The following is a 72,089-nucleotide window of genomic DNA, read 5'->3' as shown; positions in this document are numbered from 1 at the left end:
ATATCCTGAAACAGTAACCAACCAACCTTGGAAATCATGACATAATCAGAATAAACAATGTAGTTCACACCAGTTGTTGTGACAACCGCAGGTAACATTTAGTGATGGACCGCTTACATTCTTTGCATCGTAAACTCATGACACTATTTCTAAAAGCCACAAATTGGAATTGCATACTAGAATTGATGTAATCATGAAAATAAAGCAAGAACAGGATTCGGCTCTTTGTTTGAAACCTGTGGAGCGTTCGAGCATTCATTGCATTTTGTACATGTATAGATGATAGGGTGTTCCGGTATGTATTACTTGAACAACGAATTGTGTTTTATACATCTCATCATGTACATTTGCAATCCATTTGGTTTGCATACAGGAGACATGTCAAAAATTTATAGCGTAGTTACAGTGATATTTACGTTAATAAACAACAGCACTACAATAAACAACAGCACTACAATAAATAACAACACTATAAGCATAACTCTTGGAATGTGTAACACATTGTATCCAGCTCAAATTTCCACTTTGTCCTGCACGAATTCATCCACTGAGTAATAACACTTCAGTGTCAGTACCTCATATAGCTTTCTTTTAAGTGAACCTAAATTAACCTACAGCAACTTGGTACCATTTAATTTATTACAAATTTTCATTCCCGTGTATTGAGGTCCCTAGGCATACAGTATGAGGCGGTGGGTGGGGAGTATAAAATTTTCTTGGTTCCTAGTATCAAGTGAATGTACAAAATGGTTTCCCTTAAATAATTCATGTCTGGTGTACAAAAATACAGGGTGTTCAAAAAGTTTCTCCGCAGTGCCGTATGATTGTTAGCCACGTGTGCTGTATGCCGCAGTGAATATACTGAAAAGAAACTCAGTGAAATACAAGTTATTAATTTATTGAATATACATTTTTACTTACAAATTTTCACATTAAATGTTGAAAGTGTCCCCCCTGTTGTTGAATACACAATTCAATTCATCTAATCATGTTCCAAACATAAGCTGTAACATTTCTTGTGTAACAGAAGCAGTGAAAGTGGATATTGCAGCTTTGAGTTCATCGATGGATTTTGGATGGTTTTTATAGACAGTTGATTTCGTTGCACCCCAGAACAAAAAGTCAGATGGTGTTAGGTTCAGGCGATCATGGAGGCCAAATTATGCGATCACCAAAAACATCAGCAAGCAGTCACATTGAAACGTGAGCTGTATGTGCGGTTGCATCATCTTCTTGAAAATAACCATTCAGTATTTCACTTAACGCAAGTTCTCCTATGGATGGGTACAGAATATCACTGCAGTATCGTTGTGCGTTTATTGTTTCGTTGAAATATATGGGACCCACAATCCGATGTCTAGAAATTGCAATCCACTCATATTTTCACAGAATGAAGTGGTTCCTCATGAATACACAATGAATTTGCAGTACTCCACACATGAGAATTTTGGGAGTTCATGTACCCGGATAAATGAAACCACGCCTCGTCAGTGAGAAACGTTTCATTAAGGATATCCCTTCCATTTTGTTGAACAACATTTTTGAACCATTGACAATAATGCAGTCTGTTGCCATGATTAGTATTTTTCATTTCTTGTATGACTGTCACTTTTTATGGGAAAAGTTCTGATTTTTTTCCTTCCAGCTGTGTGGGCCATTCAGATTTCCTGTGTGAGTTTTATTACTGAATTGTTCGGAGTCTTGGACACTTTATCAGAAATATGGAGTAGGTTATCCTCAGACAAAACGCTAGGATGACCAATTCTCGGTGCATCTGTCACTGAACCCATACTTCGAAATTTGTTAATCAAATCTCGCACAGTATTGCGATGTGGGAATGTTCTCTCTGGGAAAGCTGAATTAAACGTTTGACGAACTGAAACTGTGTATTTACTGCCAGCTTCAAACACTTGTTCATCTAAAAACACATGTTCTTAAATGGTTAGCATTTTAACAGTGACTAAAAGGAAACACACATACAAACAAAGGAACTAAACCTAAATGTTCATGTAAACACGTAACAACACACACCAATGATACTACTGACGCTGGCTGAGATAAACGAAACGGTGGACTGTTGGGAGAGTCCACTTGAAGGGAAGTAACCCATGCAGGCGAGCAATCGTACAGCACTGCAGAGAGACTTTTTGAACACCCTGTATAAGGAGGGTAGTGTTAATATTTCAATTTTTCTAAATAATAGTCGACATGGTTCTTTGTAATTTGTAGTGCACATATTTTCAACGATTTTTTCTGTATTTTTAGTATCCGCACTCCAAAAAAAAACAATGCCACATCTAATAATGGATTCGAAGTAGCTTGTATATGCTACTTTTCGGGTGTCCATGTCAGTTGCAGTTGATAATATTTGCATTGAAAATTCAAAGTTGCTCAGTTTGTTTGCTAGGTATTCAATGTGTGCCTGCCAGCTCAAATTTTTATCTACATTTAAACTTAAGAATTTGACTGAGTCGTGGTTGATATGCAGTCTTAATCTGCTTACACTTTGACAGTTTCATTTTGAACTGCATCATTTGAGTCTTACATATGTTTAAATTCAACCCATTTAGCTTCTAAGGTGCTGAGGGTACTGATCGCAAATTTGGGATTTTTTCCAAATCCTGATCTTCAACTAAGACAGATGTATCATCTGCAAACAGAACAGATGGGGAGATGATATTTAATAGTAAGTCATTAACATAGAAGAGAAATAGGACTGGGCCTAATATGGAGACTTGTGAAAAACCCTGAGATATTTTTTTCCAATCAGAAAAATAATATGCGCCATTTGAAGAGATGCTAAATCTTTGCTTTCTGTTTGATAAGTAGGATTTAAGCCATTATAGGGCACTGCTGCTAATGCCATACTTTTCAAGTCTCTAAACAAGCAATGCATGGTTTACTTGTGTAACTTTTCTGCATCTTGTTTTTAGAGGACCTGGACATCACAAGGGCCCAAAAAGATGGAATTCTTTATTTAATAACATTTCTTTGACCCTTCCTGATTCTAAAAATATATGTTTTATGTATAGTACCTCACTGCTTTCATGTTTAAATGTCTTTGTGAAGCAGACGTGACACTTGAATGACTAGCTGTCACACTACTGTGAAACACACAACATTGCTTACCATGTCTCATTATTTAATTTTGGCACAGTGTTTCCTTAGCAACTCATTCGTATAATATCCTTGAAGAACATATTGACTATGAACCGGGATTTATTGGAATCACTTTCTGTTTATACAAATAGGTTACATGAATTTACTTGCGTTTTTCGTGTGCATTGGTGTTGGCAAGTCAGCTTTTCAGATTTCTGTGCTGGACGCCGTATGTCTTGATGATGGAGTAATGAGCAGATTGAAAACCATGAGCAGAATAGACGTAAAAACTGGGGAACACGTGAAAAGTGGGCAGGCAACATGTTGCTGGAGCTGAAAAAGCTGATAAATTGTGACAAAACGGGCCAGAATAAAAAAGAAAGAAAACTAAAGAAGATCAAAAAGGATGGCCAGAATCAAAAAGATTGTAGACCTGGAATTTTTTGACTTGTTATCATTGAGTAGATCTACATCTACATGGATACTCTGCAAATCACATTTAAGTGCCTGGCAGAGGGTTCATCAAACCACCTTCACAGTTCTGTTATTCCAATCTTGTATAGCGTGTGGAAAAACCGAACACCTGTATCTTTCCATACGAGCTCTGATTTTTCCTTATTTTATTGCGGTGATTGTGTCTCCCTATGTAGGTCGGTACCAACAAAATACTTTCACATTCGGAAAAGAAAGTTGGCAATTGGAATTTCGTGAGAAGATTCCATCGCAATGAAAAGCACCTTTCTTTTAATGATGTCCAGCCCAAATTCGGTATCATTTCAGTAACTCTCTCTCTCATATTTCACGATAATACAAAACATGCTGCCCTTCCTTGAACTTTTTCAATGTACTCTATCACTCCTATCTGGTAAGGATCCTCTCTTTAGTAGATCTGTGACATTTTCCAAGTGTCCTGCCAAGAAAATGCAGCCTTGGGTTAGCCTTCTCCACAACATTTACTTTGCGTTCCTTCTAATTCAAGTTGTTTGTAATTGTAATTCGTAGGTATTAAGTTGAATTTAAGGCCTTTTTCGTGTAACTGAAGTTTGAGTTCTTTTTAGCGGTCATGTGGATGACGTCACCCTTTTCGTTATTGATCGTCAACTGTCAATTTTTGCATCATTCAGATGTCTCTTCTAGATCATTTTGCAATTTGTTTTGATCTTCTGATGACTTTATTAGTCGATAAATGACGGCGTCATCTGCAAACAACCGAAGATGGCTGCTCAGATTGTCTCAAAAATCGTTAATATACACTCCTGGAAATTGAAATAACACCGTGAATTCATTGTCCCAGGAATGGGAAACTTTATTGACACATTCCTGGGGTCAGATACATCACATGATCACACTGACAGAACCACAGGCACATAGACACAGGCAACAGAGCATGCACAATGTCGGCACTAGTACAGTGCATATCCACCTTTTGCAGCAATGCAGGCTGCTATTCTCCCATGGAGACGATCGTAGAGATGCTGGATGTAGTCCTGTGGAATGGCTTGCCATGCCATTTCCACCTGACGCCTCAGTTGGACCAACGTTCGTGCTGGACGTGCAGACCGCGTGAGACGACGCTTCATCCAGTCCCAAACATGCCCAATGGGGGACAGATCCGGAGATCTTGCTGGCCAGGGTAGTTGACTTACACCTTCTAGAGCACGTTGGGTGGCACGGGATACATGCGGACGTGCATTGTCCTGTTGGAACAGCAAGTTCCCTTGCCGGTCTAGGAATGGTAGAACGATGGGTTCGATGACGGTTTGGATGTACCGTGCACTATTCAGTGTCCCCTCGACGATCACCAGTGGTGTACGGCCAGTGTAGGAGATCGCTCCCCACACCATGATGCCGGGTGTTGGCCCTGTGTGCCTCGGTCGTATGCAGTCCTGATTGTGGCGCTCACCTGCACGGCGCCAAACACGCATACGACCATCATTGGCACCAAGGCAGAAGCGACTCTCATCGCTGAAGACGACACGTCTCCATTCGTCCCTCCATTCAAGCCTGTCGCGACACCACTGGAGGCGGGCTGCACGATGTTGGGGCGTGAGCGGAAGACGGCCTAACGGTGTGCGGGACCATAGCCCAGCTTCATGGAGACGGTTGCGAATGGTCCTCGCCGATACCCCAGGAGCAACAGTGTCCCTAATTTGCTGGGAAGTGGCGGTGCGGTCCCCTACGGCACTGCGTAGGATCCTGCGGTCTTGGCGTGCATCCGTGCGTCGCTGCGGTCCGGTCCCAGGTCGACGGGCACGTGCACCTTCTGGTGACAACATCGATGTACTATGAAGACCTCACGCCCCACGTGTTGAGCAATTCGGCGGTACGTCCAACCGGCCTCCCGCATGCCCACTATACGCCCTCGCTCAAAGTCCGTCAACTGCACATACGGTTCACGTCCACGCTGTCGCGGCATGCTACCAGTGTTAAAGACTGCGATGGAGCTCCGTATGCCACGGCAAACTGGCTGACACTGACGGCGGCGGTGCACAAATGCTGCGCAGCTAGCGCCATTCGACGGCCAACACCGCGGTTCCTGGTGTGTCCGCTGTGCCGTGCGTGTGATCATTGCTTGTACAGCCCTCTCGCAGTGTCCGGAGCAAGTATGGTGGGTCTGACACACCGGTGTCAATGTGTTCTTTTTTCCATTTCCAGGAGTGTAGATAAGGAACAGCAAAGGACCTACAACACTACCTTGGGGTATGCCAGAAATCACTTCTGTTTTACTCGATGACTTTCCGTCAATTACTATTAACTGTGACCTCTCTGACAGGAAATCACAAATCCAGTCACATAATTGAGACAATATTCCATAAGCACACAATTTCACTATAAGCTGATTGTGTGGTACAGTGTCAAAAGCATTCTGGAAATCCAGAAATACGGAATCGATCCGAAATCCCTTGTCAATAGCACTGAACACTTAGTGTGAGTAAAGACTAGTTCTTATCACAAGAACGATGTTTTCTAAACTCATGTTGACTGTGTTCAATAGACTGTTTTCTTCGAGATAATTCATAATGTTTGAACAGTACATGTTGTAGAATCCTGCTGCTTATCAACGTTAATGATATGCACCTGTAATTCAGTGGATTACTCCTACTACCTTTCTTGAATATTGGTGTGACCTGTACAACTTTCCAGTCTTTGGGTACGGATCTTTCGTCAAGCAAATGGTTGTATATGATAGTTAACTATGGAGCTAATCATCGGCATACTCCGAAAGGAACCTATTTGGTATACAGTCTGGACCAGAAGACTTGTTTTTATTAAGTGATTTAAGTTGCTTCACTACTCTGAGGATATTTACTTCTGCGTTACTTGTGTTTGCAGCTATTCTTGATTCGAATTCTGGCATATTTACTTCGTCTTCCTTTGTGAAGGCATTTCGGAAGGCTGTGTTTAGTTACTCCGCTTTGGCAGCACTGTCTTCGATAGTATCTCCATTGCTATCGAGCAGAGAAGGCATCGATTGTTTCTTGCCGCTAACATTCTTCACATACAACCAAAATTTCTTTGGATTTTCTGCCAGGTTTCGAGACAGTTTCATTTTGGAAACTGTTACAAGCATCTCGATTGAAGTCCCCGTAAATTTCGAGCTTCTCTAAAGGATCGCCAATCTTAGGGATTTTGTGTCTGTTTAAATTTGGTGTGTTTGTTCTGTTGTTCCTGCAACAATGTTCAAACCTGTTTTGTGTTCGAGGAGGAGTAGGATCAGCTCTGTCGTTTAACTTATTTGGTATAAATCTCTCAATTGCTGCCAATACTATTTCTTTGAATTCAAGCCATTTCTGGTCTGTACTTCCAGTGTTAATTTTGAAGGAGTAAAGATGATCTCTCAGGAAGGCGTCGAGTGAATTTTTATCTGCTTTTTTGAATAGGTACCTTTTTCATTTATTTTTGGAGGATTTGAGGGTTACAATATTCAATCTCGCTATGACAATCCTGTGTTCACTAATCCCTGTATCTGTTTCAATGCTCGTTATTAACTCAGGATTATTTGTTGCTAAGAGGTCACGTGTGTTTTCACAACCGTTTACTATTCGTGTGGGCTCACAAACTAACTGCTCCGAAATAATTTTCAGAGAATGTGTTTAGCACAATTTCGACTGATGTTTTGTGTACCGCTGGAATTAAACATGTATTTTTGCCAACGTATTGAGGGTAAATTAGTCACCACCAACTATTATCGTATGAGTCGGGTATGTGTTTTGAAATCAAACTCAAGTTTTCTTTCAACCTTTCAGTAACTGTATTGTCCGAATTGAGAGGTCTGTAAAAGGATCCAATTATTATTTTATTCCAGTTGCCAACAATGACCTCTCCCCATACTAACTCATAGGAACTATCTACCTAGATATCGTGACTAGATAAACTGCTTCCAACAGCAATGAGCACGCCACTGCCAACCGTGATTAGCCTATCCTTTTGGTACATCGTTAGATTCTTCGCAAAAATTTCAGCTGAGCTTATATCTGGCTTTAGCCAGCTTTCAGTGCCTATAATGATTTGAGCATCAGTGCATTGTATTAACACTTGGAGATCTGGTACTTTCCCATCATGGCTATGACAGTTTACAGCTGTTACACTGGTGGTTCCTGTATCTACGTTCTTCTTATGTTCAGCCTGCACCCTTTGTGACCAAAGCCCTTTTTGTGTTTTCCAGAGACCCTCTAACCTAAAAAACAGCCCAGTCCACACCCCACAGCCCCTGCTACCCATGTAGCTGCCTCCTGCGTATAGTGGACACCTGACCTATTCAACGTAACCCGAAACCCAACCACCCTTTGGAGCAAGTCGAGGAATCTGCAGCCTACACGGTCGCAGAACTCTCTGAGCCTCTTGATTCAGTCCCTCCGCACGCCTCTGTATCAGAGAGAGAATAAAGAGGGAAAAAATCATAGATTGATTTAGATGATTTCAACAGGTAAGTTGTGCGCAGGCTGAGACACAATTTTCATGTACCCCCAATAGTCCATGTACCCTATGACAAGGATAAATGCGTATTTCTTCATTACAGTACCTGCTCCCACAAGTGTGGCTTCGGGTGTGCCAGTTTCTTTAATGTCAATGTATTACTTAGACATTATCATGTAGTTAACATGTGTAATATTTACAATATGGTGCAAAACAGCAGGTAACAGGAAAGTGTTTGTAGAATGTTTAGAAATACATAGTAAATGTGTTGACTATTTGAATAAAATAAAAAAGTACTATGAAGACTGTTGACTCATATATATTGATGAAACACAAATTCGTAGTTCGCATACTACAACCGAAGAGTGGACCAAAGGATCCGGTGAGGAAGTAGGAGTACCAGTTGCAAAAGGACATCATCTCATCATATTCCAGGTTGCAAATTTGTGTCCTGCGTAAAATTAACTTTCTGGAGTTTGGTGACAGGTGCCCTCCCAAATCTAGTGAATAATTCAATATTTTAGCTAAATTTCATAATAGAAACATATGATGTAATACGCATCAAACTCAAAATTGTAGAGAACCCAATTTTTCATTGCAAATTTGTCAAATTTGTTGCAGTGTGTTACTTAATGCATAGTATCGCATTAATTATGTCTATTAATGAAATGATGGGCACTTCATCATGATGCTGTCATGTAAGGCTACAAGTAATGCGAAATGATTTTTTTTTTTTTTTTTTTTTTTTTTTTACCAAACAGTTTCAGTAAAACTCTTAGAGAAACAATGCAAGGTGTTCGCCTATGATGTCTCGTAGTGCTAGACATTTCCCAGTCCGCAACCCTCAACCACTACTGCTCTCCCCACGCTTGCCCAACTGACTGCAAATCTACTGGCCACATTACTCTGCACACAATATACACACATTGGTGAAAACCCTTGAATACTTTACTTTCACAAATTTTGAAAAATTATGGATCGATAAGGAGTACTTACTGAAATCTACTCAGTTACCTTCAGTATTGTGACACACAGTCAGTTGAACCTACTAGTACCTGAGATTGAGTTCAGCCCACGATGTGATAACCTATACCTACATCTTAGAAGTGTTTTATGTAAACAAATCTTCTTCCCTCTGGGAATTACCATTTGAGTTAACACAGAACTTCTGTAATATTTGCTTTTGATTGAATGTCTCTCTACCTGTAACAGAATAAGCACACCTGAATTGCTTCAATGTCCTCATTTAATCCTCTCTGGTTGGAATTCCAAATACTAAAGCAGTAGCTGAGAATGGGTAGCACAAATGTTCTGTACATTATCTTCTTTATAAATGATATAAACGTTTGTAGAAGTCACCCAATAAACCTAAATCTATCGTTCTCTTTCCACACAGCTGACCCTATGCGGTCATTCAATTTCATGTTCCTTTACGGTGTTTCACCTAGACATTTAATCTACGTGGCTGTATCAAGCAGCATGCCCCCTATACTGTATTCGAACATTACAACGTTTCCCCCTCCCCAATATACACCACAGTTGTGAGAACAGTCATTTCTTTGTGGCGACCATCATGTCCATCTTCAAACTGTGTCCTTAAACATAAGGACGATCATACAATCCACCATTGACATGTGGGTGCCCTCCTACAGTGACTCAGATGACGTTGCGGTATGTAACTTTACGCATGTGGAAACAGAAAGAGAACAAAACACTGATGGTATTTGTTTTGTGTCAATTGTTACAGACTGGAGGCTGCAGCGAGTGATCTGGTAAGGGATCTGTGATGTTGCTCAGGTTGGAAGGCAGTGTTTGGATGCGAGTAGATAAAGCAGTATTCAGAGTAACAGACGTCAAACAAAGGCATATTTTAACCCCTTGTGGAAAGTTTTCTGTATGAGTGATGTACCACATATGTTCCCAAAAATATTACATGGAGTAAGGCCACAACTTTTTAGTATCTTGTTGGAGGTATCAATTATTTCACACCATCTTTTGTTTTCAAGGACCAGGATTATATTCAAAGTATTTTGGTGGGGATGTGGTGAAATTTTCATTTCTCTACGTTCTCTATATTAGTTCTTGTGTGTACTGCTTTTCTTTTCCTTGTCAGCTTACTGAACTGATTTTCTCACTGAAACTCTTTGGTAGATTGAAACTGCAAGCCAGACCTGGACTGGAACCCAGAACCTCGCCTTCTGTAGGGAAATTCTCGTATCGAATGAGCTGTGTATGCAGGCGTGACTCACAACCTACCCTCACAAGTATGCTTCCTACCTTACAAGCTTCACAGTGGTTCTCCTGCATACACAGCACTTGTGGAAGGAAGTATACTGCAGACTGTTGTTTCCTCTAGACATGCAGAACTTGGGTGAAGTTTGGAAAGTAGGAAGTAAAGATATGAGGGTACGTTGTGAGTCAGACCTGGGTAGTTTAGTCAAAAAGAGCAGTGCCCTCAAAAAGCGAGGTTCTGGGTTTTAGTCCCAGTCCCGTACACAGATTTATTATCCCATTAAGTTTCATAACAGTGCACACTACACTGCAGAATCAAATATTGATTCTAAATTTCTCAACACTTTTAGAGAGTAATTAAAATTACCTGCTCAATATGAAATGTCTAATACACTTCTCCAAATGTTTTTATGGGTCATCTTAGGTCTCTGCTTTTCTTCTCTCGTTTAACAGTGTTCCGTTTTGATCTGTGTGTAAGCCTTTAATTATCTAAAAATACACATAGACAGACACGTTTGTTCTAAAAATTCTGCCATTGTTAATTTCATGTGCTGAAACAAAAAATGTTATATCGCTTCATAAACAGTTATTAATAATGGACATAATTTATTTTATAATTTTCAGCAATCACCAAACACTAATTACATGTCAATAAATGCTGTGGTTTATTCTGGGTTTGGTTTCTCAAAATTTTCTGTAGTTTTGAGGTTGACAGTCAGCAGCGAACAAGGGCATTGTGTTGGAAATAGTGTTTTGTGATCTTACAATTTCATAGTTTAGAAGCAATGCAGATAAGCTAGAGGAAAAAAAAATCTTGTACTACAGAAATGTGTGGTAACAATAGTGTGTACTGCTGATAACTGATCATATCTCAGAAGTGGCTTCATTGACTTCCGTGCTCTCACTTAAGTGCCCATGTGTTTTCTTCCTAATGGTGTTTGTGGTTAATAGTCAGAATGAATTTAGGATGAACTGTTCAGTTCGCAATCACAACAGTAGAAGTAAAATTGCTATATAGACTAAGATTTCTGAAAAAAGTTACATTGTGGATACCTCCCAGATGTGCGTTTCTTTTTAGTTTCTGTCCATACTCATAAATGCAGAAGTATGTTAAGCCTTCACAACTAAACTGCTGAACCAATTTTGATGAAGTTAGGAGTGGAGGCAGCTAGAGAGATGGGGAAGAACAGACAACTTTAGTATAAGAGGCTTACTGATTTGAAAAATATATCATGAAATACGGTACAAAAATTACTCTTTTGCAGAGCTATTTATTATTTGACTTTTGAACTGTATCATATGCACATAACGAACTATGCTTAACCGAACAGGCAGATACATAGGGTAGCTGACATTATTGCACATTCAGCAGTTAACTTACTCACCATCCCTCATCATAACAAAACTACTTATATGTGAGTGCAGCTGTGCAGCAGCTAGTGTGATAAACGTACATAATGAATACACATCGAAATACTCATTAGAAACTTCTCCAGTAAGTTGCTCTGAAACTTCTGGGACTTAAACCATCGATGTTGAAAACCTTAGGGTCGTCCTAAATTGGTCAGGTGTGCGCTACACTTCAGAGGCTGCTACCTCGGTATCTGACTGTGTGTGGATTGCACTCAAGAGCTTTTTAGAGGAGGCAACTCTCCATCCAGCCCAGAGAATGATGCTGTAGGAGGCCAGAAATAAAAGTGTAAGATACAAAAGAACACCTCCCGCTCCGACCCCCAGAGGTGAGAATATTAAAATCCTTGTAGTTAACTGCCAAAGCATTCGCAACAGTGCTGGTTAGAAGTGCCCTTCAAAAATAGTGAAGCTCACATAGTGCGGTACAGAAAGGTGGCTGAAACATGAAATTGGTATCAGTGAGATATTTGGGTAAATTTAAGTCTATATTGAAAGGATAGGCTAATGCGAAACTCAAGTCAACTGAGATAGAAATTGAACCTGCATGTGGCATTGTTTGGGCAAGACTCAGTATCAGAGGTGGACATAATCGGATCCTTCTGTCGCCCACTTATCTCCTGATGTAACTGAGATATATGTTCAATTAACTAGATAAAATATCAGTAGTGTCAGAGCTCAGTGAGAAACTTGAAACTTTCAGCACAGGACAGGAACATGTAGAGGACCTATGTCCAAAGTTTAAAAGAATAGTTAACTGGAAACAGGATAGGTATGTAACCAGTAGAACCGTTCATAATGGGAGGGAACCTCCTTGGTATACAGTCACTGTAAAGAAACTTCTAAAGAAACAGTGATTACTGCATAATAGGTGTAAAACAATGTGCAGGGCAATAAATAGAGAAATGCTAAATGAAATATGTTTGACCGTCAAGAGCAATACGTGAAGCTTTCAATGATTACTGTGGTGGAATACTGTCAAATGCTGTTTCACAAAACCCAAAGAAATTATGGTCTATGTAAAGGCTGTTAGTGGCGCCAAAGTTAGTGTCCAGTCCCTAGCGAATGAGTGAGCAGGAGCTGAAATGCTTAACTCGGTTCTCAAATGTTCCTTTACAAAGGAAAACACAGGAGAATTGCCCTAATTTAACCCTCGTATCTCTGGAAAGATGAGTGAAATAAATGTTGGTGTCAGTGGTTTTCAGTTAAAACCTGAAATTGTTAAAACTGAACAGAGCTCCAGGGCGATGTGAATCCCTGTCATATTCTATACTGAGCTAGTCCCTCTTCTAACTATAATTTATTGGTCGAAAAGGGGTAGTGGAAGTGATCGACAAAATTACTGTCCAATCCCCTTGACGTAGATTTGTTGTATAACCTTAGAACATATTCTGAGCTCAAACATAATGAGGTATCTCAAACAGAACGACCTCCTCAGTGCCAACCAGCATGGATTCCAAAAACATCGATCATGTGAAGCCCAATTCGCACTTTTCTCACATGACACACTGAAAGCTTTGATCAAGGCAGCGATTTAGAGGCAGCATTTCTTGGTTTTTGAAAAGCATTTGGCTCACAGTCAGTACCAAACCTATGCTTATTGTTTAAAGTATGTTCATATGGGGCATCACGTGAAATTTGTGATTGGATGGAGGACTTTCTGGTAGGGAGAACACATGTTATCGTGGATGGAGCGTCATCTTGAGATGTAGAAGTGACTTTGGGTGTGCCCCGGGATAGTGTCGGGACCGTTGCTGTTTGTGTTGTTTATTATTGACCTTGTGCACAATATTAATAGTAACCTGAGACATTTTGCGGATAATGCAGTTATCTATAATGAAGTATCATCTCAAAGAAGCTGCATAAATATTGTCATATCTTGATAAGATTTCATAGTAGTGTAAAGCTCTTGTTCCCAAAAATGTTATATATACAGGTTTCATATCACTGTTTTTCCTTGCAGAAAATTTGAGGGGGCCATCTGGAGGTGGCATTGAGGCAGCAACAACACACATCACAACCTGTCGGTGATGTGTGTGGTGCCATCACCACATACAGTTCAATTGTTGGCTACCCTCACCACATGCGGGGGTTTCCAGCGACCCCTTAGCAGCATCCGGGCCCATCGTGGATGCCATCCATGTGTTTTGGACCATCACAGATGTATTGGTAGGTAGTGCTTGGCCGAGCAGAGAACAGTAGAGAAGAGGAAAGAGCCCTGAACCGTGAATTTACTTTCAAAACTTTTTCTTAAGAATTTACTTTATTTACTAGCAATTCGTCAAGAACATTAACCATTTTAATCACAGTATGTGAGTGTGGAAGTAGTTGCCAGGGAGTAACTGATGAAATCAAATTGAAATTGCTTTTAACAAATGGGAATTTTATTACTAAAAGTTTTTTTAAACAGATTTAAAATTATAAGCAGAAAGCACCCTCTAAATATCAAGTTATAATTTATTCAGAGGCAGAAGGAAACAATTTTTTGGGTGTACAAGCTTTTGGGCTGAGAACCTTGCCACTCCCTTTTGACATGGCCGTAGTCACGACCGCTCACAACAACCTCTGAAAGACTACACAGGTGCAAATCTCCAATGCACCAGATTACCTTAAAGTGAAAGTTTTAACAATTCACACAAGTACACAAACTATGCACTCCGTAGGAGGGATGGAAATGGTACAAAACACTAAAATTAAAAGATTAACTTCCCACCGAAGGTGCTTGATTTTAACTTCTAAGAAAAGTCTTACGGTGGAAGGGTGGCAACTTTATATACTAAAACGCCCATTTAAATAAAAGCCCATGAAATGCAATCTTGCGTAAAATTATACAAGGTTGGCCAAACATGCTCTACATTACACATATACCGCCTCTCAAGACGACGGGCAAGATAAAAACATATTTCAGGAACTATGCCGTTACACTTAAAGCAATAAATTCATTAACACACCGAATCTGACAAATATGACAGAGGCAGCTAACGTACGGCAGATTGATAGGGAGATTACCGAACAACCCGAGCCGCAGATAGCTCTAACCCGCCCCTACTCCACAAGGGAAACACGGACCACCCAATTCATAAATAACCACCTTCTCGTGGGTGGGCAAACAGAGAAGAATGGTGGGACGACCCCAAAGCAAGACAGCTGGTAATGTCACCAAGAACACAAGTAGAATTTAACAAGAGTAAATCAAACAACATATCACTAATCGCTAAGCTTCTAATAACTATGATTCCTGGCGAAGACCTGGCGCAGCACCCCAGAAACGCCTCCCGAACCATCCGCTGCCAGCCACTTCAAACAGATCTCCCAGGCCTGATCTCTCCAGATGCTGATCTCCTGTCTCACGGCGTCGCAGCTCGCACCAGCCAGACCGATGTCGTGGGTTGACTCCCGTTGCTCTCGTGCCGGCCGCGAAGCCACTACCCCTCGCTATACGGTGCGGCGCACTGGACTCAACTTGGCGACCTCACATGCGCCGACGCTCAAGGCGGACAAGTCATTTGGTGTCTCAGAGCGTGACCGACCAACCGATCGATCCAACCGCCAATGACTGTTGCCTGAGCAACTCGAGCAGACTGGCGGCCTAACACGCAGACTCAGATGCAGGATCGGAAGGACGACGGTTCAATCCCGCGTCCGGCCATCCTGATTTAGGTTTTCCGTGATTTCCCTATATCACTTCAGGCAAATGCCGGGATGGTTCCTTTGAAAGGGCACGGCCGATTTCCTTCCCCATCCTTCCCTAACCAGAGCTTGTGCTCTGTCTCTAATGACCTCGTTGTCGATGGGACGTTAAACACTAATCTCCTCCTCCTCCTCCTCTCAGATGCAGGAACTAAGCTCCCAACCGGGTGACCACTAGTTGAGTTCTCTCACTGCGCCACAAATTCGAGCGAGAGACAGCTGGGGACAAGAGACGGACCCCAGACTCGCCAAGACTGACCCGACTGACCGACTGGCGAGCTCATCGCACCCCTTAAATGCACGTGAACAGCCAACCTTTCCCATTTCCCAACAGAGGGAGACACCAAAGCTGATTGCCACAGTGGCGCCACCGCCAGAAACGGAGGGAAACTGCTTCACACTTCGTGCTGCGGCGCGCTCTTCAAAACAGCAATTTTTTACCACAGCTCAAGCTCATTGGTGCATTGGCAGCATAGAAGGTGTTTGTGTGCTGGATTGGGGTCAGGGGAAGGGATGGTTGTGTGGAGGACAGGGACTAGCAAAAGTTGAGGACTGGGGGGTCGTGGGAACAAAGAGTGTGTCATGAAGAGTTCCCACCCGTCCAGTTCAGAAAAGCTGTTCTTGGTAGGAAGGATCCATATGATGCATTCCTTAAAGTGAAGCACATTTTGTCAGATAGCATAATCAACAAATGTGTAGTCAAGCTGTCTCCTGGTCACAGTATGGTGGTGGCCATTCATCCAGACAGACAGCTTGTCGTGCTCTTGTATAATGTAGCACAGTGGTTGCAGCTTAGTTTGTAGATCACATGGCTGCTTTGACAGGTGGCCCTGCCTTTTATGGGGTAGGAGATTCCAGTGACAAGACAGGAACAGGTGGTAATGGAAGAATGTATGGGACAGGACGTGCATCTGGGTCTATTACAGGGGCATTACAGGAAGATTCAGTGGTTGGCGGAATACCACTGTGAGGATAGTTAATAGGATATTCCTCATTCCATGACACAACGAGAGGAAATCGAAACTCTGGTGGAGAATGTGATTCAGTTGCTAAAGTCGTGGGTGGTACAGAATCGTGAGGGGAGAGCCCCTTTGTGACCAGACTGTGAATACGTGAGCTGTGGGAGGTGACTGGAGAGATCAGGCCTGGGAGATCTGTTTCCGGAAAAAGTTGGGAATGTAATGTAGAATGGTGTGGAATGGGTGGCAGCTGTCGAAGTGGATGTATTCTCGGTACTTCTGATGTCGATGGAGGTACCAATGTGGCCATCCTTGAGGTGGCGGTAGAGGTCGAGAATGGTGGCTTGTTGTATGGAGAAGGAGCAGTGGAGTAAATAGGGAGAAGGTGATGAGGTTCTGGAGGAATGTCTGTAGGTGATTCTGTGGATAACCTTATTTCTTATCAGTCCTTCACTCATGAGGCTAATCATTCCACCAAACAGATCGTGCACTACTTCACTTCACTTTCTCTGAGGATAACAATGTCATCAATTAACCTTATCATTGATATTCTTGACCCTGTATTTTAACCTATCCCAGAACCTTTCTTTCATTACCATCCCTGTTTGTTCTGCACATAGATTGGACAGTAGGGACGATACACTTCATCCTTGATATAGAGACCTTCTCTAATAGGAATCCGTCATTCTTGGTATTCCATTCTTACTGCTATTTCCTGGTCATTATTGTGTTGCATGTCAGCAACTGTTATGCCCATTTTGCTTATGTCAAGTGGGAGGAAAGTTACAAAAGGATCTGTTGCCGTAGGAATCTGGACAGGCAAGCAAAAGATTAGTGGACACACATGCACAGTACATAAATATATTGAACTCATCTTATTGCAGAGGAACTGCTTCACTATTGGCATCTTTAGGGTGATCATGAGTAGGTACAAGCAGAGGCCTGATACGTGTATGCGTCTCTATAAAGTGAATGTTTGCCTGTAGAGCTAGTAATCAACGACTTGGAGTAATGTTCAGCGTCAACTAGCAACATGAAACGGTCACCAGAAGCACGAAACTAGAAGTAGAAGTGGAAATAGAGGAATCTTTGAGGTCCTGGCTCTGGCAGTATTGGAAACCGAAAATACTACACTTCCCCCCTCCCCATGTAACTTTGATAATCAGCTGTGGTGGTGGTGGTGGTGGTGGTGGTGGTGGTGGTGGTGGTGGTGGTCGTGGGAAGTAAGAAGCGATGAGGAGACAGGAGCTGAAGCTGTGGCTGGTGCCAGAGCTCATGTCCGCTTCCCGGTGTTTGTCTTACGACTATCCCAGAATGTCAGTTAAGAAATGAGGCAGAGGGCACTCCTCTGCACTCAGCAACAGTGCGAGGTCTTCTGGTGGTGACCACAGCGACATCTTAAAGTAGTGTGGCAACCCCGTGGCTAGCTGCAGAATGGAGGGAACTGTCGCCTGTGGACATCTGCTGTCAGCTTGGCAGTGGTTAAGGTGTAGAATCCAGGCCCATCAGTTCAGGACCAGGTGCTGGCAACCCACTTACATCTACTTCTATACTCCGCTAGTCACCAAGCGGTTTGTGGCGGAGGGCACTATTCGCGCCAAAGTCATATCGCCTCCTCTGTTCCCCTCGCGGATCTTGCGACAGAAAAAGACTGTCTGAACGCCTCAGTACAAGCTCTAATTTCCCTAGTCTTTGAATGGTGATCATTGCATGATGTGAAAGTTGGTGGTAATAATATACCCTCTCTCTACATCCTCGGCGAAGATTGGATTTTGGAATTTAGTGAGCAGCCCCTTCCGTTTAGCGTGTCGGCTGTCTGCAAGTGTGCCCCACTTGAAACATTCTATGAGATTTGTAACGCTCTCGCGATGGCTAAATGTACCAGTCATGAACTTTGCCACTTATCTTTGGACCTTCGCAATCTCTTGAATCAGACCCAACTGGTAAGATGAACAATACTCTTAAGACTGGATGAACAAAAGTATTCTAAGCAATTTCCTTTGTTGAAGGGCTGCATCACTTCAGGATTCTGCCAATAAACCGCAATCTAGAGTTTGCCTTACCCGTTACTTGTGTAATCTGATCGTTCCATTTTAGATCATTTCGTATAGTCACATCCAGATACTTGACATATGTTACCACTTCCAAAGACTGGGCATTCATTTTGTACTCGTACATTAATAGGGATTTTTGCTTTGTTATGCACAGTAGGTAACACTTACTAATATTGAGAGATAAGTCAGTCATTACACCATGCATTTATTTTCTGCAAATCCTCATTGATTTGTTCACAAATTTCATGTGATACTACTTTCCTGTGGACTACAGCATCATCGGCAAACAGACTAATGCCGCTGTCAATACCATCAACCAGATTGTTCATGTAAATCGTAAAAACAGCAGACCTATTAAGCTACCCTGGGGCACACCTGATGTTACACTTGTTTCTGTTGAAGTTTCCCCATTCAGCATGACTACTGCTCACAGTTTGTTAGAAAACTTTCTATCCAGCCACATATGTCATTGGGTAGACTGTAAGTGCACACTTTTAGCAGCAGGTGACAGTGCGGAACAGAGTCGAATGCCTTTCAAAAGTTGAGGGATGTGGCATCAACCTGGGAGCCAGTATCTAGAGCCTGTTGTATATAGTGCACAAAGAGGGCCAGCTGTGTCTCGCATGTCCGCTGTTTCCTGAAGCCGCGCTGATTTCTGCAGATGAGCTTCTCAGAGTGTAGAAAGGTCATTATGTCTGAACCCAAAATATGTTCTACGATTGTACAACAAATTGATGTTGGTGAAATGGGCCGATAAATATGTGCATCAGATTTTCTACCCTTTTTATAGATTGCTATGACCTGGACCTTCTTCCAGTCCCGTGAAACATTCCGCTGTTCCAATGATCTCCGGTAGATGATGGAAAAGAATGGTTCTATATTTGTAGCATAGTCTACATAAAATCTTAGGAAGATACAGTCTGGGCCAGATGCCTTCCTGGCATCTAAGGATGTTAACTGTTTTACAATCCCAGATACACTAAACACTGTCAACCATCCTTGCATTTGTTTGATAATTGAAAGGGGAATGGTGGTGCAGTCCTCTACCGTAAATGAGTTTTTGAAAGCTAGGTTTAGAATTTCGGCCTACTGTTTATCATCATCCATTACATTACCTGTACTGTCAGCAAGAGAAGGTATTAAATTGTTTGTAGTGTTCATAGATTTTATGTATGACCAAAATTCTTTGAGGTTATAGAATCTGCAGATAAAATATTGCTTCCAAATTTGTTAAAAGAATCTCTTATTGACCTTTTGACAGCTGCTTTCATTTCGCATAATTTCTGTTTGTGAGCTGGGCAGTGACTACGTTTGAAATGACTGTGTAAAATTCTCTGCTTTATCAGCAACTTCCTAATATGTTTGTTGAATCAAGGTGGATCCTGTCCCTACCCCATATTTTAGCTAGGCACGTATTTCTTTAGCACGTGGTGGACAACACCTTCAAATTCCAACCAAAGATGCTCAATATCCTTGTGTCCTGATGTGAATGCTTGGAGCTGACTATGAAGATATTCATTAATGACACTCTTATTTGCTTTCCCAAACAAGGAAACTCTACACTGTTTCTTTGGTCTTTTTGCAACTTCCACTGACATAGAAGCCACGATGACATAATGGTCCCTAATACCTTCTTCTAGATTAAATCCTCAAAAAGATCCGATCTATTTGTTGCCAAGATACCTAATATGTTCTTATCTCATCCCAGAGCCCCAAGAATCTGGAGGGATGCAAGCTGCATCATCTGGGCACACCACAAACCTGAGAACAGATTATCAGTGACAGAATCACCCAATTTACGGGTGTGAAGTTGATTCAGGTGCCCCCACCGCAATCTGCCGGGACCTTCTGTCAAAATATGCAATTGCCAAGCAACATTATAACAATACTTGTTCCCAGCACTTCTGACCACTGTGTGATCTGAAAAAAAAAAATAAAAAAAAAAGTTTGTTGGATTTATACATTGCCTTAGTGAGTGGAGCAGGTGCAGGCTGCTGCGGTGGGTGCAGGAACTAAAGCAAGGAGGGGTAGCACAGTCTGTGAAGCAAGTCTGCTGGTGATGTACCGTTGCGAGGCTGGGGGTGATAGGATGGGAAGAGAAGCAAATGTTGGTCCCGCATGTGGCGGGTGGGTAGTTTATCCATCTTCTGCTTAAAAGTGCGAACAAAGCATTCTGCTTCTCCGTTGGACTGACACACATTGTGGTCTTTAGTCATTCACAAGCAATGCTGGTAGACCTTAAAGGCAAAATGTGGAATGCGAGGCTTGAAGATTGCACCGCATCGTCGTAGAGTGCGTGGGAACCACAAAAGGAAACTTGCTGTATATTTCGAAGACAGTCGCCAGTGAGTGTTATGGTAGTGTCCAGCAAAATCCAAATGCAAGTGCTGGCAAGGTACTTCAGGATTCGGTCAATTGAAGAACCATTGTGGAGCTCCTGCCATGTGTTCTGCACAAGTAAGGCACTGAATCATATCTACTCTGTTTGGGAGACCATGCCAAACTGTGTACCATGTTGGTGAGCTAATTGCTTGGTGGGGGCCATTTAGTGACCCTGATGAAGCAGACTAAGGAAATGTCTCTGGGGAGATCCTCTGGAATTGCCACACAAAACTGTTCAGGTTCAGTACACAACAGTATGACATTTTGTAGCACAGGCAAGTCATGCCGATATGCGAAGTATTGACAAACTCCAGGCTAACAATTTGTTTTACAGTGAGTGATCAACCAGGGTGGATGTAGTGCAACAGAATCCACAAGTAGGGATCTGCTGTCGTTGCCTGGGCGATCTTCTGGTCGTCTAATGGAAACTGGCAGTCCTGTGACTCAGTGTGGCAACGAGATGCTCCTGATGCTTCGAAGTCTGCACCCAGTGCCAAAGGAAGATGCAAAAGTGTGTCTGCATTGGCATGCTTTGTTATGGACCTGTGCATTATCTCGCATTGTAGTGCGATAAGATGAGAGCCAAATGTTGCAGTTTATGTGCAGTGCAATTCTGGATGGGCTTGGCTGGGTAAAAAACTTACTGCAAAGGGTTGTAGTCGGTGACCAAGTAGAACTTTCTTCTGTGCAAATACTGGTGAACTTTAGTCATTCCAAAGATGATGACAGGAGGCTCCTTCTTTATTTGCAGATAGTTGCTCTAAGCTTTGTTAAGCAATTTGGAGCTGAAAGCTATTGATCTGTCAGTAGAACCAGTCCTGCAGGAGGGTAAAGCACCAATGCCTTACTTAGAGGCATCAGTGGTCAAGACCATAGGTTTTGAAGGATCAAAATGAATGAGGCAATGATCACTGAGAAAAGAGTCTTTGAGTTGTTGAAAAGCAATGCCACATTCTTGGGACCACACAAAAGGTACATTCTTCAGCAACCAGTGCAGTGGTGCCGCTATCCAAGCTGGATTTGGAGTGGAGCAGATGTAAGAAATCAGCTTTGCTAGCACTGACTGCAGTTCTTTGGAGGTTTGAGGCTACAAAGGGCCTGCAAGCGTGACTACATCAGATGAATACCCTGAGAATTAATTACATGCCCCAAGTACTCGATCTCAGTTTAAAAACCATACACTCAGATCTATTGCATGTTAGGCCTCTTCTGAAAGCATTTGGCACAGGGTGTGCAATTTATTAAGGGGCTCATCTGCTTTGGGACCTGATACCACTATATCATCTGAACAATTTGTACACAAAGGCACAGGTGCAGCTAATTGTTCCAAAGAGCACTGAAAAATTGGAGGTGTGGATGCACTACTGAAAAGCAAATGAAGAAATTTGAGGAGTTCCTTATGTGTATTAATAACACACACCTGCTGTGATTGTTCATCTAAAGGGATCTGGAGGTAGGCATTGTATAAATCAATCTTAAAGTAACGACCAGCTCCCAAACGGTCAACAAGTTAATCAAGCCGAGTCAGAGAAAATTAATCAATCACTATTTGGGGATACAATGTTGCCTTCTTCTTCTTCTTCTTCTTCTTCTTCTTCTTCTATGGCACTACACTCCAGGATGAACCTTGGCTTTCTCAATGAGCTTCCACCATCCATCACGGTCACTTGCTACCCTCTTCCAGTTTCTGCATCTGAGCTTTCATATCCAGCCATCTGGCTCAAGGTCAACCTCGCCCTCTTTCTCCTCCTGGATTACCAAAGAGAATCTTCTTTATCACTTCAGACTCCTCCATTCTTGCCACGTGACCTGCAGTGTACAATTCTGCATTGTACCTTTTCCTCCATTGTTCTGTCACACACAGGGCCAATTATTCTCCTCAAAACTTTCCTCTCAAATCCATCAAGCAGCCTTGCTTCGGTTTCCGTCAAGGCCCATGTTTCCGAAGCATAAGCAAGAACGGTTTATACAAATAGTGAATTTTGTTGGGTGGCTGAGGAGTCTTGACTGGAATAAATTACTGAAGGCAAAATATGCCTTATTTGTTGATATGTCTGATCTTAGTTTCAGTTGAGATCTCATTAAAGCAAGTGACTGTAGAACCGAGATACTTGAAGCCATCAACCGTTTAAAATGTGTATCCATTCACACTGAAAGTTGACGTCATATTGGGTTGATATGCTTCCCCACAGGCTACGTATTTAGTTTTATCTTCATTTACCATAAGACCCATCTTCTTACTTGCTTGACTAAGGCTGTAAAAGTTTCTTTCAGTGCTGGTACTGTCCATGCTAGGATGTCTGCGTCATCTGTATATGCTAAAAGCTGCACTGACTTGTAGAAGGTGGTGCCCCTAATCTGCAGGCCTCCTTCACAGGTGCTACATTAAATAATAAGCATGCCAATGCATCTTCTTGACGTAGCCCATTCTTCATTTCTAGGGGGTCTGAGTAATTTCCTCGAACTCGAATGCAGATTAAGTCAGACATAGTTATTTTAACCATTCTCAGGAGCTTTCCATGTATCTACATCAAGGCACGAAAGAACTGGATTCTATTGATGCTGTCGTATGCAGACTTGGTCAATAAAGAGGTGATGTGTTTCAATTCTAGATTCAACAGTTTTCTCCAATGTTTGGCGCAGGTTGAAAATCTGGTCTATTGTTGACCTTCATCAAAATCCGCTTTGGTATACTCCAATTTCTTTATCCACCTGTGGCAATAGCCAGCCAAAAATAACATAACACCTTGTATCCCAGGCTCAGGAGGGTGATTCCACAGTGGTTTCTGTACTCCATTTGGTCACCCTTAGTAATATTCTTTCTTTCCATTCATCTGGTATCATTGCCTGTTCCCATATGAGAGTGATAAGTTCGAACAGAGACTGCTCTAATGTTGCTCCTCCACATTTTAGCAATTCTGCAGGAATGCTATCAGTGCTGGGGGCCTAGTTATTCTCCAGTTCCCTTAAAGCTTTTTTAACTATTCGGGGTTCGATATTGCCTTAGTCTCCACAAACACACAATTTGCCTGAAGGCTTCTTTGCCAATACTAATGGAGATGCCCACTGACTGGCTGTGATGGATGCCACAGTGAAAGTTCCAGTCAACCTGTTCCCTGAGCATGTGTAGTATAGTGTGAGACCTGAAGAAGTGAGGCTGTGCATTGTCTTCAGTCGTCACATGCACAGCAGAATTAGAAGCTTTGCCTAAGCCGTCAGCAGACAAGTCTTTGAATTCAGCATGCAGTTGACCAACACTGTCCTTCAAAGCAAACTTAGCAACTGACATCACATTTGTAGCACACACAACTCAAACAAATCAAGGTCAGACATATGTGCACTGCTTTGTGAATGCAAAACCTGAATTTTCAGTCTTTAGCAAATACTTGTATGTGGAAGGAAGGCTGCAAGAACCTAGCACTGGAATGTCATGTCCGTTGTATGGTTTAAGTGTAATGTATGATTTGTGCAGCTTGGACTTGCCAAGATGATCATAAGTATTGCGACTGAGGAAAGAAACTGAGACACTCGTAGCTAATTGCAACTGAATAGTGTTGTGGATTGGCAGGAGAGCCAACCCAGGAATACTAGAGGAAGCCGAAAGGCATGTGTTTTAGCTCATGCAGGCTGGTGTGAGGTCTGGAACAGGACAAGGAAATTAGAATTTAGAAAAATGGACATAGCTGGTGGAATACTTAACTTTAATCCATTAATGATGAGTGTCGGTCTGACGGTACATGCATCACAAGATCAATAGCAACTGATAATGGCGCCTTGCTAGGTCGTAGCAAATGACGTAACTGAAGGCTATGCTAACTATCGTCTCGGCAAATGAGAGCGTATTTTGTCAGTGAATCATCGCTAGCAAAGTTGGCTGTACAACTGGGGCGAGTGCTAGGGAGTCTCTCTAGACCTGCCGTGTGGCGGTGCTCGGTCTGCAATCACTGATAGTGGTGACACGCTGGTGTGACGTATACTAACGGACCGCGGCCGATTTAAAGGCTACCACTTAGCAAGTGTGGTGTCTGGCAGTGACACCACAAATAGTGCACTCACCTATTACAAGGTCCACAAAGAGCTGTGTTGTGCTAAAGAAATTGCTACTGACTTCATGAATTTGAATTACCACTCTTCTCTTCTGCACTAGAAGTTCTGTTCGGTTCAGAATGCACAACATGTACAGCAAAATTTTATTTGTGTGGGTGTATATTAGGAGAGGGAGGTTTCTCTTTCTGTAAGCACACCGCTTGAACATGTCCGTTTTTGACACCTGAAAAACAAGTTTCATTTTGTGACAGGTAGAAGCAATGCTTATGAGCTAAGAAGCAGTGCTACTTTGCTGGCCTGGCTGTTTATGTGACTGGCTATCTAAGCCCTTGGAAGTCTGTCGCCCACTGTCTGTCTGTCCTGACTGCTTGTTTAGTCTGAAAACTTGGACCTGGCAGCCGCCTCCTGAACTTACTCATCACAGTAGTCATTCAGAACCTGGATTAAACCCTCATAGTTCACAAGTTCTGGCCGTGAAGTGGGGAGTAGTTCGGAGCACAATCGACAGACTGACACACTGGTTGTTGACAAGAAAAAAGATTGTTTAACAGTAACTGGTACTTGGTGTTCAGATAGGTGAGCTTCAGACTGAGCCAAGTACTCAACACAATCCTGTTTTTTCCCCTTCAAATGGGTAAAATGGAGGGGCGCTAATGATGGCTCCCTAAATTGTGGTTCTGCCGTAGTTTGTGGCGTCTTATTGCGAGTCTCATTGGCTGCCATCTGCATTTGAACGAAGTTCTCATCTCGATAAGCTGCGTAATTTGTTGTGTCTGTAACTGAAGAAGACACGTTAGATGGAGCGTCGGAACCAAAGGCACACGGAATTGTGGTGCTGCTAATTGCGAGATGGGTGTGCATGTGGCTTGGGGCTGTAGCAAAGGAAAAAATACTAAAGCCAAATATGTGGCAGCACAAACTAGCAAACTGAACAAAAGTGGCAAGCATGAATCCGAGACAGAAATTCCCACAAGCACAAATGGTAGAAACACAAACAAATATGCCCAGAAAGTGATAAAAATTAGGTAACGAAGGTAGGAAAACGACACGGCATCATAGGTTTGACAAAGTTTGTCGCCAGATGTGTTATGCGTCGGCAACCGTTACGCCTGCGACAAATGGGTGGAAGGTGGCCCGAAGATATGTCGCCGTAGGAATCTGGGTGGATGAGCAAAAGATTAGTGGGCACAAATGCACTTCAAATAAATATGTTGTAGCCAGCTTCTGCAGAACAGCTGCTGCATTGTCGGCAACTTGTCAGTGATCATGGCTAGCTATAAGCAGAGGTGTGACATGAGCAGCACCCAAGTGCACTGAATGTTTACCGGTGAAGTTAACTATCAACAACTTGAAGTAATGTTTGTCACCAACTAGCAACACGGAACTTTCATTAGAAGCACAGAACAAAAGGTAGAAGTAGTCTGGTGCTCAGATGGCAGCCGCTTGTAACAGCATCTGGATGGTCTCCGTTGGTTGGCGACCTGGAGGTTCTTCATTCACAGGGTGATGAAAGCACTGCTTGTGGTGCCTGCAGGAGTCTTAGAGCCGCCAGCTCTGGCCATATTTATAACGTACGGTACTGCAGTTATTATACATATTGTGTAAGAGGGAGGTTCGAAAAGTTTCCGTTTCTAGGCTGTGCAGTCCAGAATTGTGTGCCAGTTGGGTGCAATTGCCACGAGCACTGCACTGAGGCAGTCGTCCCACCGACACACTGGGCTGGAGAAATCTATTCAGTAAAACACCATTTCCTAGTGCATGAAGAAGTCTGTAACTGCCTGCTGGACATCTTCACCTGACAGGAATTGTCGATGGTTCACAGTTGTTTTTAAGGGCCGAAGGTGTGATGATTGCATGGGGAGAGGTCAGGACTATTGGACGGGTGCTCGAGTGTGTCCCACTCGAGTTGGTGTAACTTCTGCTTTATGACATTTGCGACACGGGGATATGGGTTACGAGGCAGCAGTGCCTCGTGTTGTAATTTTCGCAGATGTTTTGTCTTAATTGTATGCAGTAATTTCTCCAGTGTTACACAGAACTGTTCTTCAGTGATAGAGACACCAGGTTCCTTAAAATCAATGAGCAGTGGGCTCCGAGGGGACATTTGATGACACCATTCCATTGTGAACATTTTAGACTCCAGTTCCCTGTGGCAGCACCAGCTTTTGTTGCCTGCGACAATGCACTCGAGGAATATGTTACCTTCAACATTGCCCCAGAGCAACAGATGGGACAATTGCAACTTCTGACATGCAAAAATGCAAAAAGTATATCTAATTTGATAAAACGGAAAGGCCCACAAAATTTTCTGGTAAGAATTGCATGCATATATTCATGGCCCATGTGGCTGAAGGGTTAAGATCCATGTCCAGGGGACCATTGTAAATCGCTGTGGCTTGAGTGTAATTTTTGTCTTTGAATAAAAGTGTCATTTCTGTTCATCTCGTAGCATGTTGCTTTCAGTTACCTTTTGTACTATCACGGAACAGTTCTTTCTATGTATATTCAAAGTTTCATCTTGCTATATTACTTGCTCTTCATTCTCTCTAAGAATTCCGATAGGTTAACAACATTGTTATGTCCTCGTATGAGGCTGACACAGTTTTGGTGACTTCAGTTCACTTAATATTTCTTTTAGTTTAAACTTAAATGAAAACATCATAGTTTTGGGCCATATTAATCAGATGATCTGCCATCCTAACTTTCTCATACTACTTGTGAGAGATGTTATTAAAGTACACTTTTAGGTTAAGAGCTTGCACATATCCTAGTGGAGTTTCACAATATCTTTGCAGTTTTTAAACTCCCAGGAAAAACTGCCTGCTGTGGATGTGTTAATCACATTCATTAGTGGCTTAGCAGTAATGGCAGATGATGACAGTTTCATTAAGTATTCGAAAAGCCATGCATTTAAGGGGGCTTTATCTGAAGTTTTTCAACCTGTTTGACTCTTACTAATTGGTACTTGTAAACAGGTAAATGGAGACCATATATGACGTTATTTCCTGAAGTTGAAATGATACTTGTTAGATTTTTACAAACATTTATTGAAGTAATTTTTAGATGCATTTCCTACTGATTCTAGGTTGCTTTCTAGAAAAACTTTTCCATCTGATTTATTTGGGGTTCTTGTTTGTATGTTTTGACTGCGCAGTTTTCTCTATTTATGATCAGCTGCCTCGTTTTTGCATTGTTTCGTGATTCAATGTGCAGTTTGTCAGTTGCCCACCAATTCTGTGACATGAAGGGAATGAAAGATAGTCATGTCATTTTTTTAGTTTTGGTTGTTAACCCACTACTCTTTTCCAATGGTTAATGTACTGTGTATTCAACATTGTCAGTTGCTGTAATAGTTGAACAATAATAAAACAATGGAAAATCCAGGATGGAATGATGATAATATTATGGAAAGGGAAGATTGCTACTCACCATATAGCGGAGATGCTATCACAGATAGGCACAACAGAAAGACTATCAAACAGAATTTGCAGTCACGGTGTGTGGGATAAGCAAGAGAGTGCTCCTGTTGTCAGAAGTAATCGCGCCCTAGGTCATAACTCCAGGTGTAGGTCCAGCATGTCCAGCATGCAGACAGGTTGGTTGCAGGCCTTCAACTGGCCCTCTCCCAACAGAGACGAGGTCATCACTGGCACAGAGACAGGAGCAGCCTTCGTCAGAAAACGCAACAGACCTCCACCCTGACCTCCAGTGAGTTCTTGCTCGACATCAGTGAAGTCGCAAATGGCAGTGGTTTGGAGTCAGTGAAATGAATTTTACAGGGCACCTGTCTCGGAGCTGTCCTTGAAGTAACTGATTTGTAACATTTCGTTGTGTAACTGGGATGCCAACTGCTGCCCCTTGCTGATGCAGATGTAATACAATGTGCCACAGCGGTATGCCAAACTCAATTGTCTTCCCTATCAGTAGTGGCAGGTGTCCGCCGAGACCCGTCTTCTTGTGAACGTACATTCTCGTGACCACCACTGCCAGCAATCATTTACAGTGGCTGCATTACTGCCAAGTCTTTTCTGCAGTATTGCAGAAGGAACATCCAGCTTCTAGTAGACACATAATTTGACCTTGTTCAAAATCGGTGAGGTGTCAATTATCGCATCTTTGTCACCTAAGGCATTCTTGACTAACATCAACTCACAACGTCCAGTCTCACAGGTAACTAAGGCCCATGGCTGTAACGCTGTATATTTAAGAGAAATTTGCCACTGGATTGAGGACTTTTTGGCAGGGAGGACTAAGCATGTTGTTATTTATGGAGAGTCATCATCAGATGGAGAAGTAACTTCAGGGTTGTGCCAGCGAAGGGTGTAAAGTCTATTACTGTTCATATCGTATGTTAATGAGCTTTCAGACAATATTAATACTTACCTCAGACTTTCGCAGGTGATGTAGTTATCTACAATGTACTGCGTGCAAGAAGGTGCGTAAATATTCAATCAGATCTTGATAAGATTGCAAAGTGTTGCAAAGATTGGCAACTTGCTGTAAATGTTCACAAAGGTAAAATTGTGCACTTCACAAAACAAAAAAATATTTATAATATCAGTGAGTTACTGTTGTAATTGGGCAACCCGTGCAAATATGTGGATGCAACACTTCATAAGGTTATGAAATGTAATGATCATATACTCTTGGTTTTGGATAAAGCAGGTGGTAGACTTTTGTATATTGATAGAATACTGGGGAAGTGCAATCAGTCTACATAGGAGATGGCTTAGAAATTACTCATCCAACCGGTTCTAAAACATTGCTCACATGTGTGGGACCTGTACCAAATAGAACTAATGGGGGATATTGAACATTACAGAGAAGGGCAGCACGAATGGCCACAGGTTTGTTTAATCCAGAGGGGGGGGGGGGGGAGGGAGAGGGGAGAGAGAGAGAGAGAGAGAGAGAGAGAGAGAGAGAGAGAGAGAGAGAGAGAGAGAGAGAGAGATACTGAAGGAACTAAAATGGCAGACTCTTGAAGACAGGTGTAAACTATTTTGAGAAAGTTTATTAACAAAGTTTCATGAACTGGCTTCAAATGATTACTCTAGGCATATACTATGATCCCCTATGTATTGCTCGTGTAGGGATCATGAGTGCGAGATTAGAAGAATTATACCACACACAGAATCATTCAATAATTCTCCCCCACTCCATATGTGAATGGAGTGGAAAGAAGCCCTAATAACTGGTACAGTAGGACATGCCCTGTACCATGATCTCACGGTGATATGCAGAGTACGGATGTATATGTAGATTCTGAAGAGTTTTATAGCAGTACATCTGAATCCTTTTTGAGATTCACTAGAGCAAAGGCAAACCATTTTCTCCTAGCATTGTATTTGCAAATATTTCTCTTCTACAGCAGTGAAATGCAGGCAACAAATTTCAGGACTAGAAAAAATGTGTATAATGCTAAGAGACGCATGTCATCATTAATGTGGTGGAAATAAGTTTTGAGAAACAACTAGTGGATGAGATTACTGATGGCATGATGATTTAAACAAAACAAAAACTGACAAACTAATGTGACCACCATGGGAATAGAGGCTTGTGGATGGGCATTTTTGTTCTTATTAATGCCTTGAAACATATTAAAAACTTGTAATTGTCGGACCACAGTAAAAAAGCATGTTTTTACCAGGGACATAATAGTAACTGTGGAATGTGCAAGGTATAAAAAAAAAAGTAAGGACACATTTGTTGACCTCACCAACTGAATTCCATGTAAATATAGTCCTTAAGGGATGTGCTGGAAGTATCCGTCACAACAACTACCACTAAAAAATAAGAGCAAAGCAGAACAGCAGCTACGTGATCTTCAGTACACTTGTTATCGCACTTAGTTCTGTACTGGTTTATTGTATAACACGGTATAATCTACAGCCCACAGTAAATAAATAAAATATTGTTGAAGAACATGAACCATCATTTGGAAACAAAAACATCACAGATGGCATCTACATAACATTTGATGTAGCACTTCAGAGAATACACTGATAGCTGGAATTGTTCAGTAGCCCTCCAGATTTCATCAGCAAATAAATGTAATATGAGGCAGTAGAGAACATGCCTAATTGCCTAGAGAGAGGCAGAGATGATGATCCATCCACACAAAATTATAATTACAGTAGGATGTCATCAGCAGATTTTTAACTTCGTAAGTGGGAAAGTGTACTACCAAAAAATACCTGATTTGGTAAAGATTTTTCCTGTGAAAATTTAGAACTAAGATTACCGTATTCTGGGTAATATGTAGTCTGTTAATACCTCTCTTTCTGACATCCTAGCTTCGTAAACTATAATTCAGAATGTGCCCTTTTGAGAACACATTTGGAAGATCACAACCAGAAGCTGTCAAAATTACATCTTTGTTACAAGACACAAAAATATGTTAAATACAACCACATTGACTAAATCCAATACATCAGGAGTGTACACTTTTGCCATCGGCTAGTTTGTTTGCAGGACAGTCGTGTGATGTGAGTGTGTGCAACCTCTCACATCAAAATACGAACCTGACATGGGATGTAGAAAAAAGAACAATATGCTAATTTTGCAGTTCTCAATACAAACGAACGTCATTTGTTTAGTGTCTCTCAACTATTGAATTACTGCTGCTAATTGAGTAGAGATAGTCATTTCAACAAGCTATCGGTATATCATACATTTTAGCGTATCTGCACTACAATACTGGGTGTTTCAAAACAAATATTGGAGTTCTAATGCTTTGCAGCATTTATTACATTAAACTTACAATTATGTATGTTACATCAGATAAAAGAACAGCAAACAGTTTTTCATAAGTGTTTAATGTGAGCATCATTCTAATTACAGTGGAATATCATTAGCAGATTTTTAACTTCATAAGTGGGAAAGTGTAATCAAAAAAATATCTAATTTGGTAACAATTTATCCTGTGAAAAATATAGTCGATAGGTGAGTTCATCCCAAACCTTGATCATTGTGTCTGGAGTAATCATCGCAAGAGAAATAGTTGCAACAACTGCTTCAATCGTGTTTCTTAAGTTGGTAGATCAGCTGGTAGTAGAGGCATGATCCTTGATGAACACTAGGATGAAAAAATTCTGTGCCATCAGATTGGGTAAATGTGGAGGCCGTGTGAAGGGAGCTCTGTCATCCAGCCCCTTGTGGCCATCCCAGTAGTCGGGTAGAACGTCATTCAACCAGTTGCATACTGAGATGTGCCTGTGAGATGGTACACTCTCTTGCTGCTAAATAAAGTTCTGAGGTTCAGATTCTTCCAACTGAAGGAGCCATAGTACTTATACATAGATATATGAAATAGTGGTTACAGTTGCTTCACCAAAAAAGTAAGGCCCATCAACTTTCTGCTGGGATATGCAGCAAAAAAAATAAAAACATTCAATTTAGGGAAGTCTCAAAGCAGCTGTTCCGTTTTGTGGGGATTTGTCGACCCCCAAATGTGCACATTGTGTATGTTCACATTTCCACTTAGATGACATGTCAACTCATTGCTGAAGATAATGCGGTTCAGAAAATCTTTGTCATGCTGGGACAGTTTGTTTGCAAAGTTGCTATGTAAACCATAGCTGTATGCTTCAGAACTTGTAAACCGCAAATAATAAGGACATAGTTGCCTCCTTACATCTCTACATAGATGTCACTATAATTATTAATTTGCAAATTGCCTTCCAGACTGATTTCTTCACATTATGCGTAAAAGGCTGACTCACTCATTTAAAACATTCTTCAGTTGCATACACATGTGCACATGAATACAAACAAAATTGTTTGAATTGCTCTTTCATAATTCTAAGTTTAATGTAATAAATACTACAAAACCGAAAAAGCCCAATATTCATTTTGACACACCAAGGACAATAAGATCCAGTGTGTAGTACCATTTTCAAAAGTTTGAGAAACATACCAGTAGTTGGTGCTTATTTTGTACTAATTTTTACATTGTACTGCTCATTTTATTTAATAATTTATCACTAGTTCAACATATTCACATCTCAACACTCAGTGGTTAACTTTGTCCAGTGTTGCTGTAGCTTTTGATATTTTACGAATTGGCAAAGGTTCTGATTCACCCTTGTCTTTACACTCTTCACTTATGGATATCGTCAATTGATGACCTACTACGATCCCAATTTTTCTCGAAGTAAGTCTGTACTCTGTTCACACTGTAAAAAAAGTACTCAGCCCAATAACTTTTGATCTTTAACCTCCAGAGTTTTGCAGATGGAACCAAGAGTAGACAGTGGCCTCTGAGCTGTTTCTTTACTTATTTCTGTACCTTAGTTGAATTACAGTATCATAGTGAAAGTTGGTAAGTGTGATCATTACTTTCATCAAATAGTGTGTTGTATCCTAACGCCTAAAAGTAACAGCTCTGGATGAATAGCAATTTTTAATTTTTTTATTTTGCAGTATACATGTATATATTTACAACTTACGACTTCAGTAACTTTGAAACTATACGAGATATTCTAGCGTATGATAAGATCACTAAAAAAATTTCTTTTTCCTTCCAGGTTATGCAATTTTGATGCAAAATTGAACCTGAAAACCTGATAAAATGTGGATTCCAGTGGATAAAGCTCAATGTGTGTGGCCTGGTAGATACAGACGATATCACATACCCAAGTGCAATGAACCTTTTGGACTTGGAATACATCATTTATGGAAACAGGTAGTGTTCTTCATAAAAAAGGGCTGGTCACCCATCAGTTTGACGCCATTGTGGACAGGGTACAGCAGGTGTTTGCAAGGAGTTCTATAAAATCTGTATGTGTGGCAGCCAGATAGATGGAAATGAGAAGATCGACTTCGCACAATGTCTTGCATAAGAGGTAATGGCTCTGTCCCTACGTGTAGCTGCTTCAGGCATTAAAGCCTATGGACAAGCCTAGATGTGAACAATTTGCAGTGGATATTCTATGCAAGATTGATGCAAGTATTGACTTTTTGGAAAAGATTTGTTTCCCCAATTTGGCAACATTTCATGTGTCCAGCAAACTGAATTGTCATAATGTTTGTATGTAGGATTTGCAGCATCCTCGTGTTACACATGAAATGAAAAGAGACAGTTGTAAGGTCAATGTTAGATGTAGACTGGTCCCCCAGTTGCATCACTGATTCATTCTTTTTCATCACTGCCATCAACAGTGGTGTTAACATGGACATGCTACAAGAGTTTACTGTGCCACATACGTAGCACCTGCAACCTGGTGTCATATTCCAGTAAGACAGGGCACCACTCCACTGGCCCCTAAATGTACTTCAATTTCTATATAAGAAATTTCCGGATAGGTGGATTGGACGAGATAGTCCAACTTGGTGTCTGCCACTATCCCCTGACCTTACACCACTAATTTCGTCCTGGGGTTTTTTGACGGATGCGGTATACCGAACCAGGGCTAGAGACCTGCAGGAATTGAAGGCACACATTTGCAATCCATTTGAACATGTCATCATGGAGATTTTGAATCGTACGTGGAGAGAAATGGAATTCCGACTAGGCATTATCCATCCTATTTAGGGTGTACACGTTGATATGTGTGAATGAGGAAACAAAATTTAGTTATCTGATCGCGTAAATTTTATTTGTATGAAAATAGATAACTTACTGAATTGTTGGATTTCATTATTCATCTCACTGTGTATCCTGCTATTCTCAAATAACTGTTGCTCAGTTCCATGGGTGAACTTCAGCTCTGCTTTCAGTTGTTGGTAAATCAACAGTGGGCTATCTGTCACAGTAGCAATGTAAAAATCATCAGTGTGTGCTATGTCCAAGAAGTTATTGTGAAGGAAAAGGAACTGTGTTTTCTTATGAACTTCTGCTGATTGAGCTTGTATTTGTAGTGGCCTCCATTGTTCATAGAAAGCTTGTAATTTTGATATATAATTTCTAGGTTCCTGTGCCAGAATTTGTGGTCTCTCCCGTAGTAAATAGTCACATCCCCCACATCTAGTGTGACACATTGTAGAATAGTTAATTTTCTCATCTGTAAGTTGTAAAAAAAGAAAACCATTAATTTTTGGTTGACTGACAGTAGTTTTTTCATTATTTCATGCAAGTAATATCAAAGATTTTAGATATTTCTGATGAAATACTCACTGCTGAGCCGTTTTCAGGCTACTTGTGGGCCAGCCTGTTTGGATAGTGCTGGTATCCTCAGCTGAAACTTGCAAAGTAACATCCATGCGCGTCACTTGTTTTGTGAAACTAATATGTTGACATCCTTTCTCTTTGTTGGGTTACAGGCAGCCATTGGGTGGACAGTAAATGGTAACAAATGAGCAGCTTTTAACTAGGTATGCCTTCATGCATGTTTTTTCTGCGTACAGGAGTTTCTGTTACATATACGGCACTTTACACTGCTTGTGAGAAAACATTATTAATCAGCATTGATGGTGAACTTGGTCCCTAGCATCCACTAGTGGGCATCCCCACTTACTTTAGGGTTTCACAGAACTTTGAAAAAAATATTGGGTTACTGAGTATTATTTTATGCTTTAACTTGATGCAACTCTGCTTTATAAATTTTATGACGTGGAGTTACTTCCCCACTTTATAAATCATCATTACTGTGGAACTGTGGATGGTCAGAAAATTTTAATACTAAAGCTACAGTTTCCTAGATGTGGAAAAACTTATCGCCTGTGGAATGCGCTTGTCTTTTGCTGTCCGAAGTGGGCCACAGGACACTGTGTGAAATGAAATTTTTTTCTAGGGGTGGGGCAGTGCATGTACAAACATAAAAAATTGAAAGTTGTGTTTTTTATAATTCAACAGCTGTACACGATAGTGATATGAGAACTACCTTCTTACATCATTCATTAACCCAATGAAAATGTTGTGCTATTTTTCACACTAATCAATGTTTATCATGCCATACCTCCCAAATGTGGTGTTGTACAACACAATTTTATAATTGGCTTCAGTAGCACATGTTGATAACAGGTGGAAACTTTCTAGCCAATAGAATCAGTAACAGTGAGGTAATAAATTAAAATGTGTGACTTGGAATTTGTAGCAAACCAACATTTGAAATGTATTATTTGATAAACTTTTTCACTTTACATTTTTTTGTTTTTTTTGTGGTAGATCAGAGCAAGAAAAATTTTGTGGAAAGATTTGAAAACATTTTAACAGTTTGTTGTAAGTTTGTGGGTGCTACAGTTTCCCAAAGATGAGAGCAGTATTTTGTGGTTCATTGATGCCACGCACGTTCCAGTGTGCTGCAATGAACATTTTGGTATTACATCACAGTAGACTGCAGCGCAACATTAGTAGTGGGGCAGCAAAGGCAAAACGTGCAGTGGAGTGTAAATTCTAAAGGGAAGGAGACTGTGTATTATTGTATTCAGAAAGCGCAAAGCAGTCCCAAATCTTCTTGTGTTGTGAAGGAACATACAACATTTTAGTAATGAAACAGTTGCTAGACGGTGCAGAGGAGTGCCATCTCCCAATGCCTCATAATGTAAATGTAGCGGAAATTAATGCACTGCTCGTGGAGAAACGATACCCTGGATAGGTGTGGAGGGTTATGACAAAGCTACGGGATTCACTGTGAGGAACAGAGATTTACTGATTACTTTGGTGGGCCGAATTTTAACCGTCATTCAGTCTTAATCGCAGTAACAACATCCACCTCATTATAAAAAGTGGTTAAAGCTCACTACACCAAATTCGCATCCTTGAGGAAAAAGACCTTGTTTCACAAAGTGCCTAGCATCTGGCACACGTTGGTCTATTGCTTATTCTTATGATATTGAAACCCATTTTTGAACATATTCCAAGTTGATTTCTAAATGAATTATAAGTTGAATTTTGAATGTGTGCATAATGTACGTGATATATCTGCCAAGGGAATCCCAGTCCCACCTAGATATAAATTTTCCTGCAGACAAAAGGGTATGGGGCTATATGAGCTCTGCAGAATAAAGTCACAGGTGAATGCCAATCGCTGTATATGTGGTTGACTGGGTTTGCAAATCATCAGCATTGTTATAATTACTAGCGAAATCCATAGATTCAGACTACCAGAGTGGAAATAAATGACTAACAGGAATAACGGGTAACAAAGATTATGTATTATCTTCTTGCCAGTTGTACAATCCCCAGCTAGGAGCCGCTAAAGTCCTATTCTGGGAGTAGCGCGGAAACCGTGTTGTACGCACACGTAATAACTCCTAACCGGAGAATAAATGCGGTGTAACTAAACCGGTGGTTGTGGCCGGGCTAATGAAGTTCAGCGGACAAGTAGGTTTGACTCTGGCAGGAATAGTTACAGAATTAGTGATGACAAGATTGTTAGTTAGAACGAGGAAGAAGAAGAAAACGGGAATATTACACAAATTGTGGAAGAATACGACGATCCCAAATTTATATAAAAATTTTGTACTACTACTTTTCGATCTCATACTTCAGAAGCTAGAGAGTATGAATGAAATGTGAAACTATTTCCTAACATACAACTTTTTGCTTGTCATTTAATATTGGTACTTCATGAATTATATTCTGTCGAGTTATAAAAATGACCATTTGTACCATATCAGTCTTTTATTTGGTGTGTGTGTGTGTTACAATTGCTGAAATATTAGGCAGGCCTATTTAGTTTTATCTAGCAGACAGTGACAAAATACTCGTAAACAGACTGAGAAACCACACCAGTCTTAGGTACTACTTGTATTAACAGCTTTTTCAGTATTAGAGGACAACACTGAGTTTTCCTGTACAAAATATTTGGCGGACTTTGATGAGGTAATAGATTCTTTTGCAGAAAGGAAAGCACACCATGTAAAGCTGTAGCAGGATTAGAGGAAAAAATGCTAGGACTTCAGGATTGAAGAAATGTGTACTGTCTTGCTTGTTTCTTGTCTTTACTGGTTTTGTGGATCATATATTTAATTTTATTAATAGGCAATAAAGAGTGCAAATTTTCTGAGGCGCTCAGTCTTGGCTTGGCAGCCGTTGAAAATGTAGCTCCTGTTTGATGTTACCGCCAAGTGCGAATTGCGTGCAGTTATTCGGTTTTTGAATGCAAAAGGGATTGCGCCAATTGAAATCCATCGCGAATTGACGGAAGTGTATGGTGAGTCGTGCATGGATGTCAAAAACGTTCGTAGAATTTTAACGGAAACATTGAACTACCGGAAGGTATGTGCAAGATGCTGACCAAGGACCACATGCGGCAAAGGGTTGATGCTTCCCGTGCATTTCTTCGCCGCCTTGCACCCAAACAGGCCAACTTTCTGGACTCAATTGTCACGGGTGATGAAATCTGAGCATACAACTTTACATCTGAGACCAAGCAACAATCACGCCAGCGGCGGCTTCCTTCTTCACCAAAGCTGCGGAAATTCAAACACACACAGTCTGCCGGTAAAGTCATGACAACCGTTTTTGGGAACTGAAAGGGGTATTGTTGGTCGACTTTACGCCCTCTGGGACCACAGTTAACACTGACGGGTACTGTGGGACCAAAAAAACTCAAGCGGGCAATTCAGAACCGGAGAAGAGGAATGTTGAACCAGGGGTGTACACATTCTCCGTGACAACGCTCGCCCACACATCACTCGGCAAACTGTTGCTGCGGGTCTCCCGCAAGGAGTCTGTTGTCCTCTGCCGGCTGCGCATTGGGCACACTCGGCTTACGCACGGCCACTTATTGCGCCGTGAGGACGCACCTCTATGGCGCTGCGGCTCCGTTTTATCTGTGGTCCATATTTTATTGGAGTGTCCGCTTTTAGCTGTGCTCAGGCAGTTGTTCGCACTGCCTGACACGCTCCCTGCCCTTTTAACAGATGACTCTGCTACGGCTGACTTAGTTTTACGTTTTATTCGGGCAGGGGTTTTTTATCATTTAATCTAAGTGTTTCTGTTTTATTTTATTGTTTTTTGTTGATTCTGACCTTTGGCCTCCGGTTTTACACTGATTTTTTAATGTGTTTTAAGTGGTTGGCTTTTCCTTTTTTATTTCTGTGGTCGGCCAACCACCGTCACACTCTGTGTGATTTTAGTTCGTTTTGTCTGGTCTTTGTCTTAGTTTGTCTTGTTCTGTGTCGTCTGTGCTCTATTCTGTTAATCGTTTTTATTCTCTGTGGGTGTTTTTAGTACTTGGACAAAGGGACCGATGACCGTAGCAGTCTGGTCCCTTTAATCCCACAAACCAACCAACCAAACTGTTGCTCTCCTGCAACAGTTTCAGTGGAACATAATCACCTACCCACCCTATAGTCCTGACTTGGCGCCCAGTGACTGTCACCTGTTCCCTGGGTTAAAAGAACATTTGGCCGGAAAGTGATTCACCTCCTGTACAGCATGGCAGCAGGCTGGTATATACAAAAACTGGCACAGTGTCTACAAAAATGCATCGACATAAATGGTAATTATGTTGAAAAATAGGTAAATGTTAAAGCTATAAACTGATGTAAACAACTGTAGAAATAACAGCTCTATGTACGTAAAAAATAGGAGACCTTTTTTCTTGGTATTACCCTCGTAGTTGCAGATTTTATTTTATTCCGACACTTCTGACAGTCAAGCATTAATCACCTTGCAGACCAGTGAAGCAAGGTAATGGCTGATTAACCGTGGCCCTCGTCTGTGGACCAAAAGTCGACAAAATTCCAGGGCTAGAAAGTTTTAACAACTGGGATGTCAACGCTTATCGGACATTTCACATCGCAGAGGTCTACAATAAAGACATGGGTAAATCATATTACCTGCCGTAAATGCCGTTCGTTCCGAGGACCAGGAATCATTGTACAATAAATGAATCGGAATCTGTGTCAGTGTGGGTTAAAGGTGCTGACCACGGTAAAAAAAAAAATTAAACTTGTTGGTGATCTCATCCATTATTACAGAAATGGAAAAAAATTCTCCCCTTCCCTTTATGCGTAAAAGGCTGTCTCACTCATTTAACACATTCTTCGGTTGCATACGCATGTGCACATGTATACAAACAAAATTGTTTGAATTGCTCTTTCATAATTCTAAGTTGAATGTAATAAATACTACAAAACCTAAAAAGCCCGATATTCATTTTGACACACCCAGGACAATAAGATCCAGTGTGTAGTAACGTTTTCAAAAGTTTGAGAAACAGACCAGTAGTTAGTGCTTATTTTGTACTAATTTTTACATTGTACTGTCCATTTTATTTAATACATTTATCACTAGTTCAGCATATTCACATCTCAACACTCAGTGGTTAACTTTGTCCAGTGTTGCTATAGTTTTTGATATTTTACGAACTGGCAAAGGTTCTGATTCATCCTTGTATTTACTTTCTTCACTTATGGATATCGTCAATTGATGACCTACTACGATCCCAATTTTTCTCGAAGTAAGTGTATACTCTGTTTACACTGTAAAAAAAAAAATACTCAGCCCAATAACTTTTGATCTTTAACCTCCAGAATTTTGCAGATGGAACCAAGGGTAGACAGTGGCCTCTGAGCTGTTTCTTTACTTATTTCTGTACCTTAGTTGAATTACATTATCATAGTGAAAGTTGGTAAGTGTGATCATTACTTTCATTAAATAGTGTGTTGTATCCTAATGCCTAAAAGTAACAGTTGTGGATGAATAGAAATTTTTAATTTTTTTGTTTTGCAGTATACATGTATATCTTTACAACTTAAGGCTTAAGTAACTTTGAAACTATACGAGATACTAAAAAATGGTTTCTAGCAAATTATAAGATTACTCATAAAATTTCTTTTACCTTCCAGGTCATGCAATTTTGACGCGAAATGGAACCTGAAAACCTGCTAAAATGTGGATACCAGTGGATAAAGCTCAATGTGTGTGGCTTGGTAGGTACAGACGATATCAGATACCCAAGTGCAGTGACCCTTTCGGACTTGTTTCAGATGCCACTATGGACAGGGTACGGCAGGTGTTTGCAAGGAGTTCTATAAAATTAGTGTGGCAGCCAGAGAGTTGGAAATGAGAAGTTCGACGTTGCACAATGTTGTGCATAAGAGGTAATGGCTCTATCCCTACAAAGTGCAGCTGCTTCAGGCATTTAACCCTATGGACAAACCTAGGTGTGAACAGTTTGCAGGGGGTATTCTATGCAAGATTAATGCAAGAATTGAATTTTTGGAAAAGATTTGTTTCTCCAATATGGCAACATTTCATGTGTCCAGCAAACTGAATTGTCATAATGTCTGTATGTAGGATTTGCAGCATCCTCATGTTACACATGAAATGGAAAGAGACAGTTGTAAGGTCAATGTTAGATGTAGACTGATCCCCAGTTGCATCACTGATTCATTCTTTCCCATCACTGCCATCAACAGTGGTGTTAATGTGGATGTGCTACAAGAGTTTAATGTGCCACAATTGGAACACCTGCAGCCTGGTGTCATATTCCAGTAAGACGGGCACCACTCGACTTGCCCCTAAATGTACTTTAATTTCTATATGAAAAGTTTCCGGATAGGTGGACTGGACGAGATGGTCCAACTTAAAATGCATCACGATCCCCTGACCTTACACCACTAATTTTTTCCTGGGGTTTTGTGAAGGGTGTGGTATATTGAATCAGGGCTAGAGACCTACAGGAATTGAAGGCATACATTTGCAATCCACTTCAATGTGTCACCATGTATATCTTGAATCATACGTGGAGAGAAATGGAATTCAGACTAGGCATTTCCGTGCTATTAACGGTGCACACATTGATTTGTATGAATGAATGAGGAAACAAAATTTAGTTATCTGATCGCGTAAATTTTATTTGTATGAAAATATATAACTTACTTAATAGTTCAATTTCATTATTCAGTACACTCTTAGATCCTGCTATTCTCAAATAACTGTTGCTCAGTTCCATGGGTGAACTTCAGCTCTCTTTTCAGTTGTTGGTTAATCAGCAGTGGGCTGTCTTTTTCAATAGCAAAGAAAAAAGGCATCAGCATGTGCTATGTCCAAGTGTGCTCCCTGCCTCTGTTGGATAAGCAGTTGCCAGCAGCAAGTCGTATACTCCTAGCTTACTTATTTGTTACATAGTTTAATTCTTAATTTCTTTGCGTGTTTTTGGGTACTTGCATTGTTTAATTCATAAATTTTGGGCGTATTATAGTATTTGAGAGTTGTAGCATCATGATTTAGTGTTTACTTCGTAGATTCTTACTTAAATTGCGTGTGAGTTTCGTATGGGAGGTTTAATTTCGAGTTTTAGTTGCTGCAATCGTAAATTCAGGCAGATTGTAGCGCAGTCGTTAGGCTTTTGTACAGGTTAGTTTATACATTCTTTGCGTGTTTCACTTGTGTTATCTGGGCACGGACTCGTGTTTCAGTAACTGTTGCTAAACATCGATTGGAATGGACAGGGATTGTGATTGCTGTGTTCGGATGAGGGCTGAGTTGGCATCCCTTCGCTCACAGCTGCAAGCGGCGCTGACTTCGGTCGCACAGCTTGAGGCTGTTGCCAATGGGCACCACTCTGGGGAGCCGGACTTGGGTATCACAGGGATGTCAACCTTGTCCCGTCTGTCCCCAGATCGGTCTGCCGCTGTGGTTGCACCGGTTGGTGCCCTCAGTGGGGCTGAGCCCTCGCCTGTGGTTGATGGGGAGGTCGTTCCAAGGCGTGGCAGGCAGCGAAAGACATCCCCGTATGCTGATCAGAAAGCCTCCCCGGTGCGTCTGACAAACAGGTTTCAGGCACTGCCCTGTTTCAGAGGATGATTCTCAGCCTTCAAGGTCCGGGCATTCGCAGAGGGTGGGCTTATTGGTAGTTGGGAGCTCCGATGTAAGGCGCGTAATGGGGCCCCTTAGGGATATGGCGGCTAAGGAGGGGAAGAAATCCAGTGTGCACTCCATGTGCTTTCTGGGTGGAGTCATTCCTGATGTGGAAAGGGTCCTTCCGGATGCAATGAAGAGCACAGGGTGCAGTCAGCTGCAGGTGGTGTCACATGTCGGCACTCATGACGTGTGTCGCTTTGGATCTGAGGGAATTCTCTCTGGATTCCAGCGGCTATCTGATTTGGTGAAGGCTGCCGGTCTTGCTTAAGAGATGAAGGCAGAGCTCACCATCTGCAGCATCATTGATAGAACCGACTGCAGACCTTTGGTGCAGAGCCAGGTGGAGGGTCTGAATCAGAGGCTCAGACGGTTTTGCGACCGTGTTGGCTGCAGATTCCTTGACTTGCGCCATAGGGTGGAGGGGTTTCGGGTTCTGCTGAATAGGTCAGGATTTCACTACACTGAGCTGGCAGCTACATGGGTAGCGGAGGCTGTGTGTCGTGGACTGGGCGGTTTTTTAGGTTAGAAGGCCTCGGGAAAGTACGGGGTGGGCTGCAATCTCAAAGGGTGCATGGCAAATACAGGACATGCTTGGTTGAAGGAACAGTCAGAATTGTAGTCGTAAATTATTGTAGTTGTGGTGGGAAAGTCCCTGAGCTTCAAGCGCTAATAGAAAGCACAGAAGCTGAAATCGTTATAGGTACAGAAAGCTGGCTAAAACCTGAAATAAGTTGTGCAGAAATTTTTATGAAGACTCAGACGGTGTTCAGGAAAGATAGATTAGGCAGAATTGGTGGTGGAGTGTTTGTGTCGGTCAGTAGTGGTTTATCTTGTAGTGAAGTCTAAGTAGATACTCCGTGCGAATTGGTATGGGTGGAGGTTATACTTAACAGCCAAACTAAGTTAATAGTTGGCTCCTCCTACCGATCCCCAGACTCCGATGATATAGTTGCTGAACAGTTCAGAGAAAATTTGAGTCTCGTAACAAATAAATACCTCACTCATACGGTTATAGTTGGTGGTGACTTCAACCTTCCCTCGATATGTTGGCAAAAATACTTGTTCAAAAACGGTGGTAGGCAGAAAACATCTTCCGAGATTGTCCTAAATGCTTTCTCCGAAAATTATTTCGAGCAGTTAGTCCACGAACCCACGCGAATTGTAAATGGTTGTGAAAACACGCTTGACCTCTTAGCCACAAGCTGATAGAGAGCATCATGACTGATACAGGGATTAGTGATCACAAGGTCGTTGTAGCTAGGCTCAATACCGTTTCTTCCAAATCCACCAGAAACAAACGCAAAATAATTTTATTTAAAAAAGTGGATAAAGTGTCACTAGAAGCCTTCCTAAGAGACAATCTCCATTCCTTCCGAACTGAGTATGCAAATGTAGACGAGATGTGGCTCAAACTCAAAGATATAGTAGCAACAGCAATTGAGAGATTCATACCTCATAAATTGGTAAGAGATAGAACTGATACCCCATGGTACACAAATCAGGTCCGAACGCTGTTGCAGAGGCAACAGAAAAAGCATGCGAAATTCAGAAGAACGCAAAATCCCGAAGATTGGCTAAAATTTACAGACGCGTGAAATTTGGCACGGACTTCAATGCGAGATGCGTTTAATAGGTTCCACAACGAAACATTGTCTCGAAATTTTGTAGAAAACCTGAAGAAATTCTGGTCGTATGTAAAGTACACAAGCGGCAAGACGCAGTCAATACCTTCGCTGCGCAGTGCCGATGGTACAGTGTGTAAACTTTTAGATGGCAGACCTCTCCCTAGTTCTGAATCGGCAGAAGTCGGTAAACGTCGGGAGGCACGCAGTTTCGACTGCCGCCAACATTACGTAGCTGTGCTGTACAAGGTAGCCATTGTCGTCTGCTTCGTTATTGTTTTGCGATGTACTGTTCTGCGTGGTTTTATATACTTTTTTTAACACGTTTGCGAAACGTGTTGCGAATAGTGTTAGTAGTGAAGAAATAATAGGAAAAAAAAAAGTCATGCCTGACGCGGCACTTTTTCACGCATCTCGATGTTTACCGCGTCATATCTCCTTAATTATATGTCGTAAATTCGCCGGCACATTTACTGATATGTGTGGATACTGTATGAGAAATATGTTGCGATTAGAGTTAATAGCAACAAAATAATACATTAAAACATCATGCCCTCTTCGGCAGATTTACGGTATGTACTGAGAAAATTTTATTAGGTTTCATTATTTTGTGGGGGGTGTGAGAGAAATTTTCGTAAAGGGTTGAAATTGTATGTAACGTTTGCTGCTGGTTGCTAAGTGCTCTCATTCTCAAATACCGGATGCATAAATCTGGGTATTTTCCTGCGGTGGCATTTCGTTGTTTATGACGTCACATCTCCTCAAGAATGTGTCTTATTTCTTTTTTTTTGGCTAGGAACCTTCATGGGCGTATGGAGAACAAATCACCAAAATTTCATCGCAATCGGATGAATGGTTTGGGAACGCATAGAGGGCAGACATACATACATTCATTTTTATAGAGATTGACAGTTACGTTATACTATATGACCTGTTTAAGTATATTTAAATTTTGTAATTAAAAGTTCAACATTGCAGGGAGTAAAATAAAATTAAAAAAAAAAATTGCGAGCAGTGGGTATCGAATCCGGGTCCGCTGCATGACAAGCCTTGACCTAATCAATTGCGCTATGCATGTTACTATAACGTAACTTTTGAAACATTGTTCAATACCTTTTCGGGCGTTCGGAGAACAACTGACCAAAGTTTCATGGCAACTGGATGAATGGTTTGTGAGCGCATAGTAGACAAACATACATACATTCATTTTTATATATATAGATTTTAATGTACATGACGATTTCAGTTTCATTTACGAACAACATTTAAAGCGAGTTTTACTTCCAAGCCTTTCGTCTGCTTTCGTGTAAGCATGATGCACAATTTGTAGTGCCAGCAGTGCAACTGGTAAGCGTGCCTTCTCGCCAGCCAATGCTAGCTTCCTCCTCTCCCCGCACTCCCCTCACAACTCTGCCGTCTTACAGTTAACACACTGTACTGTCACCGACGACTGTGCCGCTAAAGCGGAGTTATTGAATGCACTTTTCCGAAATGCCTTCACCAGGGAAGGTGGATGGAATATTCCAGAATTTGAAACACGAACAGCTGCTAGCATGAGTGTCTTAGAAGTAGATACCTTAGGGGTTGTGCAGCAACTCAAATCGCTTGATACGGGCAAGTCTTCAGATCCAGATTGTATACCGATTAGGTTCCTTTCAGAGTATGCTGATACAATAGCTCCTTACTTAGCAGTCATATACAACCGCTCGCTCACAGATAGATCTGTACCTACAGATTTGAAAATTGCGCAGGTCGCACCAGCGTTTAAGAAGGGTAGTAGGAGTAATCCATCGAACTACAGACCTATATCATTGACGTCGGTTTGCAGTAGGGTTTTGGAGCATATACTGTATTCAAACATTATGAATCACCTCGAAGGGAACGATCTATTGATACATAATCAGCATGGTTTCAGAAAACATCGTTCTTGTGCAACGCAGCTAGCTCTTCATTCGCACGAAGTAATGGCTGCTATCTACAGGGGTTCTCAAGTTGATTCCGTATTTCTAGATTTCCGGAAAGCTTTTGACACCGTTCCTCACAAGCGACTTCTAATCAAGCTGCGGGCCTATGGGGTATCGTCTCAGTTGTGCAACTGGATTCGTGATTTCCTGTCAGGAAGGTCATAGTTGGTAGTAATAGACGGCAAATCATCGAGTAAAACTGAAGTGATATCAGGTGTTCCCCAGGGAAAATGACCTGGGTGACAATCTGAACAGTTCTCTTAGGTTGTTCGCAGATGATGCTGTAATTTACCGTCTAGTAAGGTCATCCGAAGACCAGTATCAGTTGCAAAGCGATTTAGAAAAGATTGCTGTATGGTGTGGCAGGTGGCAGTTGACGCTAAATAACAAAAAGTGTGAGGTGATCCACACGAGTTCCAAAAGAAATCCGTTGGAATTCGATTACTGGATAAATAGTACAATTCTCAAGGCTGTCAATTGAACTAAGTACCTGGGTGTTAAAATTACGAACAACTTCAGTTGGAAAGACCACATAGATAATATTGTGAGGAAGGCGAGCCAAAGGTTGCGTTTCATTGGCAGGACACTTAGAAGATGCAACAAGTCCACTAAAGAGATAGCTTACACTACACTCGTTCGTCCTCTGTTAGAATACTGCTGCGCGGTGTGGGATCCTTACCAGGTGGGATTGACGGAGGACATCGAAAGGGAGCAAAAAGGGCAGCTCATTTTGTATTATCACATAATAGGGGAGAGTGCGTGGCAGATATGATACGGTAGTTACGATGGAAGTCATTAAAACAAAGACGTTTTTCGTCGCGGCGAGATCTATTTATGAAATTTCGGTCACCAACTTTCTCTTCTGAATGTGAAAATATTTTGTTGAGCCCAGCCTACATAGGTAGGAATGATCATCAAAATAAGAGAAATCAGAGCTCGAACAGAAAGGTTTATGTGTTCGTTTTTTCCGCGCGCTGTTCGGTAGTGGAATGGTAGAGAGATAGTATGATTGTGGTTCGATGAACCCTCTGCCAAGCACTTAAATGTGAATTACAGAGTAGTCATGTAGATGTAGATGAAGTTATTTTGAAGGAAAAAAGAATCTTTTTTCTTATGAACTTCTGCTAAAACAGCTTCTTTTTTTGTTGTGGGCTTCATTGTTAATAGAAAGCTTGTGATTTTGATGTATAATTTCTTGTCTCCTGTGCCAGAATTTGTGGTTTTTCCCACATCCCCCACAACCAGTGTGACACTTTGTAGCATAGTTAATTTTCTCATCTGTAAATTGTAAAAAAAAGAAAACCATTAATTTTTATTTGAGTGACAGTAGTGTTTTCATTATTTCATGCAGGTAATATCAAAGAATTTAGACATTGCGTATGAAATACTCACTGCTGAGCTGTTTTCAGGCTACTTGTGGAACAGCCTGTTTGCATAGTGCTCATATCCTCAGCTGAAACTTGCAAAGTAACATCCATGCACTTCACTTGTTTTGTGAAACTAATATGTTGACATCCTTTCTCTGTGTTGAGTTACAGGCAGCCATTGGGTGGACAGTAAATGGTAACAAATGAACAAGTTTTAACTAGTTATGCCTTCAAGCATGTTTTTTCTGCATACAGAAGTTTGTTACATACACGGCACTTGACACTGCTTGTGAGAAAACATTATTAATCAGCACTGATGGTCAACTTGGTCCCTAGCACCCACTAGTGGGCGTCCGAACCTTCATAGCAGGCAGCAGACAGTTGGAGGTTAAAATATTTACTTTGGGGTTTCGCAAAACTTTGGAAAAAAAAATTAGGTTAGTAATTATTAATTTATTCTTCAACTTGATGCAACTCTGCTTTATAAATTTTATAATGCGAAGTTACTTCCCCACTTTAGAAATCATCATTACTGTGGAATGGTCGATGGTTAGAAAATTTTAATAATAGAGCTACATTTTCCTAGATGTGGAAAAACTTATCGCCTGTGGATTGCGCTTGTCTTTTGCTGTCCGAAGTGGGCAGCAGGACAGAAATGAAATGTTTTTCTAGGTGTGGGGCAGTGCATGTACAATCATAAAAAATTGAAATTTGTGTATTTTATAATTCAACAGCTGTACATGATAGTGATATGAGATCTACATTCTTACGTCTTTCATTAACACAATGAAAATTTTGTGCTGTTTTTCACGCTAATCAGCATTTATCACGATTTTTGGACAGCATGGTTGTAGAGATGAAGCAGCAATTAGTATTATTAATTCCACATCAACACCACCATACGAACACACCAGCTGCTACCATGACGACGGCATCCTCGCTACACAGACTAGAGGGCGCCTGATATACGCTTTATAATCCATGGCAACTGCGTCCTCACCACAAGGAGTAGAGGAATTTGTAGTCCTTCCATATTAGCCGTTTTAGTAAATTGACTCAAATGTTTTCTACGTAAATGTACGAATAGATACATTATAATACAAGGCAACACCAGTTTTTGTGTGTCACAAATTGTTTTAATCTATGTTATGGCACATAATTAATATACTTTTACGAGTTGACTACGGAACATTTTTTGTTATTTCATTATTAACACTATAATTGTAACTCATTTTAAATGAAATGGTTCCGCCTTCTGTTATTTACTGTAACTTAAATTTAGGTTAAACCACGGTGACTAGTAATTACATATAATAAACTGTATTAAATACCGTTGATCGCCACTGGGGGGTGTTGCTGTCTATTCACATGATACCAGCACGCTATTTAAGCCCATACGAAGGGTGAGTCTCGCATAGTTAACTGCCGTTATGTAGACAGGAGTGACACCACCAACAGTCAACCAGTGGGTAACATACTTTAAATTTACGTAATTTTAGCTATAGTATAATGGAGTCTTTCTGATGGGTATCTATTCTTTCACAGTGTAAATGCCTAGATGATGACCCCTACGTCGGGTTGAAACCGGTTGGCGGTATAATAATAATAAATGTGATTAAGACTGTTTTTGAGTAATTAATATTGATCATGCCATACCTCCCAAACTAGGTGTTGTACAACACAATTTTATAACTGGCTTCAGTAGAACAGTGAAGTGATAAATTAAAATGTGTGACTTGGAATTTGTAGCAAACCAGCATTTGAAATGTATTATTTGACAAGCTTTTTCATATTACATTTTTTTGTGGGAGATCAGAGCAAGAAATATTTTCGGAAAGATTTGAAAACATTTTAACAGTTTGTTGGAAGTGTGTGGGTGCTACAGTTTTCTTTGGATGAGAGTAGTATTTTGTAGTTCATTGGCGCCATGTGAGTTCAAGCTTGCTGCAATGAACATTTTGGTATTACAGGCACAGTGGACTGCAGCGCAACATTAGTTGTGGGGCAGTAAAGGCAAAACGTGCAGTGGAGTGTGCAGTCTAAAGGGAAGGAGACTGTGTGTTATTGGGAAGAGTATTCAGAAAGTGCAAAGCAATGATGCAAATTTCTGTGTGTTGTGAAGGATCGAATAACATTTTAGTACCAAAACGGTTGCGAGGCGATGGAGGAAATTAATGCACTGCTCATGGATGATATGATGCCCTGGATAGGTGTTGACGATTATGTCAAAGCTAAGGTATTCACTGTGACTAACAGATTCACTGATTAGTTCAGTGGGCCGAATTTTAAATCATTCACAGTACTAATCACAGTAACAACATCCAACTCATTATAATGGTGGTTAAAGCTCAGTACACATGAATTCACTGATGTTTTATAGTGGACATAATCAAAGACATTTCTTCTTACATGTTTCATTCAGTTTTCTTCAGATTTCTCCCCAAATTAACTCATTTTGCATCTAGTTTCTCATCCCGGTGTCAGCTGCGTTCCACAAATTATGCCGTTTGGACACGAATTTGATAAGTTGCTCACTGTTTGAGGCAGAGCATCAGTCAGCTGACATTTCTGGTGAATAATTAGATCAGGAGAATTACGTAGTCTTAATGCCCGTGCATGTGAAAAAAAATGCTGCAGCTGTCATCTGGTATTTTCCTGCTGCTCAGTTGACTTTCCCACTACAAGCGCCCTCAAGCAAATTGCTGCAGTATGCGAGACATACCCTTCCTGAGGCATGCTAGTGTGTCCCACAGTGGCACTGTTTTGCCGGACACTAGGCAAATGGTCTGCTATGTTCGCATTGTGCAAGTGGGGAGTGCAGTCTCGCACGTTGCGGGAAATTCCCGCAGCTAGGAATACGTTGCAGTGATACAAAAGTGGATGGTAGGTAAAAAAGGTTCACTACCCCTGCTTTAATAAATCAGACTGCCATGTATAAAACAACTTCAAATATGTGTTTACTTTACAGGTGATTGGTAGCTTTTTGGATAGCAGGTTTCCTGCAGCAAACTTGATCAACTGCCAGCTTTACAGCTGCTTCCCAGTTTGGGTCCACACATTGAAGATCCTTTGCAAAAATTAGTTTCCAGGTCATAAAAGGTTTTCCCCTATTTCTGCAGTCATCTGTTAGTTTCCACACCACTGATGATTTGGGGATTCTACCATCCTTCAGGCATAGAACATGGCCCACAAGTGTCATTCTTTATTCAGCAATGGTATTGTTTGGGCTGTGCGGACAACCCTGTGAAACATGGTCACGATGGCTAATATAAAAAATTTACCCCGAGTGTCATCAGTGAGAAACACTTAAATCATGTGTCAATTTTGTTGACATTTCCTAGGTTCCGCACCCGTGCCTGGCCGTCACTAGGATGACAGACAGGAGTGCACCTGCAGCTTAGTATAAGTGCTTCTAGAGTCTTAATTCCTGTATAGATCAGATTGGGTGGAAGACTGCAGAAGCCCTTCCCAGTTCAGCTAGTGATGTCTGCATCTACACCTCCACTACACTGAAGTGACAAGTCACGGAATTCCTCGTAATATCTTCTCGAACCTGATTTTGTCCGGCATAGTGCAGCAATTTGACATGGCACAGACTTGACAAATCGTTAGAAGCATGCCACAGTAGTAATGAGCCAAGCTGCCTCTATAGCTGTCTGTGTTCACGAAAGTATTGCCAGTGCAGGATTTTGTGGAGAACCGTCACATGAATGTTCAATGAGATTCGTGTTGGGTAATCTTGGTAATCAAATCATTCACTCGATTTGTTCAGAATATTCTTCAAACCAATCACAAACAATTGTGACCAATTGACATGGCGAATTGTCATTCCGTCTTTGTTTGGGAAAATGAAGTCTACGAATGAATGGCTGCAGGTGGTCTCCAAGTATTGAAGTAAAACTATTTACAGTCAACGACTGATTGAGTTGGACCAGAGGACTACAGTCCATTCCATGTAAACACAGCCCACAACATTATGGAGACACGGCCGAGGCTTCGTGGGATCTGCACCACACTTGAACCCTACCGTCAGCTCATACCATCTGAAACTGGGGTTCATCTCACCAGGTCTCGATTTTCCAGTCACCTAGGATCCGACCGTTAGTCACGAGCCCAGGAGAGGTGCTGCAGACGATGTCGTGCTGTTAGCAAAGGCACTCGCATCGTTTGTCTGTTGCTGTAGCAATTAATACGAGATTTCACTGCACTCTCCTAACAGGTGTGTTTGTCGTAAGTCCCACTGATTTCTGCGGTTATTTCATGCAGTGTTGCATGTCTCTTAGCACTGGCAACTCCACGCAGCACCACTGCTCTTGGTCGTTAAATGGAGGCCGTCAGCCACTGCATTGTCTGTAGTGAGAGGTAATGCGTGAAATTCGGTATTCTTGACACTGTGGATCTCGGAATATTGAATTGTCTGATGATTTCCGAAATGGAATGTTCCACGTATCCGTCTCTGACTAGCATTCCGCATCCACAGTCTGTTAATTCCCACCGTGTGAGCATAGTCGTGTTGGAAACCTTTTTACATGAATCACCTGAGTACAAATCACAGCTCCCTGTTGTACTGCTGTTGTATAACTTGCGTATGCAATGATGCTGCCATCTGTTTATGTGCATATGGCTTTCCCATTACTTACAAATAAGACTGCTGAGATATGGAAATTGGTCAACACCTTGCAGTACCTTCCGTTGCATGATAAGTTCAATAGGTACATTTCCACGTGCTACGCATATTGTTTTTGTTTCATCACTATTTCTTTTCAGTCCTAGAGGCATGGCCGCTCCACCCAGCTCGGTAACTAGTAGTTGTAAACTGGGTTGTGTTTCTGTCGACATAACAATGTCATCAGCAAAATCCAGGTCCTTAAATCTGTATTACATGACACACCGAAGGTGTAAAAGTGAGGTGTGGCCAACATGCTATCTAGCAGCAAAACAGGCGAAGCTATGATTTTAGCAGACTGTTCATCTGCCAGGTTGAAGTGGGAGAGGTTCTGTTAACGCAGGTGGCGTCTGTTCTATTCTGTCGTGTGTCCGTGTGTGTGCAGTAGAGGCGGTGACTCCATGGGTGCACAGAACGCAGCCTTGCGAGCGGGCTTTCTACTAGTTATTGTTTTCGTTAGCAGTCAAAACACACGGATTGATTCGACAATTCCGCATAGTATCGTGGGTATTTTTTCAGTAAGCAGTAGCTTATAAATACATTAATGAAAGTAGTGAAATTGCGTATTTTTGTATCCCTGTTGAAAGAAAGCTCTATATCTAATGATAGCTTCTTATTGTAGCAATGAAATGGAATAAAAAGAGCTTTCAAGTGATAATTAAAAAATACAGCAAGGAAAGGTGTCGCTATGATCTAACATATTTTGTACCACAATAAGGCAATCTACAGATCTACGAATGATTCATTCTGGGTTTATACAAGTTAATGTGCCCATAATTTTACTTTTGATAGGTGTGTGAGGTGTGTGTGTATATATCACGTAAATTGGTGAAAGTAGCACACTCATTTGATTCCATAACATCTGTATTATTTCAGCACGCCAGGAAGGAAAGCTTGGCCAGAATGGGAGAAAAAGTGAGAACAGTTGTCTGGTGTAATGAATGAGGAATGTAAAGCGCACTTAGCCTCCTTATGTTTGCATTATTCAGCTGAACTCAAAAAGATGGGGGAAAAAACGCATAGTAGCTCAGGCGGGACCACCCATAAACTAAGCGTGTGGCGGTTCGACCTGTTGGCGTATTTGAAAGGCCACATAGTGCCTAGAAAACTGCTGAAAAATATCCCAATCTCTGTTGTGCGTACTAATTTTTGTCACTCTGTCATTGCACATTTTCTGCATTATGTAAGATAGCTTATCCTATTGTAGGAATCTACATTGATATCAACGGTTAATTTCTGATACTAAAAATATACTTCACAGGGTTTGGACACGTCCACTTAGTGCAGAAATTGTTGATTTGTGTGATGATGTGCTAGTGCTTTCAAATACAATGCTTCCACTTTGTGTGTGCTCCTCATGTCATTTCTGTGAGTGAAAACATTCACATGTCAAATGCACAGTAGTAGAAACTTTGATGCAAGCACACTGGTAGTAATAAATGAAATAAACTTAAAATACCCCAAATACATGTAAGGCAGAACGGTGGACTGAGAACATTTTTTGTGGTCTCTTGTGCAGAAGTATCCACTAGACTTTTTGAAAAATCTGATACATCACTGTGTGTACTAGTTTGTAGAGACGCTCCTGTATCAGTTTCAGAACAGGTAATGTCAATGATCTTTAATAGGAACTGCTGAGCAATGTATTTGTTTGTAGCATACTCTAATGCCTAAGACAATCAAAAGCAATGCGAAATTGGATTGCAAAAATTCACACCTATCTGTCATAGATTGACTTAATTGATATGTATAGCCGATCTTCTCTGGATTGCCGGCTGCGTTGATCTCCAAAACCTTCTTCTTTGAAGAATACTGCTGGTTACCAGGAATTTATAAGACTCTCTCTCTCTCTCTCTCTCTCTCTCTCTCTACTTTTGAAATAATTTAGTACTCGATGAATACTTTTAGTTCAGTCTTGGTACATTTCAACTTCCACAAATAACATATTCACCATTTCTCACATCAATATTCGAATGTATACAAGTAAACCGATTCGTCTCGCTTTAGACTCGATAAAATACATCTGAAGTAAAGTTGGTTTAACAACCACATAATTTATGAACCCGTCTTACCTCTAGAGAGTCCAGCATGTGAAGTACTTAAAAATCTGGAAAAAAATAAAAATCTATTTTACACTTCACTGTCACTTCTTGATAATTCATTTCGTCCCTGGAGTTGTCCTCTACTTTAGACTTCTTTACTCGTAACAGATACTATGTCTACCTATATTCCGACTCGACATTCTTTAACAATTATCACAATTGATTCCTCTCAGGTTTATGCTATCTTTCCTTGCTCATGCCTCCCTATCTACTTGACGTGGAATCCTCCTAGTTATATGTATATATCCAGGATGGTCCACCGGAAGTTTCAGATGAGATTATCTCCAAAATTATCTAGTAAAATTATATGCTAAAAACAGTGGATAAGACAAGTTCGTAAGCTCAGAGCAGGACATCAAACGATACTAGACGTGATCCACAGCCCGCTCCCCCTTCAGTAGGGCATGGTGCAACTTTTAAATTTTAAATGGAAACACCTATTTTTTATTGCAGATTCGGATTCTCCATAAAAAAGTAATCAAGTTATGTCTGAAACATTTTTAAACCATTGACAGAGGGCACTGAAATCGAGAAAAATTAAAATTGGGAAGAACTCAGATTTATTTAGAATAATCCGAGGAGGACGCATGAAATCAATACAAAATGTGCACCCATTCTTTCATTACGCCAAATTAAGCTATTTTTTATTTTTTACAAAATGTATGCTACCCGCCACAGTATTTGATGGCGGGAGGCAGAATGGTATTAAAATCTCGTTACGGAACTCTTCACAATTTCATTACTCATCTGACTGTGGCGCTACCGTGGCCAAACTGGGAACTATGGCTCAATATAAAGCTCGGTGTAATGCGATCAGACGTCACTTAACTTTCAGATTGTGAACCGTAAACATCAACTGACGAAAGTAAATTATTCTTTAGCGAAACATGGTTCACTATCCTCCTACAGAGATTGTTGATATGATGTTAATTTTAGGTGGATGCCATAACAATTAAGCTGCAGCTGCAGAATTGTATGCATATCGTTTCCCAAACAGGTGACATCCAAGGGAAAATATTATTCGAAATTGCACTCGACGTGCTCGAAATGGTTACATGCACCGTCCACCTCGTCATCGTGATTACAATGAAAATTGCGCTCGTACCCTACCATTCTCACCTGCGTTCAACTGGATTCTGAAATGAGTAGTCGTGCGATTCAGAGACAAACTAGAATAACGAAATCAACTGCTTTGAGGATTTTGAAGGCACATAAATATCATGTGTGTCATATTACACTCACAGAGGCCTTAATGCAAAAAGATATGCAAATACGCGTGCATTTCTTCCAATGGGCTTTGGAAATAAGAGGTGGCAATGACTTTTTTTAGATACGTAATGTTCACCAATGAAGCAACATTCAAAAACAATGGCGAATTAAATCAACGTGATTGTCATTATTGGTCCCCTTTCAATCCACACAGACCCATTGACAATCAACACAAATGGTTATTAATGGTCTGGTGTGGAATTTTAAACAGTAACTTGATAGGACCGTATTGTTTTGACCAAAATGTTACTGGGGAATCTTGTTTACAACTTCTCTGTGATTATTTGTTGGAGCTAATGGAAGATGTTGATTTAGAAACTAGACAACAAATGTGGTTCCAACAGGACGGAGCAGCTCACCATTATGCTAAAAATTTGCAGAACGTTGTAACTGTACGGTACCCTGGTCAGTCGATAGGATACGGCGGACCGATTCAGTGGCCTCGGCGGAGCGATTCAGTGGCCTCCACATTCACCAGACTTAACATCTCCTGATTTTTTTTCTTGTGAGGTTATTTAAAAAATACTGTTAATGAAAGACAGCCCACAACGCAAAACGATATGGAGCAACGCATTTGAAGAGCGTGTGTAGCCGTACCACGGTATGTGCTGCTCAAAACTGTGAACAACTTACGCAGACGATTGACTTTATGCATTGAAGCAAATGGGGATGATTTTGAACAATTTCTTCGAGGATAATTTCATTAATTAAGCACCCCAAATTGTGAGAGGCAAGGGGACTCAAATTAATGAAGCATTCCAACATCTGAGGGGCAAGGCGACTCACACTAATGAAGCACCCTATGGGAACATCATTCTACTATGTCCATGTCATTGTTCCTGGGTAACGCTAAAAGTAGGATACAGTACATTTTGTACAGCAATAGCTTAATTTGGCGTAACGAAAGAACTGGTGCACATTTTTTATCGATTTGATGCGTCTTCCTCGCATAATTCTAAATAAATCAGAGTTCTTCCACAATTTTACTTTTTTCTCGATTTCAGCACCATCTGTCAATGGTTTAAAAAATGTTTCTGACAAAACTTGATTACTTTTTTATGGAGAATTCGAATCTGCAATAAAAAATGGGTGTTCCCATTTAAGATCTGAAAGTTGTCCTCCGCCCCACCCAAAGGGACGGGAGCTGGAGGTCACATATAGTATCATTCGATGTCCCCCTTTGAGCTTACAAACTTGTCTTACCCCCTATTTTTACCTGATGTATAGTTTTCGAGATAATCTCATCCGAAACTTCAGATAGACCACCCTGTATATGTTCCTATATATACACATGCAATGTAGAACGGTCACAATAAACAACAATGTGTGCCTATTTCCTCCTGTACACAAACCTTAAGTCTCCAACACGTGAGGGTTCTCACTGTTTGACAGGTTTCTAGTCAGTAGTTTCATTGTTTGTGTATCTCATGGATCTGATATTAACTTCACTTGAGCAAGTGCAAACCAGTAATTCTCGCTGAATTTTGTGTGGGAGTGTCCCCACTGCAAAACAATCACCACTTTACTAGGTAACACAACATCAGGTGAAGTTATTCCATTTTCTACTCTATACTGGATAAATTTGAATCCTTTCCACAAGTCACCTATATCCTTGCTGGTATTACTAAGTTTGGAAGAAGCAATAGTCGAAATGTTTCCGGAGGTTACTCTTGTGGCAACTCCTCAATCTATCATTTCTTCAAATGGTTCCTCCAAGCTACATACACTTTTAATAACAAAGCTGGATGTATTCGCTTTGAAATTCCATCGTGCATTATTTACTCATGTACTGACAACTCGTATACTGACACCTGTAATTTGCGATTGAATAATAGACATTAATTCCTTAGACTGATCTACACTCTCTTTCGAAGTACTTAAACCTTGTCTTACATTGTACACGACTTTTAAAGATTCTAAAGAATCATGGCTGCTTTAGAAACTGAATTTGATGCCAAATGTAATAATGTAGAATCAAAACCTATTGAAATTTTAGAATCTTTAAAATTCGTGTACAATGTAAGACAAGGTTTAAGTACTTCGAAAGAGAGTGTAGATCAGTCTAAGGAATCGATTACTAGATTCTTTGCTTTGAGTGTCTACTCTGATGTTCAACAAACCTATATTTGTCATCTGAATATTTAAAGTTTCATACTGATCCTTCAATTTAGAATCCATTGCGTTTATTAAGTCTAGTTTTTCATTCAAAATCCCACTTTAGAATTTAGTGATTTCATCACTGTGTCTATTTCTCTACTTAAATTAGCGCTCTGTGCAGTGAGTTTTTCACTTGAAGTTGCACTTACTTCATTTCTCAAGGAAGCACCCTGGTCATCTATTTTATCATTTGAGTATTTACTGAGTCTAAATTAAGACTTCGAGCATTTAAAGTTTTTAGTTCCTTTCTTAAAGAAGTATTTTGAGCAGTCAGTTTGTTTCTTGAAGCTGCTGAATCTGCACTTTGGTCATCTATTTTATCACTTAGTTTTAATCAAATTCACTAATTCAGACCAGTCTGGCACCACCTCACTCACTTTAATTGCTATGGCTGGTTCTGAAGTTTCCCGAATTCTGTGTATTATCCATATTTGTCTTAGTTCTTGATCTAGTGATCATTTAACGAATTAACTCTAAGCATTGTAGCTACACTACTACAGTCTAGTGACCAGTTTCTTCGACTTTGTACTCGAACAATTATTATTTTCCCCTCACCCGGTGTGAGTTCAGGCTGCATCGATGAGCAGGTGTGGAATCGGCACTGGTGAACAATAACTGGTGCCGGTGGCATCGGTTGCTGGTTTTCGTGTCTGCATCGGTGTGCGGATGTAGAATCTGCGCCGGTTAGCAGCAACTGGTGCCGGTGATGTCGGATGTTGTCTCTGCGCCTGCATCCCTGTCTAAGAAGGGCTGTAAGCTAACTATTGTGGATCTAATATGTATACCACAGAGGTCTGTACCTGCCCTGTCTGAAGTCATAATACAGATTGGCACATCGTATACCGTTAGGCATAAACACGTATTCCCTATACGCTTCTCTAAACTGTTGTATTAATTGTTGTAAATTAGGCTTATAAAACCATAACTCTTCTAAAACAATTACAGCTGCAGAATAGTTTATCTTGTTCCCATAGAATGTAATTGCAAGTTCGTCGATCCGTTGTTGTGTGGTAGGTACAAGGAATGCCGATCGCAGTTCGTCCGGGTAGTTCCTTATATGTTCCCAATTTTGATAAAAGAATTCCAACGCAGACATTTGCTGTAAAATACAATTTTTATTTAGAACATAACTGTTCCTTTTCTTTTACAGAAGGTCATATATACTCTATTACGTACTACATAGGTAACATATTTTACTTCACTCTGTACATTATCATTTTTTTCAGGTTCGTCACCAGCAATTTGGAGACCAATATAGAACGGATTAGTACCTTGAAATAACTTGTTTTTACATTTACACATGGTTTCTAAATCAGGCCATCCCTTAACCTTATTAATATCTGCACTTTGTTCTGGTTTACAGTATGTGACAAATTTAAACCTATTTTTCCTGGTATATTTCCGCCAAGGAACGCCAGATGAATGTTCCGGTTTCAAACTAAATGCCCCCAACTTGTTGCTGCACGCAATATGCACTCTCTCTAATGCACCTTGGTCTTCAAATATCTTCTTGTTAGCTCTATCATCAACTGTTAGTCTCTCTACCCTTACATTAATTCTATACACATATGTCACTATCTTATTTATTATAAGAATATATGTAGAATCAGCACCGGTTAGCAGCAACTGGTGCCAGTGATGTCGGATGTTGTCTCTGCATCTGCATCCCTGCAGTGCGTGTGGGAGCTGGATATTCCCCACACCGTATCTTCTTAGTTGAATTATTCTCGTTGCATCTCTTCTTAGTCTAATACATCGAGGTCATCTTTTCATTCTTTTAACATTATTACTTTCGTACATCTTTCACTGTGTTACAGTCACACCATTTTTTATTTAATTTTTGGACTTAATCCATTTACATGAAACAGTTCTCTTGTCTTGTTATTCCTGATTGCTATGGCAACACATCATATCTTCTGCTTCGATTTTCTCTCAGAATTCCCATTTTTTTCAAGTCCTGTCACAGTGATATTTGACATTAGAAATTTAAAAAATATTTACCTATGTGCTTATATCTTCGAAAATAGCCTCTGAAATACGTACATAATTACCAAAGATTTAAATCACTTCATGCTTCCTGAAAGTTTTTTTACATATTTGAAAAGTTACATATGAAACATTACATTAATTTTTTGCTTCAAGGTACGCTGTACGTAAAATTTTAAATAAGTGACATTTTAGTTTATTTTTTAATATGAAAGTGGACATGTTTTCTATTATCTTTATGTTGTTTGGCAAACAGTTGCATAGAAGGCATTTTGCTTTTACAGGCTCTTCGTCAGTTAAGTTGACCCAATTTCCTTCAGTATGTTTTTTTTTAAATTTTGTTATAGTTCCGGATATTACTGTTTAACAATGCAGCATGGTGACTTTTTATGTAAATACATACACAATCAGAAGCTTTTGAAAAGTCTAGAAACATACCACAAACTTTCTTTTGTCCATCTAGTGCCATAGTTGAATACAGTATAAATTCAGCTGTTGCTGTACTGCTGGATCTACCTGTACTAAATCTGTGCTAGGCATCAGAGTGTGGCATTTTTTCTTTACAATTTACTATTGTTTTTAATTGCACGTTCTATTATTTTAGATGAGACAGGTGTAGTAGTTGTTGTTCGGTAATTTCCTGGATCTTTCTTGCTGCACTTTGGAAATGGGGATCACCTTACTCTTTCTTAAACATGTCTGGAATAATCTTCCATCCATGGCTAAATTTATTAAAAAAGTTAGAGGCTTTACCACCCACTGCAGTTGAGTAGATACAACATCTCATCTGTCAGTATTTTTGTTTTTTAATCGATGTATTTTTACTAGTTCAGATTCATTTGTTGAGAGAAAGAGAGTTTTCTCACGAGGAGTATTTCAAATGATTGTCAGTAGAGTTTTGCTTTGTTAGTTTGCCCACTGCCTCACCCTAATGTTGATTTATATCACAGACTTCTTTAGTGTTTTTCTTTATAGAAAATAAGAAAGGGATTCAACACTGACCTTTCCATATTATTGTATAAATTTATTGCAGCAAATCAGTTGTTCTAACATTCAGGTTTCATACATGTTATTTACACCAATAATTTTATACAGTCTAGTGTATTTGGCACAATCAATTTTAATTGTAATGTTATAACATGTTTACAGTGCAATATTTCATAAATTCCTTTTTTTTTTTCTAGTACTCACAAGACATTTACAGTGGGGTGTGCAGTTGAGAACAGTTCGCCATCTACCCCTCAGTGCTCACCAGAATTATTCAAAGTGGAGCACTATGCCAATTTTAAGAAGCTGGCCAAAGATGTCCTGGTAAGCAGCACATTGTCAGTGCTGCGAGACATACAAACAGCAATGAATGGGAGCAATGAGGATGAGGAGTTGGGCCAATATGTTGCAGCTGAGGTGATTACAACTAAAAATAGAAAATTGAAGGCAGAGACAAAGTGCCTTATCATGGGTGCAATTCAGAAAGTTACTGATTGTTAATTTTTAAATAAAAGATTGAAAATTAAAAATTGTGCTTCTTTATAGCTTCCCACTGCCAGGATACATACCCTACAGGATTGAAATATTCACAGGATTCTCACTCACTTCTGTGGCACGTGATAGTGTCCTGTTTCCGTCCTGTTGCAGTAAGCTTGCGAGAGATTTGTTACACCACCAAGACCCATTTCCTATGGTATACAGATCTGTGTCTTGGACATCAGTACTTGCCAGATAAGTGCTATCTGCAGCATCAATTAAATAACTGTACAACAATCAAACAATGGAAAATCCAGGATGGAATGTAACAATATTACGAAAGGAAAGTTGCCACTCACCATATACACTCCTGGAAATGGAAAAAAGAACACATTGACACCGGTGTGTCAGACCCACCATACTTGCTCCGGACACTGCGAGAGGGCTGTACAAGCAATGATCACACGCACGGCACAGCGGACACACCAGGAACCGCGGTGTTGGCCGTCGCAGCATTTGTGCACCGCCGCCGTCAGTGTCAGCCAGTTTGCCGTGGCATACGGAGCTCCATCGCAGTCTTTAACAATGGTAGCATGCCGCGACAACGTGGACGTGAACCGTATGTGCAGTTGACGGACTTTGAGCGAGGGCGTATAGTGGGCATGCGGGAGGCCGGGTGGACGTACCGCCGAATTGCTCAACACGTGGGGCGTGAGGTCTCCACAGTACATCGATGTTGTCGTCAGTGGTCGGCGGAAGGTGCACGTGCCCGTCGACCTGGGACCAGACCGCAGCGACGCACGGATGCACGCCAAGACCGTAGGATCCCACGCAGTGCCGTAGGGGACCGCACCGCCACTTCCCAGCAAATTAGAGACACTGTTGCTCCTGGGGTATCGGCGAGGACCATTCGCAACCGTCTCCATGAAGCTGGGCTACGGTCCCGCACACCGTTAGGCTGTCTTCCGCTCACGCCCCAACATCGTGCAGCCCGCCTCCAGTGGTGTCACGACAGGCGTGAATGGAGGGACGAATGGAGACGTGTCGTCTTCAGCGATGAGAGTCGCTTCTGCCTTGGTGCCAATGATGGTCGTATGCGTGTTTGGCGCCGTGCAGGTGAGCGCCACAATCAGGACTGCATACGACCGAGGCACACAGGGGCAACACCCGGCATCATGGTGTGGGGAGCGATCTCCTACACTGGCCGTACACCACTGGTGATCGTCGAGGGGACACTGAATAGTGCACGGTACATCCAAACCGTCATCGAACCCATCGTTCTACCATTCCTAGACCGGCAAGGGAACTTGCTGTTCCAACAGGACAATACACGTCCGCATGTATCCCGTGCCACCCAACGTGCTCTAGAAGGTGTAAGTCAACTACCCTGGCCAGCAAGATCTCCGGATCTGTCCCCCATTGAGCATGTTTGGGACTGGATGAAGCGTCGTCTCACGCGGTCTGCACGTCCAGCACGAACGCTGGTCCAACTGAGGCGCCAGGTGGAAATGGCATGGCAAGCCGTTCCACAGGACTACCTCCAGCATCTCTACGATCGTCTCCATGGGAGAATAGCAGCCTGCATTGCTGCGAAAGGTGGATATACACTGTACTGGTGCCGACATTGTGCATGCTCTGTTGCCTGTGTCTATGTGCCTGTGGGTCTGTCAGTGTGATCATGTGATGTATCTGACCCCAGGAATGTGTCAATAAAGTTTCCCCTTCCTGGGACAATGAATTCACGGTGTTCTTATTTCAATTTCCAGGAGTGTAGTAGCTTCAGTTGCCAGAGACTGCGTGCGTGCGTGTTTGGTGTGGTAACAGAGAGACAGTCCTGTGTCAGTATAACATGTGGCACTTTTTATGTTGCTGCCTGGAAGTATTTTTTCCTAGGGTATCTTCAGCCAGTTTTCACGCAGTGCAGAACTAATCTGGCTGTTGGCATAGTTTCCACCCCCCCCCCCCCGCTTCCCCCCCCCCCCCCCCTCCCCAAATCACTTACCCTGCCATTGCCAACAAGAGTGAACCTGTCTATACCTAGCATCTACAACAGCCAGAAAAACAAGGGTGTGAAACTGTTTTTAGTTGTAATATGTCAAGCCAGCAGATTGTGGAGGGACAAACCCAACATACTTCCTGTCCATTGCAATCGAAGAGAGAATTTGTACATATATTTAATAATGTTCACATTTTTGTTGTCAATTGCAATAAACTGCTGAAGAGTCCTACTGGTGAAGGATATTTAAGATACAGTTTCTTTTTTATACATTTATATTCACTTTGGGAATGCCAGGTTCTCAATGGTACATAGCTCAATTTTGTGGCTTACCAGCACGGCTTGGAAACTGCCACAAGCTATAATTTTTTTTTTTTCCAAATTTGATTCCCTTATGCTTGTGTTGTTGGGGTCTGTTAACAATTTAGACAAAATTAGCTTCTTAGCGCCACGCTAGGTGTTCCACACTCGTAAAATAACAGTAAGTAACCTTCAAGTATTTATCTTTCAGTTTGTTGCAAATTACAGCAAACACCTGCACAATAATTTTTTGAAATGCTTGGCTGTGAAATTCTATGACTGAAAGATAGGCTCTTAATGATACCCTAGTTTGCCAGGAATCGAAGTGTGACAATCAACCCGAAACATAGTAGGGCATAATGGAGGCTGTCTGTGATATGTGATGGTCAAATCATAAAACACAAGTTAAATGGTCCGATTCTTACCTCCGACTAGGTGAAATAGCTTCCCTCATCACAGTGTCACACACACAAATCCCATCGTGTAGCATGGACAACAGTTTGTCAAAACAGGACGCATCCATCCTGGCTAAATTCCTGAATTCCAGATGATCTTGGGGCCTCAACTCTTCCATTAACAGGGAGTCTAGGTCCCTCCCTGCTTTAAGCCCTTCTTTGCAGCCAAGGTCGAACCCAAACCCTGCCCCTGGCATTACGTCACCGTTCTGTCCTAACTACTGGAGAAGCTATGTCACTGCAAATGTAGCTTAAATAATACTGTCGTCCATGTCTAAAACACTGTGAAACAAAAGCGAAAGTAAACATAGTTAATAATAATTTTCTTGCACCACCAACAGCACGGTTTAGTGCACAATTCTTTATAACCGTGACGTAATTTCATTCTAGTGCTGCTTAATAAATATGAACCTAGATCGCTCAGAAGATTTAATGAGTAGTATCAGTTCTAAGAAACGATAAATTTGCATACTCGGCAACATAAAAAAGACTGCAGTTCCGAATATGTTCTTTTGGGGCACTAGGGTAGGCATCCACGGTAGGTAAATCACACAATCGGTAGAAGTGAACCAGTCAACAGTGCTACACTTGTCGCTTGGGGTGCTGATTTATATGTTAGGTGTGTCTTGTAATACTGGCTTATGACTAGTTTGCTCATTCAGATGTATGCCTGTGTTGGATTTTTTCATAGTTTTGTTCATTACGAAATCTATGACTTGTATAGAAAGGAATGGTGACAGAATGAATGCTTGTGATGAATTCTTCTCGGGTTAACAGCCGAGTGGTGACGTCGTCTTGTCGCAGTGTTTCATTGAGTTTTGTACCCGTCATCTTTGCCAAAAAGTGATGGGTACGAAACTCACTGAAATGTTGCTACAAGGTGACGTGACCACTCAGCTTATAACCCGAGAAGAATTCATTAGTGGAACACGTCGAGAAAGGCTGCAATTGCATAGGATGCATGCTTGTTTGGTGCCTGTCGGAATATGAAAGAAATGGGTGTTCCCATCTTCTGTTCCTTCCTCTCCACTACAGAGCCACCAATTTCCAGGTAGGGAAGGGGTGGGTTAGGGGGGATTTACTAGAGGGGGAGGGGTTATTGAGTTGAGGAATTGAAATAAGTAGTCACCCAAATTAATGAGAGTAAGAGGGGGCTATTCAAATAACAGGCCTGAAAGTGTACCTGTATCAGTGAGGGGGTGCGGGAGTGTTAGAGGATTCCTGAGGGTTGGTAGGGGGAATGGGGTGAAACAATAGGTTAAAGACCTGCCAATCAAAAGGAAAGATTATCTTCAGGGAGTCATAACCTGTCAATCAAAAGAGAACAATAGCTTTCCCCATGAATGCGTACTTGAACCTGATGTAGGCAACCTACACAAACAAATTGCTCTGAAACATAATTTGTGCCCCTAGGGCAAAGAAAGCGCGAAGACAATTTGTTAGTGCAGGTTGCCTACATATGGGGCAAGTATGCGCTCGGGCAAACCTATAGTTCACTTTTGATTGACAGGTTATGACCCCATGGCGATGATCCTTTCTTTTCATTAACAGGTGCTTAACCTATTGTTCCTCCATCCCTCCCCATCCCCCCCCCCAACCCCCTGGAAACCTCCTATCCCCCCTTCCCATCAGTGATACAAGTACATCACATCTTCAGGCCTGAATTAGTCGAATAGCCCCCTCACACTCTCATCAATTGGATTGACTGCTTAATTAAATTGATCACTTATTAACCCCCCCTCTGCTAAATGCTCAACTCCTCCTCACCTGGAAATTGGCGGCTCTGTACTGGAGAGGAAGGATCTCGTGACAGGAAATTCATTTACATAGCAGAGGGTATATTGTTTGTTTATAAAAAAAAATTCAATTTGCAGGGGTTGGATCTCTCTTACACACCATTCTCTACTGGTTGGGAAAATGCAGGTCTTGTAAATAAGTAATTAAATTCATCACTTTTTTATTCTGATTACACAAGGAATACAGTCATGAAACACCCATTACACATAATTATGCTGTTAAGAACCGTTCGGTCACGAAGCATCCACCATCTATCGTGCCACGCGCAGCTGTCTGCTCGGGCCCTACGACTGACAGACCGGATGTCACACTAATCCCCGTACAAAAGCATGCGAGAAATTCCTGTCAAAACACGTGCTCTTTCTGTCTTTATCTTCATGTTTTGCTGGGCCTGCACGTGCCATCAGTCGCTGTCAGACCGAACTGCAAATAAAGCAGCATTTACCCAATGAACGCCTGTGGAATACAGACACTTGCGAGAACCGATACTGGTTTCTGAAAACATTAATAAGATGTTCAGGAATTTCATGTAGGCTTACAGTATTTCACAATTATTCTTGGTGTTCACCATGAAATGCTTTTTTAAAACTGCTGAAGTTTATGTGCAGTGACCAGTCGAATTCTATGAAGTATTCTATTTTGCTAGCATTGAGCAGTGTGACACCCCTCCAATTTGTATATGTTGTTAGATTTCCTTTGGTTGGTAGTTGAACAATGATGCCACACCTGCAAACTTCTAGAACGTGCTTTGTTTGGCAAAATACAATTTGGTTCTGATTAATGTTAAAAAAACCTCCCGAAGCGACTTGGATGACACTGAGGCCAGTCATGTAGTTTAATACTCATGGGGCTGCAAATATCGGGGAAATACTCCAAAAGTAGATGAGAAATGTTGAACATTTGATGTGCAACAGTTGGTCTTGGCTGTGAAGGGATGGTTGAGTAATGCAATGCTTTCAGACAAGCAAGCATTGCAAATTTCAAACATCGTATGTAAACGTAATCTGTTGTCAACATAGAACTTAAAAAATTATTGTCCTCGCTGTAACTGAGTAAAAGCTGTTCTTATTTTGTTTTGCTTTCCTTCTGTCCCTTCTTGTTGTGTTTACAGACACTATTTGGTAAGAAAAACTGGTCATTTACTGTTAACAATGTGATCCAGCAGTTTGTACTCATTTACTTGTGACTCAATATAGTAGGGTTGTTCCGTATTTTGCAATAAACCAGGAGAGACGGCAAGACTGACAAATAAAATAATCAATCTTACCTCAGTGTGAACACACAACTGTGTCATGCAGTGAAAGAAATACTGCTTTGAGACACGAGACTCGAACTTGAGCTCCCCGCATCAATTTGTACACGTAGGCCCTGAGCCATACCAACATGAGTACTTTGACTTGGGTCAGGATGATCACGTGCAGCGTGGTACGTCATGTGGTGGCGGCTCATGTCCAATACTTGTCACCCATTATTGGGGTATTAACTGACATATGCGACCCATGTGTCTTGTATTAAATTACTTGTTTCAGCTTTATCTATATTGCTTCAGAGGCTTTTAAAAGTTTTTAATAATAATCATCGTGTATGTTGCACATTTTAGCAAGGTACTGAATAAAGTTCAGATCTCTTATATTTTAGAATACTGGCTGAGATTTCATGCAGGTAAGCTGCTTCATTGTTTTTAAGTGTCTTGATTGCTGCACAAGTCTGCTCCTGTGGTATCACCTGTTTTTACCATTATGTCGTACATTTGTGGGCCATTTTAAAAGTTGTAAGCATTGATTGGCTTGGTCTGTTTTAACCCATTAAGTCCCAAAATATTTTATTTAGCAATTGAATTTTTATTCCTTAATTATAATGTACATAGTGTATGAACCACAATAAGTAGAAAAATAGCCAAAGAATATTTACACATGCTCATATAATGGCCGTCCTCAAAATAGGAAGCTGGGATCTAACAGTATCGTGTAGCATACTAAAGTGTATTCAAGTCTTAACTATTTATTTCTTGTGAAATGGTACAAAACACTTCACACACAGTGTTACACAGCCTTTAACACAAAATGTTATTGGCTTCCCATTGCATTTAGCTCTTACACATCTTCTGTGCATGCTTCTTTTGTCAATCATATGACCAATTCCATCAAACCTCACATCTGGTATCAACCTCAACTGACTTGATTGGTATTCCATTGGACGTCCAATATTCAGTCTCCCAGCATCCAATTTCAGGTATGTAACTGTAACAGCACATCTGAAATCCAGTAAATCCAGTGCATTTTTCCCATGTACTAGTCTGTAGAAGAGCCAGGCATTTACGAGGGCCATTTCCAGCATTCGTGTCAATAGGACCCAGTACCATTTTTTCCCTCTAATTACTGTCGCATATTTTCCAACTAACCAGTCATGATGGTCAACACCTCCCATGTACGTGTTATACGACTTCAAAACGGCAGGTTGTTGCACTTGTGTCTTCTTACTTGCTTGTCTGCTGTACCACGTAGCTGCTCCCAAAGGTTCAACTTTGTCAAAATTTGTACCAATTGTAAAGCATCTGTTGTTGTGCTTCACCATTCCTGTCGAACTGGTAGTCATAGTTTCCTCGAACTGTCTCTTTTCAGTTCATTGCTGCTCAGTAGTGGACAGTCACCAACTCCATTCTCTGACAGTCCCAGTTGCTCGAAAACCCAAATTTCTCAGATGAATCAGAAGATCTCTACTAGTGAAGAAATTGTCAAAGTAGACACAATGATTCTCGGGTTTTTCAATGCAGTCCAGCATGTTTAGGACTACTCTTCATCCCAATAGTAGGTCATCCCTTGCAGTATCTTCTGGATCCTTTCCACAGTATAAATCAAATTTGAAATAGTAGCCACTTGCTCCACAAAGAGACCACAACTTGTAGCCAAATCTAATAGGCTTGCCTCGGATAAACTGTTTCAGCCCACTTTGTCCATAGTATTTGACTATTGTTTCGTCAATTGACAAATTTTCCTCAAATATTTCAAATTTTTGAAAAGATTCATTTATCATTTTCAAGAGAGGTCTAATTTTGAATCCGCAATCGTGTTTGTTTTCATTGGCTAAGTCATTATCTTGAAAATGAAGCAATGTTTTCAACTTCTGACATAATTCCTTGACACAGCTGTCTTTATAATTGGTATGTCAATATCTTCATTTTCAGACCAGTATAGCTTCTCAGCAGGGAGCTTATGGTAGTCAGCAAAAAGAAGAAATCTGACAAAGACCTTAACTTCTTCAACTGTGAGGATAAAATCCTGCATATTCTTCATATTTACTGTATATCTCACAGTTTCTTTCACTATGAACATTCATATGTTTTCGTTCATCAGTTCTTCAAACATCTCCTTTGGAGTCAAGGAAGAAAGTTGTTCCTTAAATTCCTCTCCCTTTGTGCTTATATCATGCTCACTAGTTTGAGACAGCTTTGTATAAACTGGAGGTGTCGTTTTCCAATTGCTTTTCTCATCAGTAAGACGTCTCCTCTTCGATCTACTTCTGGAAACATGAAATGTACTTGGCAGTGAAGTTTTACATACAGTTTCTCTGTTATTCTCTGATGCAACAAAATGTAAATCAATAGCCCCTGGCACATCTGAGACATCCACATTTCCAGTAACATCGTCAGGACCTTCTTCGTCGGTCATACAGTTTACTTCAGTAGGAGATACGGTGATATCAATATGGTCCTGATCATCTGACACCGCATTATAGAATGTGTCACTATTTTTTATTTTTTCTATTTCTTCGTTAGTGAGGTATCTATCTTCTCTGAAGGCCATTATAATCTATATAAAATTAAATGAAATAAAATGTAATAAAATAAAGTGAAATGAAAGAATAATACATTAGCACAAACTACAGAAAAGGGAATGTGTAAATACCTCTGTCCATCTTGAACTGTATTATTTACTAATGGGTAACATACTCATAAATATACTTACAAAATACGCTGTAAATTTCAAAGTAACTTCGTATCCTGTAATATACGTATAGATAAAAGATGGGTCGTTACTTACTTCAGCAACAAAATCTGGTAAAATTACCACGTTCTAAAAAGAAAATACGTCAGCAGTAGCAGAGTTTCATATTCTAACATGCAGCAATACAAATAACTGAACTGATAACACAAAGTCCGAGTGTCCTATTTTGAGTACACCAAATTTTATAACAATGGAAAACAATGAATATAACTCCAATTGAGCTAACAATGCAACTAGTTTGACACATTGTTGACTATAAATAGTCACAAAAAGATCTTGGCCACATATTTAAAATATTACTAAATTGTCAATAAAGTAAATACCTGTTATAACAAAAGTGTGCCTTAGTATTCAGTAATCAATTAAGGGTAGGATTTATTGCTTTTAATTTCCTGTAAGCATATATTTGTTATAAAAAGCATCAGCAAATGACGTAGAACAGTAATAGTCGCAAATTAATAATTTATTGTGTATTTATAAATAAATGTGCTGTCCTCAAAATAGGACACTGGTACTTTATGGGTTAAGGTTTCTCCAAAGAAGTCAACCCATTGGGCAGCTCATTCGTATTTTGTGATGAGGAATAAGCCATTTGAATCCTCTACTGGGCAGTTTGGAAAAACTTTCAGAAATGAGTTAACTTTTCAATATGTGATGTTAAGAATGAGAGTGAGAAAAAGTTTCATAAAGGTTTTAAATTGTGTATAAAGTTTGTTGCAGATCTGTAAGATAATTTGAAAAACCTTACATAGTGATTAGAATAATGATTTAACAGGATACCTCGTGGCCCCACAGTCGTGTCTGATTGGCTAAAGTGATTGAGAGAAATAAAACTACTCACATTTGTTGCCATGGCAACCACTTCACTGACGTGTTAACATATTGTGATGAAGTTCCCGAAAAATGTATACAGACACCATGCAAATAAAGCATCTAATGTGTGTAGCACACAACGCCTTTCACAGCTTCTTGGTCGGTCATTAGAAGATTGTGGTGGTAAGAGAGGGTGAATAAAAAAAAAGTCTGAGCATACATCTGCTTTGAGGCAATGTTCTGCCAACTCAGTTCTGTTTGTAGGATTACCTATACACATTAAATGGAATACTTTGGCTGACCAGGCTTTTGTCATGTTGACAAAAATAAGTTTTGATGAGATAAATTCTAGTACAGTGTCTCTCATCTTTCTGTATGTCTAATATGTAAACTATAAGTGTATAGCTGTCACTTGTAGATAAGTTAATTAATCAACAGCTGATTTCGATGACATTAATGATTTTAAAAATGAAAAATTCATACCCCAAGTAAGAACAAAAATATTTAATTGCAAATGTAGCAACTGTAATGAAATTGCTGCTTAACATCTACAACTCAATTATTCATTACAAAACCAGTTATTTTCTGATATTCAATGGCTTTTTCCCCTTACAAATGTTATTTTATATAATGTTATGTGGTTTAAGCTCAGTCAGTCAATAATTGTAATTGATCTCTTACCCTAACAATAGCTTACAAAGTAGCAGGAGATATATTTATGAAATCTTTTGTGATACAGAGTGGCACACACAAAACCAGCCTGAACTGGAATGTGAATGAGTGTGAGTAGCATTACTGGCTTGTCAATTTCTTTGCCACCTTCCAACAGCAGTAGCGTGTGAGTAGTTCATACGGAAAGTTGTCATTGTAAACCGTGTACTTCATTGTCATGTCTTTCTCCATTGAAGAACGTGTGTTTCTTGTTGAAGAATATGTGCGGTCTGAATCCATTAAAGTTGTTCGTGACACTTTTCATGAAAAGTTTCCTGAGAGTAATATTCCTGCAAAATCAACGATTCAGGATCTAGTGAGAAAGTGGCGTTGGACAGGCAATGTTTGTAATTCAAAGAGAATTAGGGCACCGACTACGTGCACCTGAAGTTATGACAAATGTGATGGCACACATTGAAAGAAGTTCCTACAAGTCAACACGACAATTATCACAGCAATGAGGAATATCTCGCAAGTCTTGTCAACGCATCCTTCATGGCTTAAAAATGAAACTTTACCGTGTGAGTGTTGTTCAGCAAATAAAAGAAGCGGACAGTGGTAAGCATATACATTACTGTAATTGTTGCCGGAAAATGTCGCTGGGTGACATCGTGATCTGTTCCACCTATTTACGAGGGGTGAAGCTGGGTTTCACCTGTCGGGTTATGTTAATTCACATGAGACTGGGCTACAGAGAATCCTCATGGCATACTGCAAAAGCCATTCACGATCTAAAAATTGGTGTATGATGTGCTATATCTGGTAACAGAATTACCGGGTCATTGTTCTTCAATGAAACTGTCAACACGCATATTTACTTGCAACTCTACAATGAATTTTTGGCTCTGTTAACTCCAACTGAAAAAAT

At 40.8% G+C, this 72,089-nt stretch overlaps 1 protein-coding gene across 7 annotated transcripts; it reads left to right on the top strand.

Annotated features, from left to right (window-relative positions):
- Positions 1-13,665: 13,665 nt before the first annotated feature.
- LOC124554066 lies at positions 13,666-61,198 on the top strand. 7 transcript variants are annotated; one of them, XR_006968226.1, is made up of 5 exons: positions 13,666-13,827; positions 33,316-33,473; positions 40,224-40,311; positions 40,529-40,612; positions 60,866-61,198. XR_006968226.1 is itself a non-coding variant. In XM_047128111.1 (2 exons), exons 1-2 carry the CDS (start codon positions 40,746-40,748, stop codon positions 61,167-61,169), a joined length of 342 nt encoding a protein of 113 aa, XP_046984067.1. In that variant the 5' UTR covers positions 40,656-40,745; the 3' UTR covers positions 61,170-61,198. The 7 variants fall into 7 exon arrangements, 1 of the variants encoding a protein (XP_046984067.1); XR_006968225.1 differs by lacking the exon at positions 40,224-40,311; XR_006968229.1 differs by lacking the exons at positions 40,224-40,311; positions 40,529-40,612; positions 60,866-61,198 and adding an exon at positions 38,907-38,956.
- The last annotated feature ends 10,891 nt before the right edge of the window (positions 61,199-72,089 follow it).

This window comes from Schistocerca americana, chromosome 11 (assembly GCF_021461395.2).
Source record: "Schistocerca americana isolate TAMUIC-IGC-003095 chromosome 11, iqSchAmer2.1, whole genome shotgun sequence".
Taxonomy (NCBI): Eukaryota; Metazoa; Arthropoda; class Insecta; order Orthoptera; family Acrididae; genus Schistocerca; species Schistocerca americana.
Note: the sequence above shows the minus strand (reverse complement) of the source record. Positions and strands in the feature narration are given on the sequence as shown.

Bases quoted from the DNA above. Each gene is read 5' to 3' on its own strand.
- LOC124554066 (XM_047128111.1), top strand. From the start codon at position 40,746: ATGAGAAGTTCGACGTTGCACAATGTTGTGCATAAGAG. The intron at 40,784-60,865 runs GTAATGGCTCTA...TTTTTTTTCTAG, and splicing joins CACAATGTTGTGCATAAGAG to TACTCACAAGACATTTACAG.